Source organism: Cervus elaphus, chromosome 9 (assembly GCF_910594005.1).
Source record: "Cervus elaphus chromosome 9, mCerEla1.1, whole genome shotgun sequence".
NCBI classification, from domain to species: Eukaryota; Metazoa; Chordata; class Mammalia; order Artiodactyla; family Cervidae; genus Cervus; species Cervus elaphus.
In genome coordinates, this window is record NC_057823.1 from 72,772,100 (window position 1) to 72,844,188 (window position 72,089).

The following is a 72,089-nucleotide window of genomic DNA, read 5'->3' on the forward strand; positions in this document are numbered from 1 at the left end:
TGCTGATGGATTCTGGGCATCCTCCAGGACCTGGTCCATATGTGGACAAACCAGGGTTATATGGATCCCTGGGCACTATTTCTAAGGCCTGATGCTGTTTCTGTCTCCAACTCCAGGCATGTGTGTGTGTGTATGGGAGGAGGGCTTATGAGGGCATATAGGGGTTTGGAATCCAACCTCGCCCTTGGAAAGAGAGGCCAGTAGGTTTGTGCCATTTAATTGTTAAGTCGTGTTCAACTCTTTCGCAATTCCATGGACTGTAGCCCACCAGGCTCCTCTGTCCGTGGGATTTTCCAGGCAAGAATACTGGAGTGGGATGCTATATCCTCCTCCAGGGGATCTTCCCAACCCAGGGATCGAACGTGAGTCTCCTCTGTCTCCTGCGTTGCAGGTGGATTCTTTACCACTGAGCCACCAGAGAAGCCCTCAGTAGGTCTGGGAAGTGTCAAGGTGACCCAGGGCTGGTGCTGGGTGACCTCCTTTGGCCTCCCTCAGGGCTGGGGGCTTTGAGTTCTTCACCCTGTTCTTGAAGGCACAGGAGGGTGGCCTGGGGGTATAAACATGGGACCACCTCCCCTTGCTCTGAGTCTGGCTTTTATCTCTTTCTTAACATGCTCTCATTTCTTCTGCTCCTTCCAATCTTCTTGGGGAAGAAATCTGAAGGGGACCCCTTGACCCCAAGCTGCTGGATCATCATTCCTGCAGCACAGGACAGGGGTGGGGATTCAGATCATGGATCTACAGGTCACAGGCCCAGAGTTCCCAATTCCTTGGCACATCCCCTTTCTCTTGGGACCTCTGCTCAGCCAGCTTCTGGGGGAAAGATCAGACTCACTCAGTTTTAGTAATCCTGCCACTTTCCTAGCTTAGAGGAACAAACTTAGTATTTATTATTACTTAGCTTCTAGAAGCCGTTCTCTGACAAACACTGCATAGCCTTGGTAGTCTGCCAGTTTGGTCAGGAGATGAGGGATGGGGCCAACCAAAATTATAGTCCTTTCCGGGGTCAACTGGGCAGAGAGGAAGGCTCTCTGTGCTGAGACCATCAGAGCAGATTTCTGGGCTTCCTGGCTGCTCTCCAGGCTTAGCTTCTGGTTTCCCTTTTCCTTGGCCTAGAGTTTAAAAGATTCTGTGTGAAGGCCTTGCTGTGTTGCTTCTCTGAAGCTGCCCTCAGCTGGGTCTTGCCTCTCTGATGCCTGGAACTATTTAAAAACATTGCTGTCAGTTAGCTCCTTGCTGGACTATGCAGGCTTGGGTTTGTCCAGGCATGGGGAACTCACCACTTCTGGAATCTCTCCATCCCATTCTTAGATGGTTCTAGAGAGAGAAGAGCAGAACCAGAATTTGTGGCCAGGGCTGTTTTGAATTGGCAGCTACTGGTCTCCTAACCTCAAATTCCTCTTTCACTTAAAAGTCCTATGAATTCTTGATCTCAGGATGTCTCTGAACATTTCTCTTAGGGTCACGTTTCCAGCGGCCCATGTAAAGCTTGGATGGGCTGGGCTGGGCTGGGCCTGTTGCTCATGGGAAGGAGTGTAACTGTAGGAGAAATCCCTGTGTCACAAGAGAGAATCTGAGAGGGGATGGACAGAGTGACTTCTGAGGTCCTGTCCTCAGGCATTTGGGCTCCACATTCTCTTATTCTCTGAAGGAGCCAGAGTCTGCAACCTGGGGGGTCTTATCCTTAGTGCAAGGAGAACAAGTTGGAGAAGTTACCATGTCCTGGGATGAGCCCAGGAGCTTTCATCTTTTTCTCACTTTGCTTCTCTTCTTTCCCCCACCGTTTCCTGCCTGGGGTGGGTACAGCCAGCAGCCAGAGCTCCAGAGCCCTGTTATTTAAAAATTCAGCTGTCACCATGGCAACCTGCATCTTGCTCCATTTCAACCAGAGATACAAAGAAGCAGTGAAAGGGAAAGTTTAATATGATTTTTTAATTTTATTTTATGAATCTTACTGACAGTGTCTATCTTTTCGGGAAATAGAAATGTTCCATTTCGTGTTGTTATCAAAATGCCATTCATTTTCTGCCCCTTGGCTTCTGGAGGGTCACCATTACTTCTTGCTTTCTAGAGGTTGCTAACATCACCCCATCTCTCCCTCCAGAATGGGTGAGGGGTCTTATTTGGCATTTCAGCTTTCTGAAAGAGTCTGAGGCTGGGTTAACTCTAGAGCAAGTCCATGGCTTTATTCTCCCTTCCATTTCCCTGTCATCCAATCAGAGTCACATAAGGTTAGTCAAAGCGTTCAAGATCACTTACTCTGCAGTGCCATTTCTGTTTTTGCATGTCTAGCAACTATTTGCTCACATTCTGAGAGTACTTCCTTCATCACCCCTGGGGTGCCTGGTCTCTGGTTGTGTCAATCCACGTGATTCTGGTGGAGCCCAGAACTTCTCCAGACCACAGCAACTGGCTCATGGGTGGGCATGTGGCCCAAGGGCATCCATGAGGCAGTCCAGAGAAAGTCCCTCTGTTTTTCTGCTGTGGGGATGAAAGCCTGGAGCTGCTGGAGATCCCCAAATATAAGGAACATTCCAGAAAGGGAACCAACAGGGAACCAACACAGGAGGGAAGCAGTGCTGAAGGATGGAGGAGAAAGACCAGGTTGGGAGGAAGTTGCTTGATATCCTGGACTAGTCAATCCTGAATCCATGACTTTTCGATTTCATGAGTAATATGTATCCGTCTTTTGCCTCCTCAGGACAGTTTAGGTTGGGTTTTCTGACACCTGAGAACCAGTGGCTTTGATGCTGCACACCCCAAAACTTTGGAAATGGGACAACAGAGAGCCTGTGAAGAAAGGCACCATCCAAGGTCACACAGAGAGGCAGCTCTGAAGGTCAGGTCTTCTGATGTCCATGTAGCCACTCAATCTGCTGGTCTTCAGTTTTCAGGCTGATTTCCCACCATGGCAGGAATGAAAGCTGAGCTGGCGGGGGCTGAATGTTAACAAGTGTAATTACGGTAAAGACACATGCCCAGCTACCTGCCCCAAGGGTGATGGTGACCATTTAGGGTGGTAGTCAAGAGTGGTCTTTATTCTCAGAAGATTTTTGTGCCTTTTATAGGTTAGGAGGGATCCCAAGACACGTCAAGAAAAGCACTGATCACACAGCCAGAGCTGCATAGCCCTGAAAACCCAAGTAGCTCACCTGCTTTCTCTGTTGATGTTTACTTTTTAACTCTGTAAACAGCTATCATTCAGCCATTCAACCAGCACTTGTGATTTCGCTAATTTTACTGAAAAGCATTAACTGAGGGCCTCCTCTGTGCTACTCACTAGTTTAGGGGCACAGATTCAGACAGATTCAGTAGTCAACAAGATAGCCTCAGTGACTGTCCTCATGGAACTTAAGCTTTAGTGTGGGCATGAAAATAATCAGAGAAACACAGACTTAGGGACATGAAAGTTCTTATGAAGGATACATACCCAGAGCCATGACAGCATATAAAGAGGACCATGTCATCTGCTGAGGCCAGGGAAGTGCTGAGCAGAGATGGGCAAAAGGAGCAGGCATTAGCTAAGCAGAATGGGGACCAGTATTTTGAATATTGGACAGAGCTTGGGTAAAGTTCGGGGGCAAGACTTTGAATTCATTCATGCCAGTGTTATTTTGGGGGTACCATGTGCCAGTATTCCTCTCTTTTGCTATTTTAGGTCCTTTTATTCCTGCCCCATCAGATTCTCAGAGCTCACGAGTCCTTGAGTCAGTTATATAATCTATCTTCAACCTAGGATCCTTGGTGCTCTGGCCTCACGTCTCCGCAGATTCAGATCCGCTGCAGGCTAACGTCTAGTTAGTCACGCTTTTGTGTATGAGGTTAAGAAATCCCACCATCATAACCAAGCCTTCTCTTCTAAAGAAGGATACGGATTGCCTCTATTCCTCTTCAGAAAAGTCTCAACTCAATTTCCCTTCGTTTGTCTGAAGAATATGACTGCAGTGAAGTTTGCTGCCACTAGGTGGCAGGAGCGCCAAAGCAAAGGACTAAGTTCCGTGAAGAAAACGAACGGAGTCCGCAGGTAACACGCTTAACAGTCGGACAGGGTTTGCGCTGGTGCGGGACCCGTCAAGCTCCCAAGCCCAAGCTCTGCTGCGTGTCTCGATTCGGACACACCAAGTGTGCTTACAATGATGATTGCCTTTTGCACAGTGTTGATTGCTACAGGTGCTAGTGCCAGCAGAGAAAATTTAAAAGTGAGCTTCTGGTGGGGATGGTTCGTATTGCCTGTAAAACAAAGGAATGGAGTCTTGGATTAGAATTTAAGCTTTAAGAGTCCTTCAAAATATGCAGAGGGCCTGGAGGGCCCCAGTCTCGGTTCTCAGTGTGCTGTGTGATCTTGTTTAAGAACAAAACCTCTCTGGGTCTAAACTGCTCTTATAAAAGGATGATACAATGTGAAAAGTTGCTTCTGATTCGAAGAATCCAAGTGGTGAAGACAGTTAAGAGTGGAGAACTGCCCCCCACCCCCCACCCCCCAGGTGCCTCCTTGTGTAATTTCTAATTTAGGGGGTTTTCCCCTGAGGGAGTTCTGTTTTCCTGACTCATACCTCCTTTCATTCTACAGAAGAATATAGTTTACCACAAAGTAACGAAGAGCTAGGGCGGAGTTCTGGCAAGTGATGAGAGAGATACTCTTCAGATCACACCAAGACAGTCCTCTTTGCCTTTTGATAGGAATGAGGCATTTGGCTCTTATACGGGAGACTAGGTGAATACATGCGAGAAGCAAGATTCTCCGTGAAAAGCAAACCCTCCATGATCCTGGAATCCAGAGCCTTACTGAAATAGCTCAGGAGGCGACCAACTTGAAAAGAAATCTTGGTGGAAAACAGGACTGCTCTGGGATTGAGGGATGATCTTTAAGGCCCCTTTCTGCCTCCGCATTCTAGAGTTAGAAGTTTATGGCCAGACAAGACTATCTCTGGGAGGCCCCACTAAGAAGTGGAGCTTCTGCCTAAAGCTGCGAACTTGTTCTAAGAGGGGGGACCCCCTGGGACTGGCCCCCGGAGGACCTGTGGCGTCCTTACCCACCCCCAGATGTCTTGGGCTGGGGTGGACCATCCCAGAGATGAAAAACCCAGATAAATCAAACAACAAAAAGCAACAAAAATCAAAGCAACAACAAAAACCCTGTAGAAAAACCTCCTTTCTCTGGCAGCACCAGTTTCTGGGGTTCTCAGTAAAGGGTGGGAGGCCTCCTAGGAGCCATGGAGGCCTGGCTTGGATTCTCATTTCCTCTTTCGGTGACGGTCTCGCCCCTCCCACCGCTGCCTGATTGACAGCAAGCGGCTGCCTCGAGTGGCTGCTGAATTCCCACAGGATGTGATAAATATCTTTACTTTCAGTTAATACAGATTAGCATCGTGATTTGTGTTTCTCTAAAGATTATTTTCATGTTTACGTACATTTTAGGGCAAGGTTTTGTTTTTTGTTTTTTTTTTGGTTGAGTGACATCAGTACCATAATTTGTAATGATTACAGAATGTTCTAGTTAAGATTTTTTTAATTTTTCTTTTTGGCCACACCGTGCAGCTTGAGAGGGTCCTAGTTCCCCAACCAGGGATAAACCTGTGCCCCCTGAAGTGGAAGCAGAGTCCTAACCACCAGACCCCCAGGGACTTCTCCTCCCCCACCGTTTCAACTGGCAGCTCTCCACCCACCTCAGGCACGCATTGTACATCCCCTGTGTTGCCTCTTCATCTTGAGGGGTTGGTCACAGCATCCTAGGGCTCATCCTCTTTAGCCCTTCCGTTCTGCGGAGTGGAGACTTGGCTCCCAGCTGATGGCCAACCAGAGCTAGAATTCAGGTTTTCTGAGTTGCTACCCCTGTCAGGCTTATTGAAGGTGGCCAGGAAGGGAAGAAGAGGGGACTTCACGCTCCTACGTCTGGCTGTTTACAGATGGTTAAGAAAAATGTCCCTTCTTACACAATTTTACAGTCTATTCCATGTTACTGCAAGTATCCAAAATCCTGTCCTTGGCTGCTTGAGTTTTGGACATATTTGGTCTGCTCCTCCTTCCTGTGCCTGCAAGTGGCATTTTAAGCCCTTCCTTCCTCTCTCCCAGATCTGTCCCACCTCTGCTCTCCCCAGGATTGAATTTCCCAAGGGCGACTGACACACAGCGCTAGCAGTCCAGTCACAAGATGGCTAAATATACACCATACAGACTGCAAATAAACCTCCATGATCGTCTGCTCCTTTGTTTAGCTTATTATCCTCCCAAATCAGACTGGCAAGGAGGCACGCGCCTCATCTGTGCTGGGCAGGACCCAGTGGGTATTCACGTCCCCCAGGACAAACCGAACAAACACGACTCTGCTGCATGCAGAGTTCTTGCCTTTTCTGTGGAGCCGGCCCTGCTCTCCAGATAAAGCTGACAGTCCTCGGGCTTTGACTTCCAAAGCAAGTAACTGCGGATCACATCGGTATTGGGAACGGATGCAAGAGTCTGGCTGAGGGCTGGGTGCAGTCAGGGACAGACAGATGTGCCATGGCATGTCTCATCTCCATCTCCTCGGGAGAGGACAGGGAGTGGGGATGACGAGGTGGGCAGGGGGTCCAGGGTTCAGAGGTGTGCCTCCGTCCTGGAACAGGGCATGTAGTCACAGTGACCCCCAGAGACACACATTTTTCAGTGGGGACTTCTAGTCAATTAGTGATGTCTGATGCAATGCCAAAGAATGTTCAAACTACCACACAATTGCACTCATCTCACACACTAGCAAAGTAATGCTCAAAATTCTCCAAGCTAGGCTTCAACTGTACATCAATCAAGAACTTCCAGATGTTCAAGGTGGATTTAGGACAGCCAGAGGAACCAGAAATCACATTGCGAACATCCATTGGATCATCAAAAAAGCAAGAGAGTTCCAGAAAAGCATCTACTTCTGCTTTATTGACTACACCAAAGCCTTTGACTATGTGGATCACAACAAACTGGAAAATTCTTAAAGAGACGGGAATACCAGACCATCTGACCTGCCTCCTGAGAAATCTGTATGCAGGTCAGGAAGCAACAGTTACAACTGGACATGAAACAACAGACTTGTTCCAGATTGGGAAAGGAGCATGTCAAGGCTGTATATTGTCACCCTGCTTATTTAACTTCTATGCAGAGTACATTATATGAAATGCTGGGCCTGATGAAGCACAAACTGGAATCAAGATTGCTGGGAGAAATATCAATAACCTCAGATATGCAGATGACATTACCCTTATGGCAGAAAGTGAAGAACTAAAGAGCTGCTTGATGAAAGTGAAAGAGAAAAGTGAAAAAGCTGGCTTAAAACTCAACATTCAAAAAACTAAGATCATAGCATCTGGTCCTATCACTTCATGACAAATAGATGGGGGAACAATGGAAATAGTGAGAGACTTTATTTTGGGGGGGACTCCAAAATCACTGGAGATGGTGACTGCAGCCATGAAATTAAAAGACGCTTGCTCTTTGGAAGAAAAGCTGTGACCAACCTAGACAGCATAGTAAAAAGCAGAGACATTACTTTGCTGACAAAGGTCCATCTAGTCAAAGCTATGGGTTTTCCAGTAGTCATGTATGGATGTGAGAGTTGGACCATAAAGAAAACTGAGCACTGAAGAATTGATCCTTTTCAACTGTAGTGCTGGAGAAGACTCTTGAGAGTCCCTTGGACTACAAGGAGATCCAACTAGTAAATCCTAAAGGAAATCAGTCATGAATATTCATTGGAAGGACTGGTTCTGAAGCTGAAGTTTCAATATTTTGGCTACCAGATGTGAAAAACGGACTCACTAGAAAAGACCCTGATGCTGGGAAAGATCAAAGGCAGGAGGAGAAGGGGACAACAGAGGATGAGATGGCTGGATGGCATCTCCGACTCAATGGACATGAGTTTGAGCAAGCTCCAGGAGTTGATGATGAATAGAGAAGCCTGGAGTGCTGCAGTCCACGGGGTCACAAAAGGTTGGACATGACTGAGTGACTGAACTGATGTGTACCCAGGTTTGATGGGTGTGAATAGACATGCCACATACTTGCCATCTGTGATCTAGAGGAAACCAATCTCAGGAGATAGGATTTCTAGGTATGTAGGGTGTAGTGGTGGCTCCAGAAAGTTACAGGCTTAGCTGAAGCCTCAAACTATCATGTTGAAAACAGCCCTAGTGTTCAGGATCTTATATATGGTTGGTTTTCCCAGAGAGTTGAGGTCTGTTTTGAACCTTGGATGGTCATGGGGACAAGTCACAGGAAAGAACCTGTGTTTGGAAAGGACCCAAAATGGGATGTTATCATGAAAGGTCACCTCAATTTCTGATGGGTGTTTTTCCATCTTCATCTTAAATGAATCCTTGTCAGTACTTGATGCCACTGGCTATTTCTTCCTTCCTTTTAATTTTTTATTTTTATTATTTATTTATTTAATGTTGGTTGCTCTGGGTCTTTGTTGCTGCGTGTGGGCTTTCTCTAGTGGTGGTGAGTGGGGGCTACTCTTTGTTGCGGTGCGTGGGCTTCTCACTGTGGTGGCATTTCTCGTGGAGCACAGGCTCTGTGTGCGCGGGCTTCAGTAGCTGCAGCATGAAGGCTCAGTAGTTGTGGCACACGGGCTTAGTTGCTCTGGATCATGTGGAATCTTCCTGGACCAGGGATTGAACCCGTGTCCCCTGCATTGGCAGGCAGATTCTTATCCACTGTTCCACCGGGGGAGTCCCTTTTCTTCCTTCTTCTTAAATTATGTTCTTCCGTTGCTTAAAAACACTATTCTGCTTTCCTTCTGTCTCTGGTCTCTCCTTAATTTCTCTTAAGGTTCATCCTTTTCTGTTGTTAAATATTATGGTCCATTGTCCACACACTTGTCCTAGGCCTGCTTCTTTTCCCAACCTGTGTTCTCTCCCTTGGTATTCTCTCATCCTAGCCAACTTCAATTCCCACCTACATGGATATACTTTACCTTTTATATCTTGAGTTAAACAGAGTCTCTTAGCTCCAGTGGCCTATTTAGCATATCTACCTGGATATCCCAAAGGTGAGTCAAACTCAACATGTGCAAAAGCAAGTCTGTGATCTCCCTTCTGTACCCAACTGGATCTCTTCTAATCTTTCTTATCTCCAGTTAAATAAGCCCCTCCCTCTCTCTTCCTGTATCCAATCCATCACCTAGCCCTGGTGATTTTTTTTGGCCATTTTTATTGAGATATCATGGACATACAGCATAATGACTTGCTGTGTAAGTTTAAAGGATACAGCATAATGACACACATATATTACAAAATGATTAGTTTCGTTAACATCCATCTCATATAGTTACAAAACCATTTTTCCCTTGTGATGAGAACTGATAGGATTTCAGCTCAGTAACTTTCATATATATTATATAGCACAGTGTTAGCTGTAGTCACCATGTTGTACAGTACATCCCTGGAGCTTATTTACCTTATAATTGGAGTTTTGTGCCTTTTGAACACCTTCATCTATTTCCTGCATACCCCAACAGTGTTTCTAGTAAACACACACCTGTTCTCTTTTTTTGAGTTTGGTTTCACTTTTTTTTGATTCTACATATGTATATATAAGATCTACCTATATATGTATATATATATAATTTGTCTTTCTCTGCCTGGCTTATTTCACTTAGCATCATATCCTTAAGGAACACCCATCTTGTCACAAATGACAGAATTTCCTTCTTTTTTTATGGTTAATAACATTTCATGGTGTGTATCTCTCTCTCACATTGTCTTTATCCATTCACCTGCTGTTGGACACTTAGCCTGATAATTTTACATCATAAGTGTTTTTGAATTTGTCCACTTTTTTCTATCATGACCACCATCCTAGATCAAATTACAACCAACTTTCCTTTCTTACTTGGACTAAGATGGTCCAAAACACCCCAGTTCCTTTCCTTAAATTAATTCCAGGTGTCAAGTGGTCAAAAAAGATCTTTGGCAAAAGGCACTTGGCTCACCCTCCCTTTCTCCTCCCCATGGTTCTACTCTGATGTCGGCCTTTAGTTCATGGTGATGCTGAGAAGGACTGTTAAAATCCTAGCATTCATACAGTGCTTTCGTTTCAAGGCAACTTTGTTTATATCATCTAATTTTATTCTCAACTAGGCCGATGAGTGGGTCACAGTCACCCCATTTTAGGGATCTTATCTGTCTTTCTTGGCAACAGTCTCGGAAACGTGAATTAACTCTTCTGAGGTCATCAGTGGTTAGCAAGGGGGCCATGTCTGCTGACCCCTCACACTGGCCTCACTATTTTCCCCCACTACTCACAAGAGGACTTTGGATGAACCAGAGGCCCTTTAAGTCATATCTAGCACCAACAGTCTGTGATTCTGTGGTTTGCAGGGATCAGGAGGAAGTTGCAAAAAAATTTGAAAGAGAACTTTAGAGGCAAGGTTGAGAGAAAAGCTTCCAAGTGAAACTTGCCTTTCTCCAAGAGTGAGTTTCAGATCTAAAGCCGGGAGACAGCAGATCAATTCTCTCCACCTTGTGGCTGTTTTTCCTCTGTCCTCTCAGTGACCATGACTGGAGGTTGACGTACAGCCTTATACTGACCCAAGAAAGGTCCAGGAGTTTTAATCTTGCTTGGGGAAAAGAATGAATGTGGGAGGAATGAAAACCTCACTGTTTTGTTACAGAGTGTACCGAGAAGTGAAAATAACTCACTGTGAATGAGCCCTTGTGACAGCTTGAAGTAGAAGCAGGTGAGCCATAGGGATGGAGAACTGGAGGGAGAAAAGGGTCAAAACAGTGAAGGGCTGGTGATTTCGGGTTCCCAAATGCAATCCATATTGTTTACATCTGAGAACATACCAGAAGTTTCTATTCATGGTATCGATCTCTATATCTTCTCTTAGTGTGTGCTAATTAAGGGTTTCTCAAGCTGAAAAGAGGTTGTTAATGGACTGAATGATCAGGAAGGACTCCTTTTGATGAGATGGTCATTCTTCATGAACTTTTCATTAGACTGGAAACAAAAATAGAGACCTTTCCTTTTCCTGGGTGTGCATATGACAAATGGCCAGCCTGTGGACCATGGAGAGTAGGGATGGTAAGTAAGTGTAATTTCCCATGGTACCCCTGATTGTGTACATGGTTGTGGCTGACTTTGTTTATTTTTCAGACATATAAAATGTTCAGAACAGGAAAGACAGAAAGCAGAATGTAAATTAGTGATTGCTTAGCCTTGGGATTGTAGGGGAAGGAAGAATAGGAAGACGACAGGTAAAGGTTACAGGGTTTCTTTCTTTTAAAAACTTTTAATTTTTACCTCCCATTTCTCCCCCCAGTCCCTCACCTCTGGCAACCACCAATTTGTTCTCTGTATCTGTAAGTTTTTTCTGTTTTAAAAAAGAGTCTACATATAAGAGATATCATAACTCTCATTTATCTTTCTCAATCTGACTTATTTCACTTAACGTCGCACCCTTGAGATCTATGTTGCTGCAAATGTCAAGGTTTCATCCTATTAATGGCTCAACAATATTCCATTGTAGTTATATAATCCACAGTTTCATTCATCTGTCGATAGACACTTAGGTAGTTCCCAATATCTTGCCTATTGTAAATAATGCTTCATTGAACACGGGGGTGCATGTATTTTTGGAGTTAGTATTTTTGTTCCCTTCCGATAAATACCCAGAAGTGAAATTGATGGATCATATGATAGTTGTATTTTGAGTTCTTAAGGAACCTCCATACTGTTTTCCACAGTGGCTGCACCAATTCATGTTCTCACAACAGTGCATGAGGGTTCCCTTTTCTCCGCATCCTAACCAACACTTGTTATTTCTTGTCTTTTTGGTCATAGCCATTCTAACAGGTTATCTTGAACACTAGGATGAGGAAGATTTTAAAACCAAACATGGGCTACATGGGGAAATGTGTGATGATTGATTAGCATGTCTGCTGTGGCTGAGGAATGAGGCAGTGGGAGTGCAAGTACTGACCTGGATCAGTGCTGCTCAAAGTGTGATTTGCAGATGGATGCAGGTCTTCAAATATTTTGTTACCCATGAGGAAATGAGTACAGAAATGGTCAGTAAGCATATAGAAACTTTTACAGAAATTTGACATTGCAGCCTCATCTAAGTATGTAATTCCTATTATCTTTGTAAAGTATTGATCTGTGATGGATTGAAAATGAAATTAAAACTTGGCCCTTTACAAGAGATAGTTTGAGAAGCGCTGACCTGGAGGACTGTATTTGACCCCATTAGTTCCCATAAAGGACTTTGAAGTGCTCTGGATTTGGAAAGCTTATGAATACAGCCGAAGTCCTATACACGTCAGCATTTACATGGACTTGGTAACTGAGCATGGGTATTTGCCAGCTTTCCTCTCTTGCTTGACAGAGGATTCAGATAATAGCTACTCAGAGATTGCCAGAAATGCCTTCTTTGCTTTCTCTATACATTTCTACTTTCCATTATTCCATAAAGCCTTCACTAACATTGGCTTCTTCCAGTGGAGAGTCAGTGAGGTCAGCAAAGAGGTGATGTCACTAAAGGACCTGAATGGTGATCAGAGAGAGGTGTCCAACATCAGCTGTTGTATTGGCCTTGGTGACCACTGGATCAGACATGAAATCACCCATTCATGCGTTCTCACTCCTTCATTCTGTCATTCGGCATCTCAACTATAAGTGTCAAAGTGCCAGGTCCTGGAGATATGATAGTGACCAAGGCATATGAGGTCTCTGCTTTCATAAAAATGACAGTTTAGGAGGGGAGACAGATATTAAATTGATAATGTGCATGAGTAGCGATGTGAATCCCTTTAGATGCTCTGCTGGAGAAGAGTTGGTTGCTCTGAGAGTGTTTAGCAGGAGCTTTATCCTAACGAGGGCATCCTGGAAGGATGTGACAGGTCTTTCAGAGTGAATGAACCGTGATGAATGACTGAAGTGCAGGGGAAGTGACTCCGGACCGTCCTGGGGACATGGGCAAGGGACAGATGGTGCAAGGCCTTGCAGGCTGCAAAGGAGCTTACTCTTCATCCCAAGAGCAGTAGGAAGCCTAATGGAATTACAGATATGAATAAGATATAGTAAGAGTCCCATAAGCACCGCGGGAGAGAAAGATACCCAAACAATTAACTAATATAATGTGATCTGGGTTGTACAGAGGTGTATACATAGAAGGGAAATGGTGGGGTTAGGGGACTGAGATGCTTTAACAGGTAAGTTTGACCCTGCCATTGTTCTGCTTTAAACACTTCTGTGGTTGCCTGCTGTTCTTGGAATATAGTTAAGATCTTTCTATACTTCTTCACATGATCTGGTTGTTCCCTCCGTGCCCAGACTTTTCTGGGGGCGCTCTCTTTCTTGCTTCCTCCACTTTTGACTGGCATCCTGACTGGTCTTTAAGTCCCCAGAAACCACATTATGTCTCCCTACAGAGCAGCATTCTGTTTGGAATGTTTTCCCTACACCCCGCCCCACCCCTGTCTGCCTCACTCATTCTTTAATTTTTTACATCTCAGCTTAAATATCCCTACCTCCCCAGAGGGCTTTGCACTTCTCCCTCTAAGTGCTTAGGACAAAAAGAATTCTTCTTTTTTTCCTTTAGTATTTATTTATTTGTCTGCCCTGGATCTTAGTTGCAGCATGTGGAATCTAGTTCCCAGACCAGGCATCAAACCCAGCTCCTCTGTATTGGGAGTGCTGAGTCCTAGCTGCTTGACCACTAGGAAAGTCCCAAGTAGAATTCTTTGTTTGTATGATTAGTTGTTCAATGTCTGTCTCCCCTGATGCAGTAGGCACTAGATACATGGTGAATGAATGAATGAATAAGAAGACAGCTGGCCTGGCCTGGGAAGATAGCAGTGCTGGCATGAGAGAGCGGACATGGGGCATGGAGTCTGAGTCGAGGGTGGAGGAGGGGGCATGACTGGTCTCAGAGCACAGCCGTTTCTTTGTTGTCTTTTTCTCTGTCTCAGGCAAGAGTGAAATGGGCCACAACATGATGGGATTCTCGGAAAGCCAACTTTCAAGGGATCATCAATGCCGATCCTTAACTCTTCAGGGAAAGCAAACATTCCAGGTAGCTAAACAGTACTTAGTCCTGTCTCTGTGAATTATAAGTAAACCCTGCAGTCTTTAAGTTGCTCAGAACTACAGCGCTTCTGCTGAAGTATGTTACTCAGCGGTAATGAATATGTTGAGAGGCTGGGGGCTGGAGCTGTGGTCCACAACACGGAGCCCTTCCTCTTCATTCCCCCTGACCTGTGTGAGTCATGCCTTGCTGGCCTTAAGGTTTTGGTTCCAGAACCAAGAATCCCCGTGTCTATAAAATTTTCTGTATGTGTCGTCTATTGCCATGTAAGAGCTTATCTCCAAATTTTGAGGCTTAAAATAATGATTATCATTGAGTTTCTCACATGGTTTCTGTGGGCTTCCCCGGTGGCCCAGCAGTAAAGAATCAACCTGCCCTGCAGGAGGCGCAGGAGATGTGGGTTCAGTCCCTGGGTCAGGAAGACCCTCTGGAGGAGGGCATGGCAACCCACTCCAGTATTCTTGCCTGGAGAATCCCATGACAGAGGAGACTGGCGGGCGGTAGTCTGCAGGGTCGCAGAGAGTCAAATACAACGGAGGCCATGGGCACGGCACAGCACAGCACGTGGCCTCCGCGGGTCAGGAGTCCAGAACGCAGGGGGCTTGCTTTGTATCTGATGCACCAGCTCTGGGCCGCAGCTATGGGACAAGCAGGAAGGGTCAAAGGCTGAGTGTTGGAATCATCTAAGGCAGTGGTCTCCAACCTTGTTGTCACCAGAGACTGGTTTCCAGGAAGATAGGGGTGGGGGTATGGTGCAAGCAGTGATGTGAGTGATGGGTAGCAGTGGGGAGTGGCAGATGAAGCTTCATTACCTCGACTTGGTTGCTAACAGGCCACGGACTGGGTACTGATCCATGGCTTGGGGTTGGGGGCCCCTGATTTAAAGTCTCCTTCAAGTATGAGTCTGGAGGTTGATGCCGTTGCTGGCTGGGGGCCTAGCTGGGTCTGTTGGCTGAGACATCCGTGTGCGGCTTTTCCTTGTGCTTTGGTTTCCTCACAATGTGGAGGCTGGATTCCAAGGGCAAGCATCTCAGGAGACAGCTAGGTGGAAGCTGAATCCATTTCAGAACTTTGTTTCAAGTCACACCACCTCACTTATGCTACATTTTGTTAGAAGCACTAAATCCTCCTCATGTTCAAGGGGGAGGGAATTATACTCCAGTTTTTATGGACATATTTTAAAACTACCACATTCCCTTAAAAGCCCAGAGAGTATCCTGGAATAGCAATATATACTCCAATGTAAAAGAATAACATCGTAGCAGAAATTTCATTTCTGAGATTTTGTAGGACCCTACTCTGGGCAGTGTTTTCGCAGCTTCTCCCATCTCCCTTTGGGGAAATGCCCTAGTTTCTGAGAAGCTTCTTTACCCCTGGTTAAATAAACATAGAACAATCTGATTTTACTGTGTGTGTATGTTTGTGAGTGTGTGTGTTTGTGAGTGTGAGTGTGTGTGTGTGTGGGGGGGTGGTGGGGACCACCCACAGTTCACCTGAAACTCTGCAGACAGGCTAGTCACTGTCCTGGAACACTGGGCAAATTCTCAATGTTCAGTAGATATTTGTGATATTTTAGAGCTGCCAAAGAGATAATAAAGAAATAAATAAGCCACACTAATAGTGAAGAGTTATATTTAAGGGAAGGTTCTTTGACTGAACTAGTTTAAATGTTAATTTTATTACTCAAGAGAACACTTTGGAACTCCCTGTCATTATCAAACAATTAAACTGTAGTTCCTTATTAATTTTTACTGCTTTCCTAGGGTAATTAGTGGCACATAATGTGAATTACATCCCATTAATGAATAGATTTTTCAATGTGAGTGGGCAGAACCTTTTATTTGGCTATCCAACAAGACAAGGCCCATGGAAGGAAGAAAGGTGGACCCTTGCCAGAATAGATGGCCTCCACACACCTCCCTGAGTCTCCAGTGAAGCCTGGCATTCCTCTTTATAAAACACATAATCATCCAGTTTGCAGGAAGAACGATGGTCCCAGCACCTTCCTTGAACTCAAAGTTGGCAGTCAGAAGAAAGGATAGCTCTTTTGGAACAAAGATTTGGAAACCAAAACCAAGATATAGAGATTCTTGAAGTCTTAAAGGAAGATTATCAGTTGAGGATTCATTTTTTTTTAAAGCTTAAAAAAATTATTTTTGGCTATGCTGGGGCTTAGTTGCTGTGCACAAGCTTTCTCTAGTTGTGGTGAGCGGGGACTACTCTTCACTGTGGCTTTTGGGCTTCTCGTTGTGGTGGCGTCTCTTGTGGAGCATGGGCTCTGGGGTGAGAGCGCTTTGGTATTTGCAGCTCGTGGGCTCAGTAGTTGTGGCTCATGGGCTTAGTTGCCTCTCGGCATGTGGAATCTTCCAAGACTAGGGATCAAACCTGTGTCCTCTGCATTGGCAGAGTGGATTTTTAACCACTAGACCACCAGAGAAGTCTGGGTTTCCCTGGTGGCTCAGATGGTAAAGAATGCACCTGCAATGCATAAGACCCAGGTTCGATCCCTGGGTCGAGAAGATGCTCTGGAGAAGGGAATGGCAACCCACTCCAGTATTCTTGCCTCATGAATCCCCATGGACAGAGGAGTCTGGCGGGCTACAGTCCCTGGGGTCGCAAAGAATCAGACACCACACCAGGGAAGTCCTAAGGAGTTATCTTTTTGGTTTGTTGAGAGTGCAGTTTATGAAGCACCTAGTATGTGCCTGGCCCTTTACCTGGCAACATGAGTATATTATTTAACTCTCAACGCTCTTTCATGAGATCGCTATTATTGTCTCCATTTTGTAGACAAGGAAAACTCATCTTGGGCTTAAAAACATGAGATCATATAGAAAGTGACAGATCTTGGCACTGGGTCCAAGTCCAGCTGAGTCTCAAGCCCAGATTCTCAACTATTGCATCTTACTTTGTTATGGTTGGGCCATATCTTTGTTCATATCCTCTGTTGCATCACTGATTTATTTTAACTTTTTTCTTGTTTGTAGATTCTATAACTAACAAAATTGAACACAAATGTTAAAGGACCTTAGAGATGTAATGTGATCTCTTCCTCTTCTTTTTTCCTCCTTCATATTATAAATGAGGAAATTGAGGCCCCCCCCAAAGAGAAGGGACTGTTGACTTAAAACAAATGTACAACCTAAAAGTTGAGAATTACCTTTTATTTGGCAGACTTTTTGAGGACTTCAGTCTCAGGACACAACCTCTCAGATAGCTCTGAAGGACTGCTCGGAAGAGGTAAGGAGGAGACAGGATATTAGGGGTTTTTGCAATCAAGACCAGCTTGTTGGAACATTAAAAGATTACCATTAATTAAAGACAACCAGACATCTCAAGTTAATGAATTTAGTACTTTTCTATGTATGGGAAGATGCAAGAGTCTGGGCCCACTGAAACCATTCCTGTCATTTGCATCTCAGCTATCTAGAACCAGCATCCTGTTCTTTTCCATCCTGTGTTGCACAGTTGGGGTGACTCCAATGGCTGAGGATTTGGCAGCGGGCAGCCCTTCTGTCTCCATCCTGAGTTCCTCAGGGCTCAGCATCGCGTGGCTGTAGTAGCTTGATGACGGAAACATCCTTTGCTTACTGTTATGGCAGGCAACATTTTTCATCCACAGGACCATCTGCCTCAGTGAGAGGGCAGTGAATCTGGTTCCATGTACATCCTAGAGGTGGTCCTGGCTGCCAGCATTACCCTGATTTCTGTTCTGTTTGCAGAATCCTCAGATCCTAACAGAGAGGCCGACCTCTGGTTTCCCGGGTGGGCTTTTCACCAGCAATGTCACCTGCTCTGAGCATCTAGGTAAGCCACATTCCCCACGTGGGAAAACTGTAGCCAACTGTGTCTTGCTCACTTGCAACCCAAATGTCACCAGCCTGGAAATACAAATTGTGTGGGCATGAATTCACGCTTTCTTGGCTGACAGCATTCACCTACCCCCCTGCCCCTCAGTTGACCTGGGGGTTGGGGGGGTAACTGAGACCCCAGGAAGCAAAACTGCGGATAAGGGGGATTACCGCATAGGAGTGTCTGGATCCTGATGGTTTGGATCCTAAGCTGCCAAACCAGCTCTAAGGCTGCCTTCCTCTGGGCTTCTCATTTAAAAACAATCAGTGCAGAATGCTTCAAGACATTCTCATCCTCTTTATCAGCTATTTCCTGCTGCAAGCTATAGTAACATCAGTATGTTGAGTGACGGGACACAGTCCTCGCCCCCATGGAGTCTACAAGCAATCCATAGATGGAGAGATGCTGAGAAGGGACGAGAGCTGAGTTGTTGGCACAGGCAGTGCCTGGTGCCAGCTCAGCTGTCTCTTCTGCTTTTCAGAGAAGAACAGCATTCCTTGCACGTTGCAAATCTGCTCAATATAATTAAATTCCATCTCTATTTGCTTTTACTTTTAACTTCTAATTTCTCAGAGTAAATATGAGCCTGGAAGAGCTGACCAAGGAAGCAGCTGCTCCTAGGAACCTGGCAGGCCAGCAGGCAGCTGAGGTAGATTGTGAGCTCATTCAGAGAACACTTTTGGATCAATAATGATTTCAGTTCCACCAGAAGCCGAGTGTTTGGAGCCAGTGTCTCTGGGCTGAGTGATGCCTACATTTGGAGTGCTGGGGCCACGGGTAGGGGCTCTTTCCTTCTCACTTCCTCTTCATAAGGAGAAGTAATTTCTTTTTTGACTGAAGGGTTGCTAAGTTAGTCCACCCTGGCAATGGTTGATTCACGGTTCAGATTTTCTCCCAGGTGGCACGTTTTGCCAAGGGAGAGGCAGGGGTGGGTGGGTGGTGGAGAGTCCGAGCTCTAAGACTCCTCATTCTACCTCTTTACATGCTGTGTGGCCTCAGCCTAGCTGAGCCGGGATTTCTTTATCTGTGCTCTGTGGACAATGACAGGAGACCAGGTTTCCGCTGGCCCTCGGCAGACCTTACGTAGGTCTTCTGAGGAGCAGGGTCACCAAGAACTGGAATGGGACAGAGTGAATTTGTGGAATGCACAGAAATGAAAACATCCCTAGCAGCTGGGGGTGTAACATCAATCAAGGCACAGAGGTCAAACAAAATAAAATAAAAGCAGAAAACAAACCCTAAAACAGGTGTTGCCAGAGGTTTGGAGATGAACTCTGTCTCCCTGCCTGACTCTGGTACTGCCAAGGTCCTGCCTTGTGAGAAGTGCCCTCTTTTAACAAAGAACTAGAACATGCCCCCAAGCTTGACATCCATAAGCAAGTATTTTCTAACGATATTCAAAGTTTCTATGTTTTTAATGGAAGGAATAGGCACCCTTATAATGCTGGTTGATATGTGTCTTATTATTAAAACATTTTAGTAGGACAATAGTCAGCATGAATCAAGAGTCCTAAAAGTGATCATATCCTTTCACCTGACAATTCCACTTTCAGGAAATAGTTAAAGGAGAAAGTATGATTGTGCAAAAATTTAGTTAATATGCTTCTGGAACAGTGTTGTAAAAATAGAGAGGAAGTGTTCATTACTTTCTTAAATTCTAGTGAATGTGTAAGTGGAATACCACATTACCATTAAAAAATGTAGGATATTGCTTTTTAAAAATTTTTATTGCAATATAGTTGATTTACAATGTTGTGTTAATTTCTGCTTGACAGCAAAGTGACTCAATTAAATACAAATACATGTATATAATATATATATATTTTTCCATTTTGCTTTATCGCAGGATATTGAATATAATTCCTTGTACTATGCAGTAGGACCTTGTTGTTTCAGTTCAGTTCAGTCGCTCAGTCATGTCTGACTATTTGCAACCCTATGAACCGCAGCATGCCAGGCCTCCCTGTCCATCACCAACTCCCAGAGTCCACCCAAACATTGTGTCTGTGATGCCATCCAACCATCTCATCTTCTGTCGTCCCCTTCTCCCCCTGCCCCCAGTCTTTCCCAGTATCAGGGTCTTTTCAGATGAGTCAGCTCTTTGCATCAGGTGGCCAAAATATTGGAGTTTCAGCTTCAGCATCAGTCCTTCCAGTGAACACCCAGGATGGACTGGTTGGGTCTCCTTGCAGTCCAAGGGACTCTCAACAGTCTTCTCCAACACCACAGTTCAAAAGCATCAATTTTTCAGCGCTCAGCTTTCCTCACAGTCCAACTCTCATATCCATACATGACCACTGGAAAAACCATAGCCTTGACCAGACGGACCTTTGTTGGCAAAGTAATGTCTCTACTTTTTAATATGCTATCTATGTTGGTCATAACTTTCCTTCCAAGGAGTAAGCGTCTTTTAATTTCATGGCTGCAATCACCATCTGCAGTGATTTTGGAGCCCAGAAAAATAAAGTCAGCCACTGTTTCCACCGTCTCCCCATCTATTTCCCATGAAGTGATGGGACCAGATGCCATGATCTTAGTTTTCTGAATGTTGAGCTTTAAGCCAACTTTTTCACTTTCCTCTTTCACTTTGTTTAGCTATCCTATATATAATAGTTTGCATCTGCTAATCCCAAACTCCTAATCTTCTCTCCTCTATCTACCCCTTGGTAACCACAAGTCTGTTTGCTTTATCTGTGAGGCTATTTTTATTTCATAGATATGTTCATTTGTATTATATTTTAATTCCACATGAAAGTGATAGCATATGATCTTTGTCTTTCTCTTTCTGACTTACTTTGCTTAGTATGATAATCTCTAGTTGCATCCATGTCATGGCGAATGGGGTTATTTCATCCTTTTTAATGGCTGGGTAATAGTCCATTGCGGGCTTCCCTGGTAGTGCTAGTGGTAAAGAACCTGCCTGTCAATGGAGGAGACATAAGAGACAAGGGTTCAATTCCTAGGTTAGGAAGATTGCTTGGAAGAAGGCATGACAACCCACTCAAGTATTCTTGCCTGGAGAATCCCATGAACAGAGGAGCCTGGTGGGCTATAGTCCATAGGGTTGCAAAGAGTTGGGCACAACTGAAGTGACTTGGCTTGTGTGCACGCGATAGTCCATTGTATCTGTCAAAGGACATTTAGGTCGTTTCCATGTCTTGGCTTTTGTAAATAGGGCTGCTATAAACATATGGGTCCATGTATCTTTTTGAATTACAGTTTTTTTTTTCCTGGGCATATGCCTAGGAGTGGGATTGCTGGATCTTACAGCATCTCTAATTTTAGTTTTTTTTGAGGAAACTCCATACTATTTCCCATAGTGGCTGAACCAGTTTACATTCCCACCAGTAGTGTAACAGTGTTCCTTTTCCTCCACACCTTCTCCAGCATTTATTATTTGTAGACTTTTAAATGATGATCTTTCTGACTGGTGTGAGGTGGTAGCTCATTCTTGTTTTGATTTTCATTTCTCTAATTATTGGCAGTGACAAGCATCTTCTTATGTCCCCCTTGGCCATCTGTATGTCTTTTTTGGAGAAATGTCTTTTTAGATCTTCTGCCCATTTTTTGATTGGATTGTTTGTTTTTTGTTACTGAATTATAGTAACTTTTCATATATTTTGGAAATTAAGCCCTTGTCAGTCAGTCACATAAAAATGTAGAACATTGTTGAAAGCCTGAGAAAAGGCTCAATGGATCCAAACGTGAAACATGAAGGCTCCAGTCTTCTATAGTTCTGAGGTTTAAACCTGCTTCTATCAGTTACTAGCTGTGTGGCACTGGACAAATTACACAGTTTCTCTGTGTTGAGGATTTTTCATCTGAAATAGGGATTATAAATTATGATTGCTTAATGAGTTTAGTATAAATGAGATAATGCTTGCAAAACTCAGGACAGTGACAAGTACATGGTAAATCCTTCATCTATCATTAAGTAAAATTATGAGGACATGTTTCCAAAAAAAGGAAGAAAAGCATATGTGGTTAAAAAAAAGAACTTATTTTTTATTCAATGCATGTTTACTGAATACCTCCCATATGGCAGGTTCTGGGATAAAATAGTGAACAGAAGAAGCCCAAATATCTGCACTGGCAGGATTTACAGTTCCAAAAGGAAGTCATTGTAAGAATCGCTGGGGGTACCTTTGAAAATTTAGGTGCTGGGGACTCATCCATGCTCAGAAATCTGGATTCTGCAGATGTGGGGGGCAGGCCCGGGAGTCTGATTTTGTGTGTGCACAGGGAGACTCTGCTGCAGGCTTTGGAGACTGTGCTGGTTGATGTACTGCCAAGAGGTGGTTAGAGAGGGGTGTGTGTGCTAAGTTGCTTCAGTTGTGTCTGACTCTGCCACCCTATAGACTGTAGCCTGCCAGATTCCTCTCTCCATGGGATTCTCCAGGCAAGTATACTGGAGTGGGTTGCCATGCCCTCCTCTAAGAGAGCTTCCCAACCCAGGGATCAAACTCATGTCTCACATCTCTTGCGTTGGCAGGTGAGTTCTTTACATTAGCACCACCTGGGAAACCCAGAGAGGGATGAGGAGTGACATTTTTTTCCTTGTATTTTTAAAAGTTTCAACAGTAAGCAAGAAGCATTTTTTATAATTAAAAAGATAAACATTTTATGTGTTCAAATATTCAGCAGCTCTGCCCCTCCCGGCTGCCTTCCCCAACGCCTAGCACAACTCTCACTTCTTCCCCAGTAGCAGAAGCACATCACATAGATTCCAGATTAGGAACACCTCTGGGAACAGGTGCCGGGGCTGTGATTCTCAGAGAGATGCAACATCTCAAAGGGAAGGTGGCAAATTTCTTGTTCAAATCATCTACTTTTGCTCAAATCTGCCTCGGAGCAGACTCTTCTGTAAGGGACCTCTTTAAAGAGGCATTTCGTTTGCTTTCTTTTTCCCTGCAAATTCTCCTGACCTTGAGATTTTTCCCATGGCTCTAGTAATTGGTGCAGATTCCAGAGTCCTTTGTATGGACACTGTGTAATGTGGAGGTTGGGGGGCAGAAATCGCTGCAGTCATCCTGTGCTTGTAGCAGGTGAATTTATATTTTATGGGTTTTGGTCAGATTGATTTTTGTGAAACACCGTGGGGTATTTGCAAATATGAAAGCCCTTCTAGTGCTGGTCGCTTGTTTGCCTTTACAGGAAGAATTAAAAAAGAAAAAAATTTGCTCTGTCGACAAACCACATTGTCCCCAGGAGAGTGGTATGGAAGCAGATGAAGGGCTTCCAACAGGACAGAAAATTAGAGACAGGATGATCAGAGATCAGGATGAGAAGCTGCTGCCAGTGAGGACTGATCTACCCTGGGAGTCACTGGCAGGTGTGGGCTCCATGGTTTTAATTACTGGGTAGATTTCACTAAGGGGCTACCCTGGTGACTCAGTGGTAAAGAATCCACCTGCCAATGCAGGAGATGCAGGAGACACAGGTTCCATCCCTGAGTCAGAAAGATCCCCTGGAAAAGGAAATGGCAACCCACTCCAGTATCTGTGCCTGGAAAATCCCATGGACAGAGGGGTCTGGAGGGCTAGAGTCTGTGGCATCGCAAAAGAGTCAGACACAATTTCACCACTAAATAACAACAAGTTCTCACTAAAGAAGTAGGTTAAGTAGGTCACAACTGTTATGATTACAGGCTTTAACATCCCTCATCTCTGATGACTGGGCTCTGTGGTCTTACCTCAACTTCATTCTGTGCAACAGTATCCATTTTGGGCTGATCTTAATAATTGTGGATACACAAGAATATCCAGAAAAACATCCCGAACTGAAACACCCTCCTTCCTGTCCATCTGATTCTTGTTATTTAAGGTTTAGCTCATGACCCATATCTTTATGCCAAAGTCTTTTCTAAATACCAGAAATGATTTCTCTGTAAAGTCCCAGACCATTTACAATTTATTATACTCACTTGGTACCAAACATCTTCTGCTGAGATATTTATTCCCTTTTAATGTCCACGTATTTGAAATTTTTAGCCTCTAGACAAGATTGAAGGTGGGGAGGAAAAGGGGACGACAGAGGATGAGATGGTTGGATGGCATCACCGACTCAATGGACATGGGTTTGAGTAAACTCCGGGAGTTGGTGACGGACAGGAAGGCCTGGCGTGCTGCAGTCCGTGGGGTCACAAAGAGTCGGACACGACTGAACAACTGAAATGACTGAGACAATAAACCTTGTCAGTAGGGTCTGAGCCCTCATGTTCCTTTGTTTTGAGTGTATGTGTTGGGCAAGAATGACTTGTTGGGAGGGAGGCTCCAGAGGGAGGGGACATATGTATACGTATGATTCACTTTGTTGTACAACAGAAACTAACACATCATTGTAAAGCAATTATACTCCAATTAAAAAAAAAAAAGAATTATCTGTCTGTCCAGGGCTGGTGGGAGGAGGGGTTGTTGGTGGAGGGTAAATGAACCTCACTTCATCTACTCTGTTCTCTGGTTGAAGTCCTTCCCTGTTTCCATTTGATGCCTTTGAAGTAGGATTCAAAACATAGGCTAGAATGTCTGTGGGTTTTCACAAGGAAAGCTAATGCGGTAATGAGAGAGACTAAAAGGAGGATCTGGAGGGCGCTGAGCATTTTACCACCAACCCCAGGTAGTGGGACAGAGCACTGAAACAAGTTTCACTTCCCTTTCATTGTTCACACCCTAGTAGGAAGTGATACAATATTCGACACCCCAAATCATTTAATCTTTAGTTTTGCCATTAGGGAGGAATTGCATTTTATCAAAGCATTTCTTTTCACTGTCACTCTGCCTTGCTCAAAATCAGGTGTCAGGGCAAGTAGATCTTATTTTGTATATTTGACGTATTTCTTAGTAAGTGTTAAAAAGTAAATCTTCTCCCTAAATGTCATATAAATTTCATTGTTTGAAGCACAGAGAAGATAAATAATAGAAATCAGACTTAATGTTCAATTTCTGAGTTTTTATTCTGTGTATTTCCAGATTGCATAAGGATGTTTTATTCAAAATGATTTTCCTTAATTACAACATCAACATATTTGTATTTTACTCAGAGAATACATTTCTAATAAATCCACAAATTTATAAAAAATATTTAAAGAAAAATTGGTACCAGTCACTGAGCATATAAATGATCATTCTGTTCATGTTAATGAATACTAAGGCAGAAGTTATTCAGAACCAAAAGTCCAGTGGAGAACCTGAAATCCAAAGGGCATGGGACCTGGCTAAGGTCCAGGCTTTGTTAATACAACTTGAAGAAAATGACCCCTGATTTTCTACCACATCCTGATATGCATATATCCAGTTTCCATAGCTAGTTGGTAAATTCTTTGATATTGGAGATCCAGCTTCTAGCCTAGGCTGTCTGATTATCTGTGTGATCTTTGACAAGCAACTAGACTAGTAATCCCCACAGTCCTCATCTGTAAGATGAAGAGGCTGGATGAACTGACTTGCAAACTGTACTCCTCGGTACCGTAGGGTTCCCTAGGGAGGGCAAAAGGACAGCTCTCTATCAGCTTCTCCCACTATAGCAGCTTTGTTTTTAGTTTTTTTTTTTTTTTTTAAGGCCAAGAGACATTTAAACTCATGGTAGTCAGTGATTAGGTTACACACAGTATAAACAAAAAATTGAGACTTGAATATGGATATTTGGTTGAAATGGGGCTTCCATGGTGGCTCACTGGTAAAGAATCTGCCCGCCAATGTAGGAGATGCAGCACACATGGGTTCCATCCCTGGGTTAGAAAGATCCCCTGGAGAAGAAAATGGCAATCCACTCCAGTGTTCTTGCCTGAGAAACACCATGGACAGAGAAGTCTGGTTAGCTACTGTCCATAGGGGCACAAAGAATCAGACATGACTTAGTGCCCAAACAACAATAACAACATTTGCTTGAAATAACATAGTCAAGTGAAAAATAAGCGATGTTTTACATTATACCGTACATACATCAGAATATTTTAAAGGTGAGAAAATATTGGCAAATCATAGAAGCTCTATTTTTAATTATTATTTTTTTGGGGGGGGTGTTACAATTAAGATTCAATTTAGGAAAAATGAATGATATCTAACTTATTGTTCAGCTTTCAAAAATTATATGTCATCTCTTCTCCCAAGGTCTAGTTCAGTGAACACCAAAGGGCTTAATACATTTTATTGGCTAAGAAAATAAAAGAAAATAATGAATTTGTGAATAATGGCTGACATTGTTAGGCTATCTAAAATGTGATAAATGCTTCATAATTATTATTTCACTAATTCCTCACCACAGCCCTGTGAGGTAATTCTGCTGTAATCCTTGTAGAGAAACTGAGATTGCTGAGTTTGTTAAGCAACTCAGCACATTACTGATGAGTTTTAACTATGCTGATATTTTAAAAGTATTTATGAAGTACTCATATTTGGGTCCCATTCTCAAACTTTTGGGTACCATTGTAGTTTTCTCTTGAGTTCTCGCGTCTCCTCTGTTCAAGAGTTCACACCTCTCCTGAATCAAAGTTTTTAAAGAGTCTCAGGAAAAAAACCAGAAAATCATTTCTCTAGATCTGTATTCTTGAGGCTGCTTTAATCATTCAGGGCATGGAAGGCAGAGGACTAGATGAAATGACCTAGTAAGGTTAATTTCCAAGTTTCTCACTCTATTTTCTCATATAGTGGTGGCCAAGACACCTATTACATCCAAGACCCTGTTTCTGAATAGATTTCTGTCTTCAGCATCCAGGGGACATGTGCCCTCTAATCAGCCCCACCTAAACCTCCCCAAATAGAAATTACATACCTTCAGTGGTTCAAGATGGGAATTTTGGGGGTAGGTGGTGAGGCTAGGTTGAGGCTTTATGTTTGAATTTTTCCTCTGTGGTACAACTTTAATGAACTAATATTACCACCATGTCCCCTGTAAGCAAGAGTCAAAAAGGGAGCATCTGGGGTTTTTAGGAACCTTGGAGAACAACTTTCCCAACTTTGTCTTCTTAGGAATCGATGTGATAATTTCTTGGTGGTGTATACCTGGGCATAAGATTGGTGGGTGGTAGGAATACGAGACCACTTTACCTGCCTCCTGAGAACTCTGTATGCAGGTCAAGAAACAACAGTTAAAACCGGCTTTGGAACAGCGGACGGGTTGCAAATTGGGAAAGGAGTACATCAGGGCTGTATATTGTCATCCTGCTTATTTAACTTATATGCAGGTACATCATGCGAAATGCCAGGCTGGATGAAGCATAAGCTGGAATCAAGATTGCCAAGAAAAATATCACTAACCTCAGATATGCAGATGACACCACCCTAATGGCAGAAAGCGAAGAGGAACTAGAGAGCCTCTTGATGAAAGTGAAAGAGGAGAGTGAAAAAACTGGCTTAAAACTCAACATTCGAAAAATGAATATCGTCCAATCCTTCACTTCATGGCAAATAGATGGGGAAACAATGGAAACAGTGACAGACTATTTTCTTGGATTCTAAAATCATTACAGATGGTGTCTACAGCCATGAAATTAAAAGACACTTGCTCCTTGGAAGAAAATCTATGACAAACCTAGACAGCATATTAAAAGCAGAGATGTTACGTTGCCAACAAAGGTCCGTCTAGTCAAAGCTATGGTTTTTCCAGTAATCATGTATGGATGTGAGAGTTGGACCATAAAGAAAGTTGAGCACCTTTGAAGAATTGATGCTTTTGGACTGTGTGATATTGGAGAAGACTCTTGAGAGTCCCTTGGACTGCAAGGAGATAAAACCAGGTAATCCTAAAGGAAATCATTCCTGAATATTCATTGGAAGGACTGATTCTGAAACTCAAGCTCCAATATTTTGACCACTGATGCTGAGATCTGACTCATTGGAAAAAATCCTGATGCTGGGAAAGACTGAAGGCAGAAGGAGAAGGGGACGACAGAGGATGAGATGGTTGGATGGCATCACTGACTCAATGGACATGAGTTTGAGCAAACTCTGGGAGTTGGTGATGGACAGGGAAGTCTGGCATGCTGCAGTCCATGGAGTCGCAAAGGGTCAGACATGACTGAGTGACTGAACTGAATTGAACTGAGGGAAGGTGTACTGACCCTGGGGTAAGGTTGAATAGGTTACACGGTGAGCTCAGGGCCTTCCAGAATGATCTTAGCTTTTTAGTCCTATGAACATCCCGTTCTCCCATATCCTCATGGAACATCTGATGAGTCTCCCAAGGTTTCTCACTGTTACTGCAAGTTGAGCAGAAGATTATCTTTCTCTTCCATGAAACTGTAAGCTCCCCAGAGGCTGAGGAATAATCACGTGTGTGTATTTGACCTCTGTTACCCAGTAGGTTCTTCTTCCTTACATCAGTGCCTGACTCTTCCTTCAGCAGAGGCTTGAGGGGTTCCAAATACAAATTTTTCTTGAAATTTCTTCAAGTGGGAAGCATCTGTGTCTAGCTAGTGTTTGCCAGCACTGCAATCAGGATAATGACAAGTGCATTTTTTTCTGTGAAATCAGAAAATCGGTGAACTTCAAGGACACAAAGAGGAATGTTCATCTAATGACAGGTTCCACTCAGTAAACTCTGATTTTTAAACTCTTGTTTGTCCTCAGTGTGATATGTCATCTTGTCAGCTTGTATGCTGCTCCCTTAAAATTTTTTTTATTTGTTTATTTGACTGCATTGAGTCTTAGTTCAGCACAAGGCTCTTCATTGTGGTGTGTGGGGATTTTTGTTGCAGCGCATGGGATTTTCTCCGGTCACTATGGGCCACGGGCTCCAGGGCGTATGGGCTTACCCTTTGTGGCTCACAGGCTTAGTTGCTCGGTGGCACGTGGTATCTTATTTTCTCAACCAGGGATCGAACCTGTATCCCTTGCATTGGAATGCAGATTCTTAATCACTGGACTGGACCCCCTGGGAAGTCCCTGGCCCACTTTTATTTGATCAGTTTGAAATACTTGCCAGCAGCCATCTGAGAAATCTTCTTTTCCATCTTGATCCCATCTCTACACCAGTGGTTTGGAGCACTTTGGGGTCATGCATTCCACTGATACTATGATAATGGATATAAACCCATTCTCTGGAAAATTCATGTATGCACAGAATTTTGCACATAATCTCAGTGGACGTGATGACCTAACGACTTATGTGGCAATCATTTATTTACACACTCATTTATTCATTTACTTGCTCATCACTTATTCACTTGTTCATTCATTTACTGTTAGCTAATGCTGTAATCTAGGTGCTGTGTTAGGTTTTGGAGACTTAAGAACAATGATCCATACCCTCAAGGATTTTATAGACCAGGCTTACAGATGGTAAGTAAACCATCTGTGATGGTAAATTTTATGGGTCAACTTCATGGGGATAAGGGATGCCTGGACAGCTGGTAAAACATTATTTCTGGGTGTCTGTGAGGGTGTTTTTAGAGGAGATTAGCATTTGGTTTTGTAGACTGAATAAAGATCACCCCCACACCCCAATACTACTGAGCATCGTCCATCTATTGAAGGCCTATCTAATACAAAAAGTGGATGGAAGGGCAAGTTTGTTCTTCTACCTTGGCTGGGACATCAGTCTTCTCTTGCCTTTAAAGATCAGCATTCCTCATCCTCAGGCCTTCAGACTAGGACTGCAACTTAACCTTGGGCTCCCCTGGTTCTCACTCCTTCGGACTGAATTCTATTACTGGCTTTCCTGGTTTTCCAGCTTGCAGTTTTTATGGTGGTAAAATATATACAACATAAAATTCACCATTTTGACCATTTTTAAGTGCACAATTCAGTGACGTTAAGTACATTTACTATGTTGTATAACCATGTACCGCGCTCAGATGCTCAGTCGTGTCCTACTCTTTGTGACCCCATGGACTATAGCCCACCAGGTTCCTCTGCCCATGGGATTCTCCTAGCAAGAATACTGGAGTGGGTTGCCATTTCCTCCTCTGGGGGATCTTCCGGACCCAGGGATCAAATCTGTGTCTCTTACATCTCCTGCATTGGTAGGCGGATTTTTTTCTTACCACTAGTGCACCTCCACCATGTCACTATCCATTTCCAGAACTTTTTCATCACCCCAAACAGGAACTCTGTACTTACTAAACAGGAACTGCCTTTTCCCCACTCCCTTCTCCCCAGCTCCTGGTAATCTTTATTCTTCTTCCTGCCTATATGAATTTGCCTATTCTAGATACCTTGTATAAGTGGAATCATACAAAATTTTACTTTTGTTTTTGGCTTACTTCAGTTGGCAGAGTGTTTGTGAGGTTCATCCAAGTTCTAGCATGTATCAGAATTCATTCCTTTTTAAGGATGAATAATATTCCATTGTATATATGTGTATATATATACACACACACACACACACACACACACACATATATACACAATCCATATATATATATATGGATTGCAGTTCATCTGTTGATGGACACTTGAGTTATTTCTACCTTTTGGCTACTGTGAATAATGCTGTTGTGAACACTGATAAAGAAATATGTGTTTGAGTCCCTGCTTTTGATTCTTTTGGACATATATCTAGATGTGGAGTTGCTGGATCATGTGGTAATTTTATGTTTAACTTTTTGAGGCTACATATATTTTTCTCGAAAGGAATTTTTAAAAGATTTTCAAATTGTGCTTCATGAATTGCTTGACTATTATTTATGATTGGTATTTATTATTTATGATTGGTTATTTTAGATTTTATTCTGTAAGATTATTATCCTTTTTACTTTGGTAACCACCTAGCACAGTTATTCTCATACTTAAGCTTGTATCAGAGTCACTTGAAGGGCTTGTGCAAACAGAGAATTGGGCTCCATTTCCAGAGTTTCTGATTTGATAGGTCAGAGGTGAGGATTAGAAGTCTGTATTTCTAGCAAGTTTTCAGACAAGGTTGATGTCATTGTCCTGGGAACTGTGTTTTGAGAACCATTGACCATGCATACTAGGGAATTCTTGAGGTAAAATAGAGCTTACCAACTGTTTTCAAATGTAATAATTTTATGAATACTAAACCTAATAATTGCTGAAGTTGGCATGATATAAACATTCATTGTAACGTTGTAGTTTTACTTTTGTATTTTGTAATCAACAATTTTTTTCAGGTCTCTAACATTTTTATAGGCCTCCCCCAAACTTATAGGCCTTAATTACTGTGCCTGAATCATTGATGGAGAGAATGGTTTTGCCCAATGCCTATGTGTGCTCAGTCACTCAAACGTGTCTGACTCTTTTGGACTCTATGGACTGTAGCCCGCCAGGCTCCTCTGTCGATGGGATTTTCCCGGCAAGAATACCGGATCAGGTTGCCATTTCCTACTCCAGGGTATTTTCCCAACCCAAGGATCAAACCATGCGTGTCTCTTGTGTCTCCTGCATTGGCAGGGGAATTCTTTACCACTGAGCCACCTGGGAAGCCCACCCAATGCCTATAGATTTGCCTTATCTTTATTTTTTGAATGACTGGGTTATTAACCCATTGTGTGAATGGGTTGTAATTAATCACATCCAGTCAATAAAATCTAACTTGTTTGTATTGTTTTCCTTCTCCAAGCAAAGCTTCAGTGAATACCCCTCTGTCTCAGGTGTTCACACTTCTGAATGCATGTTAGAATCACCTTTCCTATTTTGTTCTCCCTGAACATAAAGGGTTTATTCTCTTCTGTCATCAGGAGTACGAAATACAAAGTCTCCCCACTCCCACCTCCCCCTCCCCCCAGTTCCTCAGTGTTAATGGTGATGAGACTGTCCAGGCAGTGCTGCCGTCCACTCCCAGCCTCAGGCCTCGAACGTGGCATAGCTGGCAGCTCAGCATTTTTTCTAATCAGCTCTTCTACTCCTGTACTTGGATCTCATTACCCAGGGTTTTGATTTTATTGGCCTGAGTGCTGCCCAGGCATGAATAGTTTTAAAAAGGTCTTCAGGTGATTTTAATGTGCAGACTGGGGCTAAGAGTCACACTTGTACATGCATCTTTGACCACGTGTGCTGTGTCTTGTCTGGGCCAGGAGAGTCCCTAGAGATATGATGCTAACCCAGAAGAAGACTCATCATTATCTTTGTAAAAAATGATGTTGAAATGATTGTCCCATGAGTCAAGACATGCTGTGTCATCACAGCAGTGGCAGCAGCAAGTGTCCTGCTGGTTCTCCTCTGCTCTAAAACATGCCTACTCCCAGCCTTTCCTGGTGTAAATGCTTGTCTTTTAATGACCAGGGAGGAGGGAATGAGCATTAAAAAGACAAGCTTCATTGTGGGAATCAGGACGGCGGCTCATTCCTTATCCTTAATAGAGTCTCTGAATTCAGTTGTTTTCATAATTTAAATTCTAGTATCAGAGAAATCTTCAGTGTAGAAACGTTAGGACAGATTAATAAGTGAAAAGAAAAATACATAAGCGTCTATTTTCTATTTAATGAAAAATAATGAGAATCAAGTCTAATCATCTTAACAGTAGTGTTCAAGTGCAAATGTTACATTTTGGGTCAGAGAAGATGGATGACTAGCAACAGATGCAGAAATTTTTGTCACTGTTATACATGCTTAAAGACAGATGTGACTATGCATCAAGCCAAAAAACCGAAGGTGATGTTCAAAATGTAAGACAGCTGGTATAGCATGGGGCCCGGGGCTAGCCAGGACATAGTTCTGGTCTGTTTTGACCAAAAACCAGCCCTCCAAATACATTTGATATAGTGGTAGTAAGATTCTCCTGCTTTCACAAGCCTACCCCTCTTGTCTGTCACACTGCCTGAGATTCCCCCCCTCACTTGAGTAAAAATTTTATTTTCTTGAAAGAGAAATACGGATATTTTTTAAAAAGAGAGTATGTGTTTGTATGTGAGAATGTCCCCTCTTAATAGCTTTGTGCCTTGGCTACTGATTACTTTATAGTGTATAATATGAGTAGGTTCCCTGCTGGAAAGGTTTCCTGGTAGACAGGACGTAGATTAGTTTAGTGTTGGTGGGGAGAGGGAAAATTCATGACTCTGGGCTTCTGCCTGGGCAGAAAAGGCAGAAAAGGCAGGAAAGGTATGAGGTGATGTTATTAGGGATGGGGGCGGAATGGGAAGAGGACTTGAAGATCAAGGAGGCCTGTTTTTTTTTCTTATCATTTTGCCAAGTAATTAACTTTAGCAAAGATGGCTAGATCTAGAAGGAACTGTAGAGATCATCTCTTCCACGTGACCCAGTTTATATCTAAGGAAGCTGAGCCCGGAGAGGAAGAGCGACTTGTTCAATGTCACACAGTTGTTTAGTTTGGCAGTGTGGGAAGAACTGTAGTGTCAGAACCAGCTTTAGGGTCTGGCTCTGATCTTGATAAGGTGTGGCTCTTCTGCTGTCCTACAATATGGGAAATAAATTTCTGAAAATTTAAAACATATGAAGGGATGAAGAAGTCCAGAGTATACCATTGTTGCATAAAATTTATTTTTGGGCTGAAGCATTTGAGATCCTGAAATTGCTTATCTGCCTAAAAGCTCTCAAAAGAGCTCAGTTGTTATAAATCTCCTCCTTGGGAACAACTCTCTAATCTTCTCGGTGATATAAAGCTGGCACTACACCAAAACGGACATTGCTACAAAACTATTCTATCCTCCATATCTAAGTGTCCTTTCTTCCCTCTATTTCTAAAAAGTCATTTTTCCCCAGAAGTGCCCTTCTCCTTCTCTTACTTGATTAAGACGGTATATAAACCCCTTTGAGTTGCATCTTTTTTATGAACTTCCATGATTAAATCTATTTCTTCTCTTACTAATCTGTTCTTTTGAGCTTAATTTGCAGGCCCCCAAGAACAGAATATAAGAGGGTCGAGGAAAAGTTTTTCTCTACGACACATGAATTATACAAAAGACAAAAAACATTTAAAGATTTTATTCAAAGAAGATAGAGTTGATTCCAAAAGAAAATTTAAGAAACATTTATATAGCATGTTAGTTAAATGGAAGTGGAAATGAATTTGCTAAAAGATATAAAATTGGTTAATTTTCTACAGGGCAATGAAATTGTAACTTTTGGGATAGAAATTTGCAAGTTGACATTATTTTCACAATGTTTGTTCTCTAAACAAGTAGAATGGCAAAATCAAAGAAAGTCCTAATTAATATTCCTCTGATGAGTCTGTTAAAAACAATGATACTGAAAAGACATACCTTTATCATGGTAGTTTATTTCCAAGTTGGATAAATTTGGCTTAGTATGTGAAAGTGGTGGAAAAAAAAAGTCTGAAGTACTCCTTAGTTGTTAACTATCTAGAGGGAATATGGGTTTCTGGAGTGTTCTGGGTCCTTGATTCTTTGAGGGTCCACCCATCTGTATATCTCCTACGTATACACTGCAAGAGGAAGTTATCCTAGGAAAGAGAAGTCTTGTTCCCTAACATCAAACCTCCCGGTATCAACCAGCCGAACTGCTGAGTATTTGAAATCCTAAACCCAGGAGGGACCTACTCTTTGCTAGATGCCAGAGTAAACAGATTTAGTTGTCAGTTTAGCCAAGAATGAGTGGAAATAAGTGAAGATTTAAACTTCCTGAAGCAGAAGACCTGTTGAATTGGGAGTGGGCATTGGGCAATGACATCTCTCCCCTTCTGTTTTGGGAGAAGGGAATGGTGCCTGAAATCATTTCACTTCTTCTCACCTTGGTAACAAAATCCGGCCACATACCTTGGTGATTTTCCAAGTCCAGGACTTGTCCACGAGGTCTGGTCAGGGCTAAATCTGCCCTGGTCAATGTTCTTTTGGGTGTCTACTCAATTTGCCTCTGTTTGCATTTCAAATGCTTCAATTATTTAGTTAAAAACTAGTCTGTTCCTTGTTCTTAGGCGGGCAGTGACCCCACTGAAAGAGCTTGGAAATACTGCATATATTTGTATCTCTCAGCTCTGTCTCTGGGCTGAATTCTGTGTCCACTCTCTCTCACATACCTTCAGAAACATGGCTGTCTTTGGTCATGTTTGGGGAATACATTCCTCCTTGTGCCTTTGGCCCTATTAAGGCATAAAGGGGGATGCCTTTGACACCTTCCACCCCAGTTCTCATATCTCCTACACACCCCAACAGAATGGTGATAAACACATTATTTATTCATACTGAGGGATAAATGACTGACAGCTTTTAATTTGTTAACTATCCCTGAGGTCTCATTTTTTTAAAAAAATCGAAGCATTCTTGATTTACAGAGATCTCATTTTTAAGACATGTATTTTTTTTTCTTTTAATAAGAAAAGTCTTGTTCATTTTGAAAGGCTTAGGAAATATAGAAATGTATTAAAAAGAAAATTTAAACCACCTAGAATATCACTATCCAGGGATAACAAATGTGGTTAATGTTTTGCTATATTTGCTTCCAGATACACACATACTTAAAAAAAAAACTGAGATTCAACTGTTTTATTAACTTTTTAATTGTGGTTGAAGCCAATTTCAAGGTTGTAATTTCATGAATCAGTTAGGCGATTGTAAACAATTCTTTTTTGATCTGGGAAGTTGATGGGGTGAGAGGGGGCAGTGGGAGTTCATAGATATTCATGAACTAACACTGTAGAGGCATCTCCATCCAAAGAAATGATTTTCTGTCCACATGTTGGGCTGGCAGATATGGTCTCTGAGATACAGAAGATTTTTGGAGCTATTTCTGTAACTGTGTGTGCCGGGAGTACATGAACCCGAGGCCTTATTTCTCCTATTTGAGAATGTATGTACTCCAGCCTTCTCCAGCTTTCCACTTGTCACTATTGCCTACCTCGTTGAATATTCAGGCTAGAGCTTGATTCTCACTTTCCTTTTCTGCTTACATTTTGAAGGTTCTCCCTTAAAAATTTTTCTGAATATGATCACTTTTTAAAAAATTTGTTTATTTTTAATTGAAGGCTAATGCTCAAAATTCTCCAAGCCAGGCTTCAACAATACGTGAACTGTGAACTTCCAGATGTTCAAGCTGGTTTTAGAAAAGGCAGAGGAACCAGAGATCAAATTGCCAATATCCACTGGATCATCGAAAAAGCAAGAGAATTCCAGAAAAACATCTATTTCTGCTTTATTGACTACACCAAAGCCTTTGACTGTGTGGATCACAATAAACTGTGGAAAATTCTGAAAGAGATGGGCATACCAGACCACCTGACCTGCCTCTTGAGAAACCTGTATGCAGGTCAGGAAGCAACAGTTAGAACTGGACATGAAACAACAGATTGGTTCCAAATATGAAAAGGAGTATGTCAAGGCTGTATATTGTCACCCTGCTTATTTAACTTATATGCAGAGTACATCATGAGAAATGCTGGGCTGGAAGAAGCACAAGCTGGAATCAAGATTGCTGGGAGAAATATCAATAACCTCAGATATGCAGATGATACCACCCTTATGACAGAGAGTGAAGAGGAACTAAAAAGCCTCTTGATGAAAGTGGAAGAGGAGAGTGAAAAAGTTGGCTTAAAGCTTAACATTCAGAAAACTAAGATCATGGCATCTGGTCCCATCACCTCATGGGAAATAGATGGGGAAACAGTGGAAACAGTGTCAGACTTTATTTTTGGGGGCTCCAAAATCACTGCAGATGGTGACTGCAGCCATGAAATTAAAAGACGCTTACTCCTTGGAAGGAAAGTTATGACCAACCTAGATAGCATATTAAAAAGCAGAGACATTACTTTGCTAACAAAGGTCCATCTGGTCAAGGCTATGGTTTTTCCAGTGGTCATGTATGGATGTGAGAGTTGGACTGTGAAGAAAGCTGAGTGCCAAAAAATTGATGCTTTTGAACGATGGTGTTGGAGAAGACTCTTGAGAGTCCTTTGGACTGCAAGGAGATCCAACCAGTCCATCCTGAAGGAGATAAGTCCTGGGTGTTCATTGGAAGGACTGATGCCAAAGGTGAAACTCCAATATTTTGGCCACCTCATGCGAAGAGTTGACTCATTGGAAAAGACCCTGATGCTGGGAGGGATTGGGGTCAGGAGGAGAAGGAGACGGCAGAGGATAAGATGGCTGGATGGCATCACCGACTCAATGGGCATGAGTTTGAGTAAACTCTGGGAGTTGGTGATGGACAGGGAGGCCTGGCGTGCTGCGACTCATGGGGTCGCAGAGAGTCGGACACGACTGAGCGACTGAACTGAATTGCTTTACAGTACTGTGTTGGTTCCTACCAAACATCAACATGAATCAGCCATTGGTTTACCCATGTCCCCTCCCACTTGCACCTCCCTCCCACCTCCCTCCCCATCCCACCCTCTAGGTTGTCACCGAGCCCCTGTTTGAGTTCCCTGAGTAATACAGCAAGTCCCCGTTGGCTATCTGTTTTACATATGGTAATATGTGTTTCCTTGTTACTCTGTTCATATATCCCATCCTTTCCTTCCTCCCCAGCCCTGTCCATAAGCCTGTTCTCAGTGTTTGTGACTCTATTGCTGCTCTGCAGATAGGTTCATCAGTGCCATCTTTCCAGATTCCATATATATGTATCAGTATATGTTATTTGTTTTTTTCTTTCTGACTTACTTCATTCTGTATAATAGGCTCTAGGTTCATCCACCTCATTAGGATTCACTCAAATGCATTCCTTTTTATGGCTGAGTAACATTCCATCGTTTATATGTACCACAGCTTCTTTATCCTTTCATCTGTCAATGGGCATCTAGTTTTCTTCCATGTCCTAGCTATTGTAAACAGTCCTGCAATGAACACTCCAGTACATGTGTTTTTTTCAATTTTGGTTTCCTCAGGGTATATGCCCAGTACTGTCTTCACTGTTACACCTTGATCTATGGCTCCATCATTTATAACTTGAATAAGTTCAGTTAATGTTTGTGGAAATAAAGACCAACCTGGTGAGAACAGGTGAAGGTTATTTGTACACAGCTTGCTGTAACAAGGGAGCCAACCGCCATCACTTGGGTTTTGGCTGAGACGCAAAAGCAGGCAGAGAAATGGGAAGATTTTTTTTTCCCATTTATTTTTATTAGTTGGAGGCTAATTACTTTACAATATTGTAGTGGTTTTTGTCATACATTGACATGAATCAGCCATGAATTTACATGTATTCCCCATCCGATCTCCCCTCCCACCTCCCTCTCTACCGGATCCCTCTGGGTCTTCCCAGTGCACCAGCCCCGAGCACTTGTCTCATGCATCCAACCTGGGCTGGTGATCTGTTTCACCCTAGATGATATGCATGTTTTGATGCTGTTCTCTCGAAACATCCCACCCTCACCTTCTCCCACAGAGTCCAAAAGTCTGTTCTGTACATCTGTGTCTCTTTTTCTGTTTTGCATATAGGGTTATCGTTATCATCTTTCTAAATTCCATATATATGTGTTAGTATGCTATAATGGTCTTTATGTTTCTGGCTTACTTCACTCTGTATAATGGGCTCCAGTTTCATCCATCTCATTAGAACTGACTCAAATGTATTCTTTTTAATGGCTGAGTAATATTCCATGGTGTATATGTACCACAGCTTCCTTATCCATTCATCTGCTGATGGGCATCTAGGTTGCTTCCATGTCCTGGCTATTATAAACAGTGCTGCGATGAACATTGGGGTGCACGTGTCTCTTTCAGATCTGGTTTCCTCGGTGTGTATGCCCAGGAGTGGGATTGCTGGGTCATATGGCAGTTCCATTTCCAGTTTTTTAAGGAATCTCCACACTGTTCTCCATAGCGGCTATACTAGTTTGCATTCCCACCAACAGTGTAAGAGGGTTCCCTTTTCTCCACACCCTCTCCAGCATTTATTGCTTGTAGACTTTTGGGTAGCAGCCATCCTGACTGGCGTGTAATGGTACCTCATTGTGGTTTTGATTTTATTTCTCTGATAATGAGTGATGTTGAGCATCTTTTCATGTGTTTGTTAGCCATCTGTATGTCTTCTTTGGAGAAATGTCTGTTTAGTTCTTTGGCCCATTTTTTGATTGGGTCATTTATTTTTCTGCAGGAGTTGCTTGTATATTTTTGAGATTAATCCTTTGTCTGTTTCTTCATTTGCTATTATTTTCTCCCAATCTGAGGGCTGTCTTTTCACCTTGCTTATAGTTTCCTTTGTTGTGCAAAAGCTTTTAAGATTTTGTAGTGGAGAAAAGAGAAGACTTTAGGTTTGCCCTGATTGGATGCTGTTAGTGTGGGGAAGTTCTCAAGGGGGCCCAGCTGGAGACAGGACATTTTATGTGATTGGTTAAGGGTGCATATTTGGCTTTCTCTGGTTTTCTAAGTTGGAAGCAAGGACAAGCTTTAATGAAGCTGCCAGTTATTAATCAATTCTGCATGTTTTGGGCTGCTAGTGACAGGAGTTGTTGTTTGGCTTCATGGAATTTTTTTTCTAGAGATAGTGGTCTGACTTTGTACAGGTCTGCCTTGTAAATAATAACTGGGCTGGATTCATGGGCTCCCTAGATAATGAGTTGGTTTCTAGGGCTGGTTGAGGTAGTAAGCCAGAGTTCTATTTTTACATAGGGTTGGGCTGTTGTATGGGCTTCCCGGGTAGCTCAGCTGGTAAAGAATCCCGGTTTGATTCCTGGGTTGGGAAGATCCCCTGGAGGAGGACATGGCAACACACTTCAGTATTCTTGCCTGGAGAATCCCCATGGACAGAGGAGCCTGGCAGGCTACAGTTCATGAGATCACAGAGTCGATACACCTGAGTGACTAAGCCCAGCACAAGCCGTTGTATATTCAGTCTCTTATGCTGCATTTGCGTTCAAAACTTAATGGTGCTCCTTTGATGAACACTTGGGGACAACTTGATTGGGAAGTAACTACTGTTATTGTCATCTCCGTTTACCTAGAAGAACCTGAGAGTTAGAGAGGTTAAGTAACTTACCCAAGATCACACAGTAAGAAGAGCCTGGCTTTAAACTTTGGCAGCTTGCACTCCAGAAACCAGCACCTGAGACTACCTCCCTTAGCCACTTAGAGACTGGAGTCACTCTGTCTTTGCCAGTATGTTAGCCGGTAAGAATTTAAAATGCAACCTCTCCATCAGCAGAATTTACATTTTGACTGCAACTTCTATTCCTGAGTAAGGCAATCCATTCTGTTTGACCTAACTCATCTTTTATCTTCTCAGTGAAACTTAACTGCATTCATCCCATTAAAAAAAATTAATTTATTTTAAAAAAGTTTTGGCTGCACTGGGTCTTTGTTGCTGCAGGCAGGCTTTCTCTAGTTGTGCCTCACAGGCTTCTCATTGCTGTGGCTTCTCTTTGTTGTGGAGCATGGGCTCTAGGTGCACAGGCTTCAGTAACTGCAGCGTGTGGGCTCAGTAGTTGTGAATTACTGGCTCTCCAGCCCATGGGCTTCAGTAGTTGTGGTGCATGGGCTTACTTGCCCCAAAGGCATGTGGGATCTTCTTGGACTTTAGAGATCAAGCCCACGTCCCCTCCATTGACAGGCAGATTCTTAACCACCGGACAATCAGGGAAGTCCCCCATTTCCCCTTTAAATATCCAGTGTGAAACCACTTACCTCAGATTGGGACTTGCTGAGACTCGAACCCATCCAAAACCCAGTTCAGGACTCAAACCCACGTGGCCAAGACTTGAACCCAGCCAAAACCCATGGTACCTGGTTTCAGGACATGATGAAGCTCAGGTTCTTAATGTCTGCTCGCAGAAAGAATTCAGTGAGAGACAAAGTGATAGGTAAGAAGTGGATTTATTCAGATTTGGAAAGGAACACACTCCACAGACAGAATGTGGGCCATTGCAGAGGGCGAGTGTGGGGGCCCTGAAATGTGGCATGGTTAGCTTTTATGGGCTGGGTAATTTCATAGACAAATGAGTGGGAGGATTATTCCAACTATTTTGGGGAAGGAGTGGAGATTTTTAGGAGTTGGATCCCTGCTCACTTTTTGCCCTTCTGATAGTGCCTTGGAACTGTCATGGCCCCTCTGGGTGTGTCATTTAGCTTGCTGATTGAGGATCAAGGTCTATTCAAAGTGAACTTGTCCACCATCTTGGACCCATTTGATTCTAATCAGTTTATGTTGTATCCTTGGGTTATGTCATTCTTTTAAAGGTTGTGCCCTGCCCCCTTCCCTCCTTTTGCCAAATGGACTGTAGAATATAAAAGATTGACTCTCTGAGAGTAAAATGGAAAGTGTTGTGACACCCCTTGTACACACATCCAGAAGTCAGACTGCCTGGGTTTGGTTCTCAGCTCCCTTACTCAGTAGTTACAGACTTTGAGCTGACCTCTGAATTTATCTAAGCCTCAGTTTCCAAATCTGTAAATGGGGATGATGGTACAATACCTGTCCTATGAAGCTTAAAGATTCAAATATCAGACATAAAGCACTTGCAAATGCTAAGGCAGATGGTAAGTTCTCAAGGTCAATTAAAACAGAAATACTCTAAGAAGATTCTCTCCTATGGCTTTAACTAACGAACCATGGAAGTGGGAATTTAATTGTCCATAGTCTGGGCTGGAAAGGGAGGGGAGAACAATCCTACAGAGTACTCTTTTTCAAAAAATTGTCTGGGGCAAGTGAAGACTTTTCAAAGAAGTTGACAGAAAGTGGCATTCCCACCCATCCTCTTCCCTCCCCCACACATACTTCCCATTCACTTTTGAGATCCTCTGATGATTACAAGGGGAAAGACTGAATAAGATTTCATTTTTACTGATTGTGTTGAACAATTGGTCTTTGTAAATCCAAGTAAATACACAACACATTAAGGACTTCAAATCTTCAAATCCTATTTTATTTGTCTTCTGTGGGTCACTGTACTTGAAATAAGTAGAAGCCAGATAAATAGGCATCCACTGGAGGAACAATACAGGGATACCCAGCCTTTTGTTTGTTGAAATAATTGCATATCAAGGGCTTTATCCTCTACTTTAGTACAAAGCACAAAAGAATAATTTAAATTTCCAATTTAACAAAATAAGAGAGATCTGCACCCCCACCACAGTTTATTCTGTCTTGGTGGCATCTCCCCATCTAGGGAGGATGTGGCACAAGGAGAGAAGAGAATTGGCTCACTCTAGTGGTGCTGCAGCCTCTGGAGTCCCTGGGTGGCCAGAGAAAGGTCTCTGGAACCCTGCCCCATAACCTCAGGAGGGTGGTGAGAACGTGGGTGCAGGTGCACCTGAGTGAAACGGGGTGGGAATCTGTGGAAGTTCTTATCTGATTGCCTCTGTTTTCTAATGATTTAGAGAAGCAAAGTCAAGTGCTGAAATGGGAATGGGGACTTGTGGTTTGCAGGGAGGGGCAGAAGCATAAAAGAATTCTCAGTGTGAGTGGACTAGCCACGGGAGCCACTGACGTTCTCGGTCATGACTTGACAGAGATCAGTCGGCGTGGTTATATTTTTCTCTAGCCCCTTTCAGCTCTCCTTGTATGGGGACAGAGCAGGCACAGACTTGGTTTTAGCTGAGAAATGTGTGTTTTAGCTGAGCGAGTCTGACAAAGTGAGAGGAGGCCAGGGGATTGGGCGAGAGGGAGCAAGGATCACAATGGGCAGGGAACCTAAGCCTCTGTTCTCTGTCCCTCCTCCTCCCCCATGCCACATCCTCACTTGGAGAATGCGATGCTTGAAAGCTGAGGTTTTAGAGGGGTTTTAGTGATTGGTAATGACAAGGTCTAGGGTCTGGGGTGAGACCCTGGGAGAGGTTGGTGGAGTGGCATAGAGACCAAACTCATCAGAGGCGAGAAAATGAAGGAACTGTGTGAAAAGGATATTGGAAGGGTCAACAATGTAGATACCAGAATCATCAGTAATTAAGACTGATCTGGTATTGCAGAGAGGGACAGTAAGCCAGGAGCGAAGTATTCAAAGAATGAAAGGGGTGATGTTGGGACAAGGACTGTGACAACAAAGGGTGGTGGGTGGTATAGTCTGAGAACACAAGATTCAGAGCTGCAGAGGTTTTACAGAGTAAGAGAGGAGAATGGTCTGGAAGACAGGATGGATATTCCCTCTCCAGAGGATGGAGGGAGTGTAGTTTTTACTGGGGGGAATCTTTAGGAAAAGTCTCATACTCAGGGCAATGCCAGGATTCTGTTAAAAAGGTCCCTTTGGAAATTCAGCCAACAGAGTAAAGTGGTAGAGAATGATACATAGTAACCCTAGAATAGTCTGTGATACACACGCTTCTGTAACTGCTTCGAGAACGGGCAGCTGGGAGGGTTCTGGGTAGAAGGGGACAGTTGACCTGAGTCTAAGGGATGGGTACGAGTTCTCCAGGCACATGAGGAGGAAGGAAGGAGAAAAAAAGAGCCCAGACAAAGGCCTGGGGGCACGGTTGGATGTGGGGAACAGAAAATGGGCTGGTGGGAATAGAGGAAGAGGGATGTGGGGCTGGAGAGTCTGAGGCAAGGGTCCCATCGTGAAGGGCCCTGAATGCCATATTTGGAGGTTGAACTTTTCTTGAAAGTGGTTATGTGCTGTTGAAGGAGTATAAGCAGGACAGTGGCTGGATTTTTAAATATTAATTAATAGTATTGAATTCAGTAAAGCAACCATTCTGTGATTTGCATTTTTTTAATGTGTGTATCTATGAACACAGATATCTATTAATCTATCTATACAATCCCAGATATGAAGCTGATTCCAACTATTCCAGACCAGATTGTTGGCATCTGGACTCAAGCAAATACTAAAGATTTAAGGCAGAGGCCAGAGCATACGTGTCTTGGGGAAGGGCCTAAAGACTCCCAGGGATTAGGAGTCTTTGCACAAACATAGACCTGAATTGCATTCTTAGGTTTTCAAAGACTAGTTTATTGCCTAGGACAAATTACTAACTTCTCTGACTCTCCTTATCAGTAAAATGGGATTAATAGTCCCTACTTGAAGGCTTGTGTGTGGATTAAATGAAATCATGCAGTAATGTACTCAGCTGACTGACTGTCACATGGTAATTGCTCAGCAAATATTAGCTGTTGTTTTAATGATGTGTGAGCTTCAAGTCCACACATGTACCTACATTACTTCGTCTTAGGTTTGACTGCACATTGCAATGACCTATTTCTACTTTTAAAAAACAGGCAGGGGCTTCCCTGGTGGTTTCAGTGATTGAGAATCTTCCCGCCAGTGGAGAGGACACAGGTTTGATCTTTGGTCCAGGAAGATCCCACTTGCCACAGAGTAGCTAAGCCTGAGCACCACAACTACAGAAGCTTGCACACCTAGAGCCGGGGCTCTGTAACAAGAGAAGCCAGCACAATGAGAAGCCCGAGCACCACAACGAAAAGTAGCCTCTGCTCGATGCAGCTAGAAAACGCTGCATGCAGCAATGAAGACCCAGGGCAGCCAAAAATAAGTACTTAATTAAAAAACAAACAAATAGGTATAACCTGGTTCCACTCCAGGAATTATGATGAATTTGGTCAAGGGTACAGCCTAGGTATTTTTATAAACTCCCCAAGGTGATTTTAATGTGCAATTAAGTTGAATGCTGTTGCTTCTCAGGGGCGAGACCTTGAACCAGCATCAGTAGCATCACCTGGAAATTAGCTTGAAAGGCAACATTTTTCTGATCTACTGAATTAGAAACTCCTGGGGTGAATCAGCTTGTGTTTAAACAAGCTCCCCAGGTGATTCTCATCACACTGAAGTTCTCATAAGTCCTGACCCAGGGCTAGTGGTTCAGGGTGGTCATTTCAGCTGTTGCCCTCACTTACATTGACCCGACAGGTCTTTCAAATTCTCCCCTTCCATTTCCTAGGCATTCCCTCACCTGCATTCCTTTTTTTCCTTCCCCTCTTAAGAAGAGGTTAGATTTAGGGTTGAGGTTTCTTTTCTTTCGCTTATTTAATTTTATGTATTTTATTTTTATTCTACCAGGTATTCTTCCATTCTCGCAACAAAATGTTGGTGTTGGGAAACTGGAGGACATTTTCCCAACATTTTCTGGAGCTTAATAAGGAAGACACAGTTCCTAATCCCATGGAATTCCCAGTTGTCATATTGATTTATAATAAATGTTATTGTATTTATGATATTTGGTCTTTGTTCCCACTTCTGGCACAGACCTCCAAAACTGGAATTTCCCTTGGAATTTCCTGTGATGAGAGCATTAAAAGTGTCTTTTGTTGTGTTAATGGTGACTTTTGGACAACACCTAAGGTAGGAGGCTGGTTGCTAGGAGACCCAATCGCGTGAGTTCCACCCCCTGACCTCAGAGCAGGGCAGAGGGGATGGTCAATGAGTTCGACCTCCAGTGGCCAATGATTTAGTCAAGTGGGCCTACATAGTGAAGTGGTCTTAAAAGCCCAGGAGGCCTGGGTTCAGAGAACTTCCCGGTAAGACGGAGGCCTTGGAAGGGTGTTGCACTTGGAGAGGACATGGATGCTTTCCCCCACCCACCCTCCACCCCTGTCTTTTCTGGCAGTCTGGTAAGTAAAATGTTCTTTTGAGTTTTATGAGCCGCTCTGCATATTAATTGAATCTAAGCAAGGAGTCTTTGAAACCTCCAATTATTGTTGGTCAGCCATAAAACCTGGGCTTTCCATTGGTGTCTGAAGTGGGGAGCAGTCTGTGAGACTGAGCCCTTAAGTTGTGGGATATGATGCCACCTCTGGGTAAACAGTATCGGATTTGAGTTGAATTGTAGGATATCCAGATGGTGCTGGAGAATTGCTTGGTGTGGGAAAGGACCAATCACACATTGGAAGTGGAGTCAGAAATTTACCCGCATTAAAAATAAAAGTGGCTACCTCGATGGAAGGGAGGTTTGGGGGAGAATGAACATGTGTACATGAGTTTGAGTAAACTCCGGGAGTTGGTGATGGACGGGGAGCCCTGGCGTGCTGCAGTTCATGGGGTCGCAGAGTCGGACACGGCTGAGCAACTGAACTGAATACATGTATATGTATGGCTGAGTTCCTTTGTTGTTCACCTGAAACTCACAATACCGTTTGTTCACCAGCCATACCTCACTACAAAATGAAAATTTAAACAAAAGAAGTGGCTAAACTCTGCCTGCCTCGGGCAGACTTGTGCAGAGTGATTTCAGGTCCTTAGCTTGCCTGTTTTATATCCTCTTCTGTAATTTTGTACTCTCTGCTCTGCCCATGTGAAAACCTATTCTCACGTTTGACTCTGACCTCAGTCATTTGTAAATTAGTTTAGCTACTCTGAGAATAAGCCATGTTTGCTTACCAGACTGCATGCACCTGAGGAAAGGGGCGGTGTCTTTATTTCTTCACATGCACATACTCCTCCAGTTCAGACTCCTGTAATAACATGCCACTTGTATTTCTCAATTTTTTAATTGAAGTATTGTTACTTTACAATGTTTTAGTTTCTGCTGTATAGCAAGGTGAATCAGCTATTGTAGCTGTTCAGTTGCTAAGTTGTGTCCGACTCTTTCAATCCTGGGGGCTCTAGTGCGCCAGGCTTCCCTGTTCTTCACTATCTTCTGGAGCTTGCTCAAATTCATGTCCATTGAGCCGGTGATGCTTTCTAACCATCTTGTCCTCTGCCACCCTCTTCTCCTTTTGCCTTCAATCTTTCCCAGCATCAGGGTCTTTTCCAGTGAGTCGGCTCTTCACCTCAGGAGCCAAAGTATTGGTGCTTATACACATATCCCCTTCCTCTTGAATCTCCCTCCCACCCCTACCCCACTCCCCTAGACCATCACGGAGCTCAGCGCTGAGTTCCTTGTGCTATGCAGCAGCTTCCTACCAGTTCTCTGGTTTACACATTGCAGTGTTTATATGTCAATGCTACTGTCTCATTTGTTTCACCCTCTCCTTCCCCCACCGTGTCTACAAGTCCATGCTCTATGCCTGTGTCTCTATTCCTGCCCTGCAGATAGGTTCATTAGTAGCATTTTTCTAGATTCCCTATATGCGTTAATATACAGTATTTGCTTTTCTCTTTCTGACTTACTTCACTCTGTGCAGACAGACTCTAGGACCATCCACATCACAGCAAATAACCCAATTTTGTTCCTTTTTATAGCTGAGTAATATTGCATTGCTTGTATGCATCACTTCTTTATCCATTCCTCTGTCAGTGGACATTTAGGTTGCTGCCATGTCCTGGCTATTGTAAACAGTGCTGCAATGAACTCTCAGCAGTGTAAATAATCTGCCTGCCAATGCAGGAGATGAGGGTTTGGTCCCTGGGTGGGGAAGATCCTCTGGAGAAGAAAATGGCACCCGTACTCTTGCCTGGAAAATTCCATGGACAGTGGAGCCTGGTAGGCTACAGTCCGTGGTTGCAAAGAGTCAAACATGACTTAATGCACGAACGTTGGGGTACAGGTCTTTTCGAATTATGTTTTTCTCATTCACTTGCATTTTTAAGTGCTAAGCAGCACTGGCTTTGGCACCACAGAGGAGGGTTTGTCTGCAGCCAGCTAGCCGTGTAACCTTGAACAAGATCATGGAACTTTTTGGCACCTCAGTTTTCTCATCTATAAAATGGGCTTGATGATGATTAACATCATACAGTTATGAAGACTATATAGGATGATGCATGAAAAGTTCTTTGGTCAATACTGAGGGTATTCACTGAGAGCACTCAATGAATGGTATGTATTAATGATAATTTATTAAATTTCACTGCCTGCTATGGAAGGATAGGTTTCATCCAGGGCAGTATGGTAAAATGAATGTCAGACTCTAGTGAGCTGTTGGGAAGCTTTTGGGCAGAGTGTTTTCCCTGAGGTACAGTTCCTACTCTGACAACCCCCTTTCTAGGCAGCCCAGAACTCACCTCCACCCATGTCTCCAGAAACGCCTGTTGCTGAGCCCATCTTGTGCTGTCTGTGGGTTCACCAGTGCTGGTGCTAGAACTGCCTGGCGTGTGTGCCTCTGTGCTAAGTCACTTCGGTCTGTCCAACTCTTTTGGACCCTGTGGACTATAGCCCTCCAGGCTCCGAAGCTGCCTGGAGCAAGTCTTAAATCTTTTCAGGGAGTTGAATGCCTTGCAAAAGCCTCAAGTCTATTTTAATTGAATTATTTCATTCAATGTCAGGCTTAAAGAGCACCCTACAGGGTCTCAGCTCTGAATGAATGCATTAAGAAATCAAATTGTATAGATGATGGCATAATCCTCCAGGCAGATATAAATAGAATCTCCTCTGTTGCCTTTTCATTTCCTTGCATTAGTTAATAAACACACTTTTATAGCATCTGCTTTTCCTTTTCTTCGCCTAATGTTCTTTAGTTGCCTTAGTAAAAAAGAGAACAGAATTCATAATAAAAGATACTGGGGAAGAATTTACTATCTGGATTTTCAGGGCTGGAAGGGATTTTCTACATTACCTGGTCTAACCTTCTGCATAATTTACCTGGTGTGGGGCAGAGATCTAGAGAAGGAGATGACTTGGCCAAGGTCACAGAGCTTCACCTCCAATGAACTCAGCTTGAAAAAGACACAATCTTTGCTCTCGACGAGTATTGGGAGCCACGGCAAAACTTGGTGTGGAAAAATGAGTAGATCAGGGCAGGGGTTAAGGGGGAGGGGTGCACAGTCTGGTCTCAGATTACCGGGGGGTTGAATCCTAGTCCATCTCATGATGTTTGGGCAAGTGATTTAAAATTACCATTCCTGGGGTGTAAGTTTCCTTTCCCCCAAGTAGCGGTATAACACCACCTACCCCAGAGTGCTGTTGAGTCCAGCTACAGTTCACTAAAAAACAGTACCGTACCTCAATACATTTTAGCTATTATTAACTTGTTTTTTTTTTTTAAAAGCTCTTATTGGGATGGTAATGGGAAGTTTCTCCATCTTTAGAGCTTTATGGCTCCTTGTAATGAGTCAGTTTCTGGGCCCTAAAAAGAAAGTCCCAGTGGTCCTTATTTAAGGGCTGATTTTCTCTGCTAATGAGAGTAGGTAGAAGAAGGGCAGGTGTGAAGGGTCAGCTCCATCAGAGAGGGCTGAAAACAATGCTATTTGATCCTCTGAGAAGATCAAAGTGAATTTAAGAGCTTAAGAAACATGGGAGCTCCTTGAAAGGAGGTGTTAGTAACAAAAATAAAATTAATGTTACCAGGTATGTTAACATCCATTGTCTCACTTGATTCTCAATTATATATGATTATATATTCTATAGATTCTATGTAGTAAGCCATTAACTCTCTTGAATAAACAAATGAAGAGTTGGATAGGCATTATTGTCCTATTTGAATGAGGAAATGGAAATATATTCTTTGCTAGGTAACAGACTTCCCTGAAAAGTTAGTAGCTGAAAGCAACAATGACTCCTTAAAAAAAATTTTTTTTTATTGATTTACAATGTTGTGTTAATTTCTGGTATACAGCAAGGTGATTCAGATACACACACACACACACACACACATACACATACATATACACATGTATTTTCCATTATGGTTTATCACAGGATGTTGAATATAGTTCCCAGTGCTATACAGTAGGATCTTGTTTATCAATCCTATATATACTAGTTGGCATCTACTAACCTCAAACTCCCATTCTATTCCTCAACCCCCCCACCCCCACCCCCTGCACTTGACAACCACAGATCTATTCTCTACAACTGTGAGTCTATTTCTATTTCACAAGGAAGTTTATTTGTAATGACTTCTTTATGATTCTGTAGTTGGGCAGGGTGGCTCCTCTGCTGGTTTTGCCCAGGTTCAAGATGCTGGAGGGTCCATTGGATTGGGGGGTCCAAGAGAGCCTTTGTGGTGTATGTGGCAGTTGATGTTAGCTATGGGCTATGCTGCCTTGCTTCTCCCCCACGTGGCTTCCCCTCCTCCATAGACTAGATGAGCTTCCTCACTTGGAGGTCTCAGGAAAGCAGTCCAAGATGGTGAAGACAGAAGCTGCAAGACTGTTGCTTCTACCACATTTTATTTTGTCAAAGCAAGTCTCAAGGCCAGCAAAGGTCCTAAGGTTGGAGAAACTCCCTCTGTTGAGGAAAGCTGTAAAAGCATAGTTATATTTATTAGGAGATTAGCAAATTTAATCCTTTACTAGCACTCGGTCAAGGTCCCAGAGTTCATATGAGTCAGGGCCATAACTTGAATGAGGCTTCTGTGACTCCAGGGCTTGTGGCCTTTCTTCTACAGCATGATCACATTTGTGGTATGCGTAAACATAACTCAGAGGTGAGGCAAAGGCTTTTTGCCCTTAGACATCTGAGGACATTGGGCACCTGATGTGTCTGAAAAATGTCGTAATCCTGAAACACTGTGGTTTGGACATAACATAATTCTTTATTTGTAAACTGTACAACAATAAAATATTTTTAAGTAGTATAATTCAGAGTAGGCTCTTTAAAATCAGAACAGAAATGGCTGGCCCTTCCAGGAGAACTAATGTACTTTTGTGGCTTAAATTAAGAAACATTCACTCTGTTATTCATAGAAATACAGATCTAGGAAAATAAACTCTTTAAAAAATGATGAAGTTTGAGGAAAGGCCATGTTGTTCCTAAGCATTCAACTGAAGCTTGAGAAGATGAAACAAGGGTGATTGAAGACAAAAAGATCAAATTTCAAGCCAGCAGAGGCTCTTTAAAACCTTAGAAGAGAGCAGTCTGTTGAACAGAAGCCTTGTAGGATAATCTGCCTAAATAGGGTCTCAAACCTTAGTGATCTATTATGAGTAGAAGAAAGTGATTCACAAAATGATTTGTTACATGTTTTTTTTTTTTTTTTTGTCCCGATGCTTGTGATGGTGCAGTTTAGAACTTTACTGTGACCCCCAAACATACTTAATGGCACTCAAAATGGTTTCTTGGAGGAGAAAAGTGTAACATATAAATGCTTGGCCTCCCATTCCTGGCTGCTAAGGAGGAGGAGATTGGTGCTCAGCTGCCTGCCTCCGCAGTGCTGACTGAGACAGTGGACAGAACAAAGTGCCAGGAGGTGTGTGACTCTGCAGGAGAAGGGCCCGAGGCCACCAGCGAGAAAGGACCTGGATGGGACGCAGCTGAGAGGCTGTGAGGGAGGGGAGGGGAATCGGTGCACAGGACGCCTTTGGGGAGAAGGAGGTGTGGATCGCCTGGGAAGAGTTTTAGGAAGTTCAATCTTGTTCTCTAGTGGGGAGTGCAATTCCCCTTTTGTGCTTAAGGACACCTTCTCTAAATTCTTTGATCCTTGAGACTCCTGGGGTCCAACTTGTGTTTATCTTGAACATAAGCCCACACAGAGAAGCAGGAATTGGAAGACCTAATTCCATTTGGGTTATGCTCTGTGTCCATCCGGGCTCGTTTGCTCTGTCATGTCCGACTCTTACTCCATGGACTGTAGCCCACTGGGCTCCTCTGTCCATGGGTTTTTCCAGACAAGAATGCTGAAATGGGTTGCCATTTCCTTCTTCAGGGGATCTTCCCAACCCAGGGATCTAACCCTTGTCTCTTGCATCTCCTGTGTTGGCAGGTGGATTCTTCACCACTGTGCCACCTGGAAAGCGCTTGGGTTATGCTAGCTTTCTCTTAATCATGTTTTCCAGGCATTTTCATCTTTCCAATCATGATTTTTTTTTCCAGATGGTGGGGGGGTTTACCAATCCTATAGGTTTTTTTTTTCCCTCTTCTCTGATTTTGTTGTTGGGATGTTTTGCTAGTGGTGAGTTCTGGTCTCTGTATACAAGGCTCTTGATGAAAAGTGCGGCCTGGCCAATAATGAGAGTTCCAAGATATTGCTGATCCAGCAGCAGGCTTGTTCAGGGCCCAGCGCAGGCTGCTATGAGCTGCACATCTGAACAGTGACCTGGTTTCTCTAGCCCAATATTGCAAGTAATTTAGCAACCATGTTACTGCCCCAGAGTCACCCTGGCATTGGAGCCAGCAGGCATTGAAGTCATGGTCATTTGTATTCCTAGGTGTTTTCTAGAGGAGCTTTGTTACTCATGAGAGTCAATTGTCATCTTGTTTCATTTCCCACTTCCTGCTCTTTCATGTTCTCTTTGTGGCTATGGAAAGGGCATCTGAGTAGAGGGATATTTGGATTAAGATAAAGAAACAGGAAGCTTCCCTGGAGTAGTATTAAAGCCATAATGATGATAATGAGAGCACATACATATATAGGTTTATAGGTTCATTGACTCTCTTTTTTTTTCTTTTAAATTATTTGTGTGCTTAGTCACTCAGTTGTGTCTGACTTTTTGTGACTGCATGAACTGTAGCCCACCAGGCTCCTCTGTCCATGGGGATTCTCCAGGCAAGAATACTGGAGTGGGTTGCTGTGCCATCCTTCAGGGGATCTTCCTAACCCAGAGATCAAACTCAGGTCTCCCACATTGTGGGCAGATTCTTTACTGTCTGAGCCACCAGGGAAGCCCAAAAATACAGTCCATGGAATTCTCCAGGCCAGAATGCTAGAGTGGGTAGCCTTTCCCTTCTCCAGGAGATCTTCCCAACCCAGGGATCCAACCCAGGTTTCCCGCATTGCAGGCGGATTCTTTACCAGCTGAGCTATCAGGGAAGCCCTTATTTATTTTAATTGGAGGCTAATTACTTTACAATATTGTGATGGGTTTTGCCATACATTGACATGAATCAGCCATGGGTGTACATGTGTCCCCCCATTCTGAGCCTCCCTCCCAACTCCCTCCCCACCCCGTCCCTCTGGGTTGTCCTGGAGCCCTGACTTTGGGTGCTCTGCTTCATGCATTGAGCTGGCACTGGTCATCTGTTTCACATATGGTAACTTACATGCTTCAGTCCTATTCTCTCAAATCATCCCACCCTCGCCTTCTCCCACAGAGTCCAAAAGTCTGTTCTTTACACCTGTGTCTCTTTTGCTGTCTTGCATATAGGGTTGTTGTTACTGTCCTTCTAAATTCCATCTATATACATAAATATCCTGTATGGGTGTTTCTCTTTCTGACTTACTTCACTCTGTATAATAGGCTCCAGTTTCATCCATCTCATTAGTGCTGATTCAAATGCATTCTTTTTAATAGCTGAGTAATATTCCATTGTGTATATGTACCACAACTTCCTTATCCATTTGTCTGACGATGGACGTCTAGGTTGCTTCCATGTCCTAGCTATTGTAAACAGTCCTGCAATGAACATTGGGGTACATGTTTATCTTTCAATTCTGGTTTCCTCAGTGTGTATGCCCAGCAGTGGAATTGCTGGGTCATATGGCAGTTCTATTTCCAGTTTTTTTTAAGGAATCTCCACACTGTTCTCCATAGTGACTGTACTAGTTTGCATTCCCACCAACAGTGTAAGAGGGTTCCGTTTTCTCCACACTCTCTCCAGCATTTATTGTTTGTAGGCTTTTTGATGGCATCCATTCTGATTGGCGTGAGATGATACCTCATTGTGGTTTTGATATGGATTTCTCTAATAATGAGTGATGTTGAGCATCTTTTCACCTGTTTATTAGCCACCTGTATGTCTTCTTTGGAGAAGTGTCTGTTTAGTTTTTTGGTCCACTTTTTGATTGGGTTGGTCATTTTTCTGGTATTGAACTGCATGAGCTGCTTGTATATTTTGGAGATTAATTCTTATATACTATATATTTTTTAAGACTACTTGGCAAATAATATAAGTTTTACTGCATATTATTGCCAAATCATTCTAATTTTCAAATCACTTTTTTTTATATTTTCCAGTTTTATGGAGATATTATTGACATATAAGTTTAAGATACACAACTGACATATATAACATTATATAAGTTTAAGATATACAATGTGTTGATTTGATACACTTACAAGCTGTAAAATAACTACCATAGCATTAGTTAATACCTCCATCACATCACTTAGTGACTTTTTTTGTGGTAAGAACATTTTTTTTTTTCTTTTCTTTTCTTTTTTTTTTTTTATTAGTTGGAGGCTAATTACCTCACAACATTTCAGTGGGTTTTGTCATACATTGATATGAATCAGCCATAGAGTTACATGTATTCCCCATCCCGATCCCCCCTCCCACCTCCCTCTCCACCCGATTCCTCTGGGTCTTCCCAGTGCACCAGGCCCGAGCACTTGTCTCATGCATCCCACCTGGGCTGGTGATCTATTTCACCATAGATAATATACATGCTGTTCTTTTGAAACATCCCACCCTCACCTTCTCCCATGGAGTCCAAAAGTCTGTTCTGTAATTCTGTGTCTCTTTTTCTGTTTTGCATATAGGGTTATCGTTACCATCTTTCTAAATTCCATATATATGTGTTAGTATGCTATAATGGTCTTTATCTTTCTGGCTTACTTCACTCTGTATAGTGGGCTCCAGTTTCATCCATCTCATTAGAACTGATTCAAATGAATTCTTTTTAATGGCTGAGTAATATTCCATGGTGTATATGTACCACAGCTTCCTTATCCATTCATCTGCTGGTGGGCATCTAGGTTGCTTCCATGTCCTGGCTATTATAAACAGTGCTGCGATGAAAATTGGGGTGCACGTGTCTCTTTCAGATCTGGTTTCCTCGGTGTGTATGCCCAGCAGTGGGATTGCTGGGTCATATGGCAGTTCTATTTCCAGTTTTTTAAGAAATCTCCACACTGTTCTCCATAGCGGCTGTACTAGTTTGCATTCCCACCAACAGTGTAAGAGGGTTCCCTACTTTTTTTTGTGGTAAGAACATTTAAGATCTTTTAGCAATTTTCAAGTATATTATACAGTAGTGTTAATAATCACCATGGTGCACATTAGATTCCAGAACCTTTTTATCTTATAACTAGACATTTGTATTCTTTGACCTTTCCCACAGTTATTGGTAACCACAGTTCTTATCTGTTTCTATGAATTTAGCTTTTTTGATTCCAAATATAAGTGATATGACAGTATTTGTCTTTCTCTGAATGACTTATTTTACTTCGTGTAATGACTTCAAGGTTCTACATGTTGTCACAATTGGGAGGATGTCCTTTCTCGTGGCTGAACATATCCCATTGTGTGTGTGTGTATAAAATACGTACTACATCTTTATCCACTCATCTGTTGACTACTATTTAGGTTGTTTTGATATTGTGACTGCTGTGAATAATACTGCAATGACTATGGGAGTGCAGATATCTCTTCCAGATGCAATTTTCATTTTATCAGATATATACCCAGAAGCAGGATCCCTGGATCATGTGGTCATGTATTTTTAATTTTTTCTTTCTTTTAAAAAAAAAGTATTGTTGTGCTGCATCTTTGCTTTCTCTAGTTGCTGCCCATGGGGGCTGCTCTTTATTGCTGTGGGCAGGCTTCTCATGGCTGTAGCTTCTCTGGCTGCAGAGTGCAGGCTCTAAGGGTGTGTGGGCTTGCGTAGTTGTGGCGCATGGGCCTGGTTGCCCTGCGGTATATGGAATCTTCCTGTGCCAGGGACTGAACCTGTGTCCCCTGCATTGGCAGGCAGATTCTTAACCACCAGGAAAGTCCCAATAATTTTTTTTTTCCTTTTCTATCAGTGAAAATTTACTGAGCATGTACTGTGCGTGTATTTTAGAGAAGGAGCATACAAAGATGAGTAAGACGATGTCTCTGTTCCCAAGGAACCTACAGTTTGTGGGAGGGACAGGGCAATTATGTCTAGATAACAAAGGATGCACCAAAAAAGAGAAGAAGGATATAAAACCCAAACTGGGACGTAAGGAAAGCTTCCTGGAAATTAGAAAGTTCAAGCTGTGTTTGGAGGGAGAGAAAACATTAAATTTATTTTAATTGAAGATCATAAAAGAACTTAAGATCCAGAGTTCTCTGGGTACAATGGCTGGTCACAGACCCATAGTGAGGCATTAGAAACTGGAAGGTTCAGACCAAATGCATCATTTCCAAGTCTGGATATTTGGTGAAACCAAGACATTCTTTGTTTATTTTCAAAAATTTCTTAACTTTTTTGAGTATAGTTGATTTACAGTGCTGTGTTAGTTTCCGGTGTAGAGCAAAGTGAATAAGTTATCTGTACACATGTAGATTCTATTTCTATACAGATCATTATAGAGTTCTGAGTGGAGTTCCCTGTGCTATAAGTGGGTGCTATTTAGTTATCTACTTTATATGTAGTGGTGTGTATACATCAGTTCCAATCTCCCAATTTTTGCCCCCCTTCCCTTTCTATCTCCATAACCATAAGTTTGCTTTCTACATCTGTGACTCTATTTCTGTTTTATAGTAAGTTCATTTGTACCATTCCTTTTTTTTTTCTGATTCCACATATAAATGATATTGGGCTTCCCAGGTTGTGCTAGTGGTAAAGAACCTGACTGCCAATGCAGGGGACATAAGAGATGTGGGAAGATCCCCTGAGGGAAGGAGTGGCAACCCCCTCCAGTATTCTTGCCTAGAGAATCCCTAGGAGAGAGGAGCCTGGCAGGCTACAGTCCATAGGTCACAAATAGTTGGACATAACTGAGTGAGTAACAATTTCACTATTATAGGGACAGATCAGACAGGAGTTGTATATCTGCTGGATTACTTAAGTCCTGTGCCTTTTAGGACTCTAGATACCAAGGCAGAGAGGGCATCCCGTGAGAGGGCCTTAATGAATTTCAGTTGGAGGCTATTGGGGTCAAGAAGAGTCTCATCAGAAGTATACCATCTGGATGAGTCTAGATGGAAAAACTTCCGGGCTGCCCATGCCTTTTCTTCCTCCATATAGGTGGAGAGGAAGTGCCCGGGCCGGGATGAGCACTCCCTGTCCTGGGGCTTCTTTAGAGGCAGCCTGCTTAGCAGCTTGGTCTGCAAATTGGTTTCCCTTTGTGATGTCAGATGAGCCTCACTGATGGCCTTTGCGATGAACTATGGCTACCTCTGGGGGCTTCACAGGTGGCGCTAGTGGTAAAGAACCCACCTGCCAATGCAGGAGACATAAGAGATGTGAGTTTGTGTTTTCCAGCCTTGTGTTTCCCTCTGCTGTATTACTGTTTCCATCGGTGAAACAAACCTGGTCAACATCAGCCAAATGTTGATCCAAGAGGTTCAAGTGGGCATTTAAGAAAATTGTCAAGACCTTGGGACAAAAATGGGTAGGAGCTTTCCCCCCTGGTTTGGGCAAGATTGCTGGATTTAGAGTTCTACAAACACCCAAGATATCTGTAGGTTTGATTTCTGGGTTGGGAAGATCCCCTGGAGAAGGGCAGGGCAACCCACTCCAGTATTCCTGCCTGGAGAAGCCCATGGACAGAGGTGCCTGGTGGGCTACAGTCCATAGGGTGCAAAGAGTCAGATATGACTAAAGCAACTTAGCACACACACACACACATGGCTGCCTCTGTAGGCAGATGGACAGCCTGGATTAGCTGCTTAATGAGGGCTGTATTTAGTGGGGCTGTTTTTGGAGATTAGGTATCCTCTTTCTTTGCAGATGGCTACACAGGCATGTAGGATCAAGAAAGCATATTTAGAATCAGTGTAAATTGTGACCCTTTTTGATTTGGCCAATTTTAATGCTCAGGTGAGTGCAGTGACTTTGGCAAGTTATGGGGATGAGCATTGAGGCAGAGCCCAGGCCTCAGTGACCTCATGAAGGGATGTGATGACATATCCAGCCTTGTGTTTTCCCTCTGCTGTATTACTGTTTCCATCGGTGAACCAAACCTGGTCAGCATCAGCCAAATGTTGATCCGAGAGGTCCAGGTGGGCATTTAAGAAAATTGTCAAGACCTTGGAACAAAAATGGGTAGGAGCTTTTCCCCCTGGTTTGGGCAAGACTGCTAGATTTAGAGTCCTACAAACACCCAAGATATCTGTGGGTTTAAAAAAAAAAGGGGGGGGGGATTTGATATCTGAGGATCTTATTGTCTGAAAGCCAGGTTGAAGCCTGGTTATTAAGTAAGTGTACATGCTGAGCAGTGAGAACCCAAATAGGTGCTCCCAGGGTGAATTTAAGGGCCTCCTCTCTTAGGAGGGATAGTACCCCCTATGCCCTAAGACGGGGCCAGCCCTTCACAGTGGGACCCTACTGTTTGGCGAGTCAGGCTACTGGCTTTGGAGTTTCTTGTAGTCTTTGGGTGAGGACCCCTAAGGCAACGCCCCTTTTGTCGTGGGTGGAAAGTTAGAATGGCTTGGAAAGGTTGGGTAATCCTAAAGTTGGAGCTCTGGTAAAGAGATTGTTTTGCCAAATCTCTGGCAAAGAGATTTTAAAGTTGGAGCTCTGGCAAAGAGGAGGTTTCCATGGCCTCCTGTTGGGATGACCCCCATACAAGGGGTATTTAATCATCTCTGCATTTTAGGGCTTCATATATGGGCTGCACAATGAAACTGTAGTTGGGTATCTGAATTCTACAATACCTGGTTAGGCCCAGGAATGCTCGCAGCTGCTTACATGTGGTGTGAGTCTGTAGGTCAGATATAGATGGCTTTTCTACAGTCTGTCAAAATACTGTGCCTGCCAGTATACCTGTCAGTACTGTTCTGAGCTAGGAAACTTACTGTTATACTAGCTGAGCCTTAGATTGGGACACCTTATAACCCGACTTGGCCAGGAAATTAAGGACCTGACTGGCATGAATGGCCTAGGGTTGAGAGAGGAAACAAATCAAGAGTTCATCTACATACTGTATGAAAGCTCCCCTCTCAAGTGTTAAATCTTGTAAATCTCGGACTGCAAGTCATTCAGTTGTGTCCAACTCTTTGCAACCCCATGAACTGTAGCCTGCCAGGCTCCTCTGTCCATGGAATTTTCCAGGCAAGAATACTGAGTGGGTTGCCATTTCCTTCTCCAGGGGATCTTCCCGACCTAGGGATCAAACCTAGGTCTCATTGCAAACCTAATGAATTGCAAGCAGATTCTTTACCATCTGATCCATCAGGGAAGCCCTAATCTCAGGCTAACACCTGTCTAAAGAGGTGGGAGCTATCCCTAAAGCCCTGCAGCAGAACGGTCTAGGTCAGTTGCTGACGTGCTTGTAATGGAGATTCTCATTCGAGTGCAAACAAGTATTGTGATTCTGGGGCCAATAGGATGCAGGAGAAAGCATCTTTCAAATCTAGAGCTGAGAACCAGCTATTATCTAGGGGTAACTTTCCCAAAAGAATGTAAGGTTTGGAGACTATTGGGTGTAGGGGAATTATTGCCTCATTAATGATTCACAAATCATTAATGGGGCAATAATGGACCAGGTGGTAAGTGCCATCCTTTTTCTTGGCTGCTAATATTGGGGTACTGCAAAGTGATTTTGTGGGAATAAGGAGTCCATGAGACATCATGGATTTGGATATAAAGGGTTGAAGTCCCATGAAGTCCCATCCCTAAGGGGATATTATGTCTTTTAGGGAAATTTATGTGGGTCCTTTAGAGCTGTCGTGACTAGTGTTGCATTTTTAGCTTTTCTTTGGACACCTGGGTCCCAGGCCAGTGGGTTGACTTGTAGCCGGTCTGGCCCAGAGGAATTTTTGATGTCTTCATTAGTTAGGAGATTTCTTAAAGTTTCCCAGAATTTGCTCCCTGGATGGGGTCCATGTGACCCTCCTAGGAAGACAGAAAGAATGGCATTCCGTTTTTGTAGTACGTCCCTCCCCAGGAGTCATCTAGGACAGTCAGGCATTTGTAAAAACTTGTGGGAGAATCCAGATCCCTCCCAGGCGCAGAAGAGGGATGTAGTAGAAGGCCTGTTGAATGGTTTGCCCGTGGCTCCCATGTTGGTGCAGGTCTATGAAGAGGAGGGTCCAGAGAAGGAAGTCAAGACAAACAGGTGGCCCCCCAGCTGAAGTAGGGAAATGGTTGACTTACCTGCCACGTCCGTTTGTGCTCTTGACTCCACTCCAGTGATGTGGGTCTGTTGTACTGGGGCCAACTGGAGGGGCCCTCCTCAGTCTTGGCGGTCATCTGGGTAGCAGCCTCTGGTCCTTGGTCTCTTTAGATCAAGGGACAAGGGGTTGCCCAGTTTCCCAACTGTTGGCATTTATAGCAAGCAGTCTTAGGTTTATCCCAGCTGGGGCACTTCTGTGCCCAATGGCCCATCTGGCAACAAATGTGACATCTGTCTTTTTTTGAGCTGTAAATTCAGGGTACTGTGGGGGGCAGCTTGACCCTGTAGGGCAGCCATCATTTGGGTATTTGATTCTTTCCTTCTTCCTTTCTCCCAGGCCTTGGCCTCGGTCTCTTGGTCACGGTTATGGAAGACTGAGGCTTTGTTCACTAGTGCATCTAAGGTGACATTTAGGTCTTCAATTAGTTTTTATAATTTGTGTCTAATATCAGGTGCTGATTTAACTTGTCCCTCATATGAGTCCAGATCTAGATTGGTATATTCAATGAATGCTTCCCTCAGTCCAACAGGAAGCTTCAACAGGAAGGCTGTTGAATTTTCCCTGGGCTCCTGGCTGATTGCTGTTACGTGGGAGTGGTTTATGACTTTATGTTGGGGTGCCTTAAGGCCTGCTTTGATACAGATGATAAAATTGTTTCTTTCCCACTGGTGTTCTTTCTGTAGTGTTCTGATTGTAGTCCCATTCTGGATCAATGCTGGGGCTTGCCATCTTCCCAATGGGGTGTTTAGTACCAGAGAGGTGGAGTCCATCAGCAAATCTTTTTGCCTCTCTTTCAACTTGTTCTGTATCAGTATCAGAGAGGGTCTGGTTTAGGATTATTGTGATAGCTTTCCAGGTCATTTCACAAGCCATAATAATATGTTGGAATCCCTGGATACGTTTAGTGGGATTGTCTGACAGGCTACCCAATTTTGCCTTGATCTGTTTTAGTTCTACCAATGAGAAAGGCTTATGGGCTAGTTGTGAGCCAAATTTGCCTCCTGGTGCTTCCACCAAGGGATAGACTTTAGCTGATGAGGTAACAGAGGTCCCTCGTAAGGTGGTGGGGCAGAACTAGGTGTGATGTGGCTGGTAGAATTGAGGGATTTCCCTTAAGTAGCAGGGTTGTAAAGGTGGGAAGTTTACAAGTTGTAAGGAAATCCTGGCTATTCCGTAGGACAAAGGAAAATTGTACATATGGGATCTCAGACTATTTGCCCTGCCATTTGCAAAATAGGTTTAACTGGAGAATAGTGTTATAATTAATGGTTCCATTTAGGGGCCAGGATTCCCAGATCCAAAGGTGATATTGGGTCTAGACCATATTATAAAAGAAAATGAGTCTCCTCTTTTGTAGCATGGCAGGGTCATGGATGTTTAGCTGAAGGAGTTGCCTCTTGTTCTCAGCCAACTTCCTGCCTAGCAGAGAGATGAGTGAAATATGTTAAGGGGGTTTGTTTGTTTGTTCAGTCTCTAAGTTGTGTTCAACTCTTTGCGACCCCATGTACTGCAGCATGCCAGGCTTCCCTGTCCTTCACTATTTCCCAGAGTTTGCTCAAACTCATGTCCATTGATTTGGTGATGCTATCTAACCATCTCATCCTCTGCCATCCCCTTCTCATTTTGCCTTCAATCTTTCTCATCATCAGGGTCTTTTTCAGCGAGTCAGCTCTTTTCATCAGGTGGCCAAAGTATTGGAGCTTTAGCATCAGTCCTTCCAGTGAATATTCAGACTTGATTTCCTTTGGGATTGACTGGTTTGATCATCTTGCAGTCCAAGGGACTCTCAAGATTGAGTCTTTTCCAGCAGAAGTATAAATTTCCATTACAAAATAAATGAGTCACAGGGCTGAAATGTACACCAAATAGAATATAGTCAATAGTAATGTAATATCTCTGTGTGGTGACAGATGGTAACTAGACTTATTGTGGTGATCGTTTTGTAATATATAGAAATCTCAGATCATTATGCTGTTCATCAGGCACTAATTAAATTTTGCTTTTTAAATTCCAAACAGCCAGAATGAAAACTTAAAAGAATTTGGCTGCAGCTATTTAACCTGAGGGGTAAAACATGTTTTAGTTGTAGAGAATATCTGCCAGCCGGTATTTTTTTCTTCTTCTCAGAAAGAAATACGAGGAAAAAGACAAAAATTGCAGCTTGAGGGAATGAAGCTAGGAATGAAAAAAATATCCCTGACAGTATGGTGATGTTCCTTGGACACTGGAATTGATTACCAAGTATTTGATCAGACTGAAGTTTTGCCTAAAGGTGATCTTATCGATAAACCACCTGAGAGGTGAGAGTTTTGACAAGATAATTTCCACAACTCCTTGAAATCTGTGTCTGGCAAAGATCAAAATGACTGGGGTGCTTCAACTGGGGTTTTGCATTTTTAACGAGCTTTCTTTATTAGTCATTATCTAGTCAGAGAAATAGCAATGTCTTCCATTTAGTGAAAGGGATCAGTTATTATAAGATTATCTGTTGGGAGGTTACAGAACACCCTAAAATTAGTAGCTTAAAGGAACAACTGCTTGTTATTGCTCCTCAGTCTAGTGGACAACTAATTGGGTTGCTCATCTGATTCTGGCTGGTCTCAATCGTGTGTCTGTGGTAGATGTCAGGTCGGCGATGTGCCTCTGGTCCTGACATCTGATGGATGTTGGCTGGGGCACTCTGTTTCTCCTCTGTGAGGTCTCATTCTTCAGCAGACCAGCTCAGGCTCATTCACTGGAAGCTTAGTGGGATTCCAGAAGAAAGCATGCAAGGTTTTTAGGTCTAAAATCAGAACTGGCAGTGGGTTTGTGGGATATGGTCTTCATTATGTTGAGGTATGTTCCCAATATGCCCACTTTCCAAAGTGTTTTTTATTGTAAACGGGTGTTGGATTTTGTCAAAAGCTTTTTCTGTATCTATTGAGATGATCATATAGTTTTTATTCTTTGGTTTGTTAATGTGGTGTTGGACTTGATTGATGCACATATGTTGAAGAATCCTTTCATCCTTGGGATAAATCCCACCTGATCACAGATTGTTGGATTGAAATAAATATGCAATATAAAAAAAATCAGAACTGGAGTATTGCTTTTGCTACTATTTATTGGCCAAAGCAAGTCATTGGTCTAACCTAGATCCAAGAGGTGGAGAACGACATTACTTGTTGATAGGAGGAGCTTTATAGCCATACTGCAAAGGGGAAATAGGCAGTCAGAAGGGATTAATCTGAACCATTTTTCATACTATCATAAAAATAATGGTATAGGAGGAATGAAATGAACAAGGAATGTGCTAAGGAATAGCACTTTTTAAATATGATTTAATGGGACTGCTCCATTGTAGGAGGTGGAGTCTTCTCCATCTCTTGAGTCTGGGTGGGCCTTATAGCTTGCTTGGCTGACAAATGATAGCAAAAGCAATACTGTGTCAACAAACAGCACTGGGGTCTTGGAGGGAGGTGTGTCCTGCCGCTGCTAGAATTACTTATGAGATACCGCCTCTGCTAGGACCAGGGTGACTTCTCCTTTCCAGATGCCAATGATTCACATTGACTGAACCTACCCAAAAGCCACTGAAAAGAGAATCTGGAAAACCTAGCATGCTTCCAGGCCTGGCAGTATAGAGTAGGAGATTGAAAGGGGAGTGTGGGACTGTGAGCAGATTGGAAAACAACCACACAGTTCCACAGTTCCCTGTGGAATCCTTATCGCATTACAGGTATGAGATATATTGCTCTAAAATGCTATGATTCCAGGGGGGTAGTTTGTCATCCCAAAGACAAACACTGGCTGAGTCAACTGTGTCTTGGTGATCCTGGGGAATTACTCTTGCTGATTTTGACCTGTAACTAGGCTGGAGCTAGGGGTGTTCACAAGATAACTATGGTGAATGGTCAAGAAAGTCAGATTTTGGTCTCATTCATCATTATCTCAAAGGAGGTTATCTGTATGGAGAAACAATGTGCATGCTTAGTTGCTAAGTCATGTCCGGCTTTCTGTGACTTTATGGATGGTAGCCCATAAAGGAGTAGCCCACCATGCTCCTTTGTCCACAGGATTCTCCAGGCAAGAATACTGGAGTGGTTTGCCATATTCTTCTCCAGGTGATCTTCCTGACCCAGGGACTGAACCTGAGTCTCCTGTATCTCCTGCATTGGCAGGCAGATTCTTTAACCACTGAGCCACCTGGGAAGCCACATGGAGAAGTACTAGATAACAAAATTTTGATGTTTGTTTTCTGAGAAGTTGCTTGGCCAGTGGTCCCAGCCATCAGCACAGAGGATTTGTGTGATGCTATGAGTGAATGGGGTATAGAGAGGCAGGCAATCAGCATGAAAAAGTACAAGAATAGTAATCTAGTCAGTCTTGTAAGAAGTTACAATTCTGAATTCTCTAATTAGAAGAGAGAATTTTACATATTATTAGAGAAATCTGGTAGCTTCCACTTGAGAGTCAGATAAAGGCTAATTACTGCAGCTGAGGGGACATCTGAAGGATGGGGCAGGGGTCAGGAAGGCACAAGTCAGGGTGACAAATAGTACAAGAATGACACTGCTACTGGGGAGTTTATAAAAATTCCACACTGAACACTGCAGAAGCTTAATTATGGATTCTGAAGACATCTAAATATGTAATGGACTGATCTGGCACGAATGTGTTTTAAATATGTATTACTTTCCTGTAAGAACTATTTAACAGTGATTATTTATACTGAGGCTTAATCAATTAGTGTTTGAAATTGGCCTGCAAATGTGAAAAAAATAACTACTTAACCTTAGCTCTTTAAGACATGTTAGAAATCATCTATTCATCCTCTCATTGTGTCTATAATGAAACTGGGTCCCAGAAAGCTGACATAGCTGGTCTGAGGTCATGCAGCTGATTAAAGATGGAATCAGGACTAGAACTCAAGCTGGACGATTCCCAGTCAGATGGGTTTTTATTCCCTTTATCATAATTTCTACCTTGTATTTTGACAGAGGTGAGGCCTGTATCTAAATGAAGCTTGAAGAAAGTGTTTTCTAGATTCATCAGAGTCACCCATGGATGCTTTTATAGATCTGCCTGGAGCCTAGCCCAGAACTTCAGAGGCAGAATTCTGTGTATTAAAACAACCACCACCACCTGCTTAGGCATTTTTGAAGTCCTGCCTCCCTTTTATCTTGCCTAGTTCTGTGTAAGGATATGCTTTTAGGCATTGATTAGCAGGAGAGAGAACTCTTTCCAGAGGTTTACATGCTTTCAGTTAGGTAAGGCTTTTGCCTAAAGCCCCCCCCCCCCCATTTTTTATAAATACTTATTTATTGATATTTGGCTGCACTGGGTCTTGGTTGCAGCACACAGGATCTTCAAGTCTTAGTTGTGGCACATGGGATCTTTTTAGCTGTGGCATGTGGGATCTAGTTCCCTGACCAGGAATCAAATGTGGGCCCCACTGGACCACCAGGAAAGTCTCTGAAGCCCTGTTTTTTTTTTTTTTTTTTTTAATTTGGAGGCTAATTACTTTACAGTATTGTAGTGGTTTTTGCCATACATTGACATGAATCAGCCATGGGTGTACATGTGTTCCCCATCCTGAACCCCCCTCCCATCTCCCTCCCCATCCCATCCCTCAGGGTCATCCCAGTGTACCAGCCCTGAGCACCCTGTCTCATGCATCAAACCTAGACTGGCGATCTGTTTCACATATGATAATACACATGTTTTAATGCTATTCTCTCAAATCATCCCACCCTCGCCCTCTCCCACAGAGTCCAAAAGACTGTTCTATACATCTGTCTCTCTCTTGCTGTCTCACATATAGGGTTATCATTACCATCTTTCTAAATTCCATATATATGCGTTAGTATACTGTATTGGTGTTTTTCTTTCAGGCTTACTTCACTCCGTATAATCGGCTACAGTTTCACCCACCTCATTAGAACTGATTCAAATGAATTCTTTTTAATGGCTGAGTAATATTCCATTGTGTATATGTACCACAGCTTCCTTATCCATTCTTCTGCTGATGGGCATCTAGGTTGTGAAGCCCTGTCTTTACTGAGCAACTTCCTGAGGGGCTCACGAGCTGTAACCCCTCACTCATTGGAGATTTCCATGGGCCTCTCCTTTGTACTGAGAGTAATACCGCTGAAGGTGCAGTGCTGGCTATTGACAAGTTGGTTCCTCCAAGTAAAATTGTGGGATGATGTTCAGTTCAGGCCACCTCAAGTGTTGCTCTCCAGGTGCCAGGTTGTTGGTGTGTTTGGCCAGTGGTGAGTGTGAGTTCTCGGGGAATGAAGCCAACTTGGGATAAGTGAGTCTGTCTTGCCCTTTGTGGCATCTGCAGTTCCTGAAATGGTACCTGATGTATATTAGGTGCTCAGTAAATATTTGCTGACTGACTGAATGAAATGAAGCCCCTTATTGGGTGCCAGCTGTGAAATAGCTGTACTTAATGTATCATGAGTCACTAAGTGTCCTCTTTCCAGAAGTGTGGTTGGATTCTGAGTGTAGTTGGGATTCATCCTGAAAAGCTCCACAGGGCCTAATGTGTGATGATAAATCATAACCCTCCTAGGTGTTCGGAATCAATTTCACACCTCATCTGTTACCATGAGCAGAATATGTGAGAAAGTACCCTCGTCTTTGTAATACATCAGCTCACAAAAATAAAATGCCTGAAGATCAGAAAAGGGAACACTGTTATAGTGCATGGTGCTTAATCAACTACCCAGACAGTGATGGATTTCAGGAGATATTTACATTTGAATCATGACATCTAAAATGTCTCGAGTACAACCCATAGATTATGGGTAGCGTGGAAGCAGTTTAAAAAATCATTTCTCATTATCTGTAGTTAAAAACAAAGTCTCTCTTTGTAGACATATTCTTTCTACAAAAGTAATAATAAAAAACTGAGGATAAAGTCCTGTCTAGATCAATGATAGGCTTGGAGTCCTCACTGTGTCCCTGACAGACATTACTGATTGATCGCAGTACATTTTCCTACTTCGGCCGGGACAGTCTCATTACTTCTCAATCCAAGGCTCTAAGAAGCCATTGCTGATTGATCTGAGTTGACTGAAACTCATTGACCATTGCTGATCTAGAGTTTGTCTTTGTTCTCTGAAAAGCTAACAGTAGTAGATAATAAGAAGATGGAGGGAAAAGCAAAGGAAATGCTGTTGGTTTGGAAAGCATCATGGATTAGTCAGCTGATCCACTTCCTTGCTTCTGGACAGGATCATATTCAAAGCCATGGACAGAAAAATGATTTCCTTGCTGGTGGTGTTTCACCAGTTGAGATTCTGGGGCCAGGTGCATCGTGGGTGATATCGTAGGAACTCGTGCATTGCTTAAGACATGATGGATCAGAACCTCTGGGTTTGAAGTCAAGGAGGCTGCATTGGAACTAGTACTCAGGTGATCTTAGTCACTCTAAAGTTGGCGATGACGCCCTATGGATATCTGGGGGTCTAGTCTCACCTCTTGTTTACTCGCCATGAGAACCTGGACCTATCCCTTACCACAGCCTCAATTTTCTTATGGAGAAATAGTAACATTGTGCCATCAACTCATAGGGTGGTCATGAAACTCACTTGAGATGGGACTTCTGAGAATGCTTTCAGGCATAATGAGTGCTGTAAATATGGAATATATTGTTGTTCATCTGTTAAACTTTTAAAAGCATACTCCAGTTCCTCACAAAGTTTATTTTAACTTTATCAAGAGCCAATGATCTACTAAAAACCAGAATGAAACTGAAAAATAAAACAACTCTGCTGAAGAGACCAGAGCAGTAGTTCTCAACCATGCTTATAAATTAGAAACACAAGGGAAGTTTAAAAAAATTTTTTTATTTTATATTGGAGTATAGCCAATTAAAAATATTGTGATAGTTTCAGGTGGGCAGTATAGGGACTCAGTCATTCATGTACATGAATCCATTTTTTCTGAAACTGCTGTTTCATATCCAGGCTGTCACATATATTGAGCAGAGTTCCCTGTGCTATACAGTAGGACCTTGTTGGTTATCCATTTTAAACATAGCAGTGTGTACATGTCAATTTCCATCTCTCTAACTATTCCACCCCCCGCCATCCTCCCCCGCCTGGCAGCCATAAGTTCATTCTGTAAGTCTGTGAGTCTGTTTTGTAACTAAGTTCATTTGTATCATTTCTTTTTAGATTCCACATATAAGGGGTATCATATGATGTTTCTCCTTCTCTGACTTACTTCATTCAGTATGACAATCTCTAGGTCCATCATGTGGGGAAGTTTTAAAAACTGCCTAAGTCAGAGTCCCATCCAGGACAGAGTTACAAGAATTCAGAGAGTGAACTTGAGCTTGGCATCTCTTGTGGTATGTATCTGGTTTCCAAGCGTTCTGAAGAACGGCTGACCTCTTGGTCTTTCAATCCTATCAGCATTTCAGTATTTTGCCAACACATTTTGTTTTAAATTACTCAGGCTCACATTTGTTGCTTGCAACCAGAAAACCTGAACTTATAACTCATTAGTCAGTTAACCTTCAAAGCTAGGGACTGTGACTGTCTCCTTCCCCTCTGGATTTGGAGTGACTCACACAGATCCTGACACACAGATGAAAAAAGCTTAACAATTTAAGGTAGAATTTTTTAGATTATTGCAAACGTTATGGGTATCTTAAGAGTTATAACATTGTAGTACTAATGTCCAGGTGAGTTCTTTGGGTAATTTTACTTGGGTAAAATTTACTTCAGTAATTCCATCTATATTTGGATAGAAAAATTTATATTTGAGGAAGCAGTTTTGTTCTACAAGTCAGTGATAATGTGGAAAAAAGCACTGGTTTTGAAGGAGTCTTAACTCTCTATAGTAATATGCCTTAAGGAGAAGCCACACAAAGTCTCATCTAAGTACTGAACACATCTGATCCTGTGTGGCTTCTGAGATCAAAAGAGACAAGAAGTCTTTGGGCTTGTGAGGTTGGGGTAAGGGTACATAGGGAATCTCTGTACTGTTTTTGTAACTTCTCTGTAAATTAAAATTATTTCCAAATTAAAAAAAAAGAAAAATTTACTTAAATTGAGAGCTACCCAAGTGCTGATCCTCACTGGAGCAGACTAAATCTTGTTGTTTAGTAGCTCAGTTATGTCCAACTCTTTGTGACCCCATGGACTATAGCACGCCAGGCTTCCCTGTCCTTCTCCATCTCCTGGAACTTGCTCAAACTCATGTCCACTGATTTGGTGATGCCATCCAACCATTGCATTCCCTGTTGCCCCCTTCTCCTTCTGCCTTAAATCTTTCCCAGCATCAGGTTTTTTCCTAGTCAGTCAGCTTTTCACATCAGGTGTCCGAAGTATTGGAGCTTCAGCTTCAGCATCAGTCCTTCCATAGAATATTCAGAGTTGATTTCCTTTAGGGTGGACTGGTTGGATCTCCTTGCAGTCCAAGGGACTCTCAAGAGTCTTCTCCAACCCCACAGTTCAAAAGCATCATTTAAATCTAGGTTTCCTCAAAGTGAAGAGACAATGCATGTAAGATTCCTGGCATTTATGTGTGCTCAGATGGTAAAGCGTTTGCCTACAATGCGGGAGACCGGGGTTCAGTCCTGGGTTGGGAAGATCTCCTGGAGAAGGAAATGGCAACCCACTCCAGTATTCTTGCCTGGAAAATCCCATGGACGGAGGAACCTGGTAGTCCATGGGATTGCAAAGAGTTGGACACAACTGAGCGATTTCACTGTCTTTCTTTCACTCAGTGAATAATTGTAGTGGTTGTTTTTGAAGACTGGGGCGGGGGGGGAGTATAAAGGTGGGGAGGCTTAAATGAGTTTGTGGTAAATAAAGGTTTATACTGATAAATAAAGAATGAAAGTCAAATGTCATTGGAACATGGCCACACTCATTCATTTGTGTTGTCTGTGAGAGAGTTTGTACTAAGAATGTAGAGTTAAGTAGTAGCAACAGAGACCATATGGCCTGCAAAGACTAAAATGTTTATTTTCTGGCTCTTACAGAAAAGGTGTGCTGGCCTCTGGTCTGACAGTGTAGGTGGGATAGCTGGGTGTGTTTGCTGCGTATCCTCCCCCTGCCCCACAGGCTCAGCTTTTCACCCTTCCCACCCTGTTCTGTACCCTAGGAGGCTGGTGTCTAGGCTAGGGTCTGGCGGTTGTTCTCAGTGTCTGGTCCTGGAATTGGCATCACACCAGCATCACTAGTGATCTTGTGGCAGATTCTTGAACCCCAAGAATTGGTCTAGGATATTAGACCAATTGAATCAGGAAATCTGGGGAAGGGGCCCTGGAACCTTTGTTTTAACAGTCCTTAGGTGATCCTGATGTATGATTATTGATTTCTTTAATTGGAGGATAATTGTTTTACCATGCTGTTTCTGTGGTACAACAACCAGATTCAGCCATAACTATAAATATGTACGCTCCCTTCTTCCTGAGCCTCCCTCCCCACTTCCATCCCACCCTTCTAGGTCATCATAGAGTGCCGGGCTGAGCTTCCTGTGTTACACAGCCGCTTCTGATTAGTGTCAATGTTGTAGAACCACTGGTCTATGAGTTTCTTTGTCCTTCAGCTTCCTGTCGATTTTGCCAGTGAGGAGCATCAGCAAAAGGTGGGTGAAGGGAGGGAGGGAGGAAAAAGAGCAAGGCAAGGTATTTGGTCACTGTCTCTCACCCAGCAGAGCAATTTGTGTGTGTGTGTATGTATGTATGTGTATATATATATGTATTTAACCATATATGCATATATTTATGTATTTTCCCATCTGGGATTTTTTAAAATGAAGTATAGTTAATTTGCAATATTGTGTTAGTGTCAGGTGTATAGCAAGTTGATTGTTCTACATATACATACACACACATGTATATGTGTATATATATAAATAAATATTTTGGTCAGATTACTGCCGTTATAGGTTATTATAACATATTAAAGTTCCCTGTGGTATACAGTAAGTTCTTGTTGCTGATCTACTTTATGTATAATAGCTGGTATTTGTTAATGCCATACTCCTCATTTATCCCTCCCTGACCTCCCTTTCCCCTTCGGTTACTAAACGTTTGTTTTCTGTATCTGTGAGTCTGTTTCTGTTTTGTATGTAGACTCATTTGTAAAATCTTTTGGATTTCACATGTAAGTGACATATATAGTGTTTGTCTTTCTCTGACTTACTTCGCTTAGTATGATAATCTCTGGGTCCATCCATGCTGCAGGAAAAGGCATTATTTGTTCTTTTTTTATGGCTGAGCAGTATTCATGTGTGTGTGTGTGTGTGTGTGTGTGTGTATCTCAATCTCACATCTTCTTAAGCCAATCATCTGATAGTTGTTTCCTTGTCTTGGCTATTGTAAATAGTATTTCTTTTTGAATTAGAGTTTTAGTTTTTTTCTATGGAGTTACTTGATTCCTCAGCTGATAGTCACAGTTCCTGTAAGGCACCACTCTCCAGGCAACCTTTTTTGTGTTGGGTCCCATTGGCCACAAATGTTCCTTCTTCTCATCCTTTTTTTTTTTTTTTGAACTGGGAGTGGTTATGGGGGCCTCTATTGCCAGACTTGTGGTTCACACTAGCATCTGTAGTTTCTCTCTAACCTTTCTATACCTTTGTAAGTAGTCCCTTTATTAAACACTCTTCAAATTATTCTAAAGTGAATACACTTCTTGCTGGAACCATGGCCCATAGAACACATAAGCTGTTTTAAGGTGTTATAAAGATGGAATGAATGGTAGTAACCATTTGGGGAGCCCAGAGGACAGAAAGTCTTTCCAGAAAGTTTTAGGGGCTAAAGTGCACAAAGCTTCAGAGAAGTTGTGACTTCTTGGTTGGTCTCTTAAAGATGGGTAATATTCAGCTAAATATAGGAAAACGTCCAAGAGTTGGATAGTATATATGACTTTTTGGGCAACAGTAAGTTGTTGAGTTTGATGAACAGATAATGTTGGATTGAGAGACACTGTTGTAGGCTGTAAGGTGTCATTGAAAGTTTCTAAGCAGGTAAGTGATCTGGAGATGGCTTAAGAGTAAACAATTCAGATTTGGTGGTTAGGTAGATAGACTATGGGCTTAGAGGGACCAAAGTTAGAATCGAGGCCTGCGTCATACTAGTTGTGTGTCCATCAGTGAGTAATATCTCTAAGCCTTAGTTTCCTCTACAAAACAGAAATGGTGAAAACTTTGTTCAGGTGTCATAAAGATAAAGTGAAGAGTGTATGTAGTACATTAGCACTGTGGCTGGAATATTGTAAATGCTTAAGAAATCCTATCATTATTATGGTTACTCTTATTATCCTTCTCAACCTTAAGAACTTAAAACATTCCCAAGAGTTGTGAATATTAGAAAGGAATCTCAGTGGCCTGGGTTCTGATAGCTGCAGTTTGCATCATCATTGTGACTTAGGATTATCCTCCAACGCACTTCTCCTTTCTCTGATGGCTTCTGGAGAAGTTGCTGTGGATGCTCTAAGCAAGTTACTTTCCCTATAGCTGTCTTTAAGGACACAGTGTCAAAAGGGTTCTCATTTAGCATGTTGGTACCATGAATCCTGGGTCAGGAAGATCTGCTGTAGAAGGATAGGCTACCCACTCCAATGTTCTTGGGCTTCCCTTGTGGCTCAGCTAGTAAAGAATCCGCCTGCAATGTGGGAGACCTCGGTTTGATCCCTGGGTTGGAAAGAT

The 72,089-nt window shown here is 42.8% G+C and overlaps 1 long non-coding RNA gene across 1 annotated transcript; it reads left to right on the forward strand.

The window, feature by feature from the left end:
* The first annotated feature begins 13,940 nt into the window (after window positions 1-13,940).
* LOC122700526 lies at window positions 13,941-44,763 on the forward strand. The gene is made up of 3 exons (XR_006342797.1): window positions 13,941-14,038; window positions 17,773-17,857; window positions 44,651-44,763. It is a non-coding gene; the product is annotated as an uncharacterized LOC122700526 (long non-coding RNA).
* The last annotated feature ends 27,326 nt before the right edge of the window (window positions 44,764-72,089 follow it).